This window comes from Syngnathoides biaculeatus, chromosome 2 (genome assembly GCF_019802595.1).
Source record: "Syngnathoides biaculeatus isolate LvHL_M chromosome 2, ASM1980259v1, whole genome shotgun sequence".
NCBI classification, from domain to species: domain Eukaryota; kingdom Metazoa; phylum Chordata; class Actinopteri; order Syngnathiformes; family Syngnathidae; genus Syngnathoides; species Syngnathoides biaculeatus.
Genome location: NC_084641.1, coordinates 6,655,777 through 6,727,865, shown reverse-complemented (window position 1 = coordinate 6,727,865; position 72,089 = coordinate 6,655,777). Strand labels below are relative to the sequence as shown.

The 72,089-nt window shown below is 44.1% G+C and overlaps 1 protein-coding gene across 3 annotated transcripts; it reads left to right on the top strand.

Annotated features, from left to right (window-relative positions):
* Positions 1-15,019: 15,019 nt before the first annotated feature.
* zeb2b (zinc finger E-box binding homeobox 2b) lies at positions 15,020-69,867 on the top strand. 3 transcript variants are annotated; one of them, XM_061829438.1, is made up of 10 exons: positions 15,020-15,340; positions 16,313-16,453; positions 53,049-53,300; positions 57,098-57,163; positions 58,110-58,298; positions 60,254-60,468; positions 62,958-63,066; positions 63,145-65,141; positions 66,801-66,981; positions 67,880-69,867. In XM_061829438.1, the coding sequence occupies exons 2-10, from the start codon at positions 16,381-16,383 to the stop codon at positions 68,452-68,454; spliced, it is 3,657 nt and encodes a 1,218-aa protein (XP_061685422.1). In that variant the 5' UTR covers positions 15,020-15,340; positions 16,313-16,380; the 3' UTR covers positions 68,455-69,867. The 3 variants fall into 3 exon arrangements, with proteins under 3 accessions (XP_061685422.1, XP_061685438.1, XP_061685430.1); XM_061829454.1 differs by having other exon boundaries at positions 15,021-15,340; positions 66,801-66,903; XM_061829446.1 differs by lacking the exon at positions 15,020-15,340 and having other exon boundaries at positions 15,451-16,453.
* The last annotated feature ends 2,222 nt before the right edge of the window (positions 69,868-72,089 follow it).

Below are 72,089 nucleotides of genomic sequence, written 5' to 3'. Positions count from 1 at the left end.
AAAGACATAATGAAATATTCTATTAGAAACATCAGGTCAGAGAAGACATCTACGAGAAAAAAGGATAACGTTCATCCTTTTGCAACGCAAAACTTTTCTGGAGAGTAAAGGTCCCAAAACTCATGATGCGCACATCCCCAGGAGGAAGTTCAGCGGTGAGCATAATGTTTCACCAACAGGTGCAGCAACCGATCAAGTTGCAACAATTTTCCTTCTGCAGTTTTTTAAACCTCGCACCCTCGTGCTCTGCTTCTTGCCTCTCTGCTTCTCAAATCAATGCTAGCGTGAGCAGCTTTAGTGGCATTTCTGACGTGTGCGTGAGGGGCTGAGTTGGGGTGGGGGAACGAGGGATTCACTAATAGCCAAGCAAGGTACACTAATCTCCCATGGCAACATTTGGTTTACCTTAAGCTGGAGGGACAGCTGTATTAAAAGCAGGAATTATCATAATCAGTCGCAACTGCCTCCTCCCCGCTTCACCTCTCTGCATATAAAACTTCCACATTAGGCTTAAGAGTACAACGGCTTAGCGCCTGCTCGCCCTACATCTGTCTTCCCGCCGCCGCCACCAATCAGGAAGGTGCACTGAGGGGGGAGGGGTTGTCCGACATGATGGAGGACAGCTGCGAATTTGAGAGAAGAATGGAGAACATGGTAAGAGAGGCATGAGGGAATGAAAATATGATGATGTGGCACCTCTCACGTGCTTACGCTAAGTTGTAGTCCACTTTTTTTTTCTATACATGTACAAAGAGTTTCTTGTTTTCTAAATCCGTGCCTCATTTTTCAGGGATGTTGCACTACAGTTTTTTCGAGATGATTGCTATCCGTTACATAATTATCTGGTTGTTTTAAAATATTGGAGTTCCTTAAAGTTGTTTCCAGTTGTTTTCATAATATGAGGATGTACTTTGTGGTTGAAATTCCAATTGCTTTCAGATTATTGTAGTTACTATTATTATTTTACAAATGTTAAAGAATGGTTTTAGTTTTTCTTTTGAATTGTATTTCTGTTTGTTTTAAGAAAATTGACTATCCAAATGGAAAGAGAGTTCATTTGCTTTACAGGATGGCTGGTTGGAGCTGTCCTTAGTGCATGTTCACCTGCATCATTGACGGCACTAGAACATGCATTATGCACAAGAACATGCACAAAGACAAGCATTCGAACATGACATGAGAGCGTGTTCTAGCTGCAGTGCACCCAGCTTCCATCCAGCTTTTTTCCTCCTCCCTCCGAGGCCCTCGGCACCATAAATCCGACTGATTACTCCGCAGCCCTTTTGCTTGACTGCACCTTCACAATCAGCTGTGGCCGCCAACAATGAGGCCCTGATGAATCAAACATCCATGGCATTAGTTTCACCTTGCTGCCCCTTTCCCATGCGCCGCCGCCTCTTTGTCAGGCCCCGTTTGATGGGAAGGACTACTGACACTGGCTGCACCTATTGACAGGCGGCTCTGGAAGGACAGAGCATGAAAGTTGAGGCTCCTCCCACTTTTTTTTTTGGTTTGTTTAGCCTTTCTTTACAAAGGTGAGTGAAAAAAAATCAGATTGGAGTGCTGCAGTTGGAGCCCCTGTTGCCTGAAGCCTTACTTCCAGTTTAGGTGCGCTTGATATTTTATGAGGATCCCTTCAGTACATATTTTGAATGTGAACATAAACAGAAAGTACAAATTGAGCTGTCATTAACTCAACTGATAAAGATGTTCTGACATGACTACTAATAGAGCTTGATGGGCTAGTCCAAGTGTAATGTTTTTAAGTGCAAGAATCAGTACTTTGCTGGCGTTATTAAGAAATGTAATGAACAAATGTATCTGCTGGAGAAAAAAACCTCAATGACATCATTTGCTATTTGTCAAAAAAGGTGAAGTGCAGTCTCAGATCAAGAGACATTGACACATTGACACCCCCCCCCTTGTATGAATTATTTCAGTAGATATTAGTGTACTTTTTCCTTATACTTATTTTCGTGTAGCTGTATATTTATACTTTGTTGCTTATTTGTGATTTTTTTTTTTTTTTTTTGTCAATGCCTGGACCTTTAGTATGGGATGAAGCTGTTTGCTTGATTAATTTACATTGAAGAAGTTAAAGGATAAATCAAGCTTGAGGTTGTTTTACTGTTTCAAAAGTTGAAATAAAAAGCCAAACAATTGATCAAACATCATGGGGTTTGATCAATTGTTTGCCTGCTGCCTCTGTAGAATTGTAAGTCGTAACAAAACTTGTATCTAATTGGGTGCATGTGAAAATACGTGACATGTACAGAAGAGTCAAACGTAGACAACAATTTACCTTTTGTGTCTTCATCTGCTCAGCCACACAGCGCCATTTTACCTCCAATGAAAGATAAAATCCTGGATGTGCTGTTAAAGTGTTGGGGGCCGGTAACAACCTCTGTGGTGCTCCACAAGCATGAAGGGAAAAATGTTGCTGTGCCGCTGAAGACTGCTGGTAATGAGACCCAGACACCTTCTTCTTGTTTTTTTTTTTTTTTTTTTTTTTAAGTAGAAATGCAACTGGAGACCAAATTCATTCCAAAATAGTAGACCTGTTCATATGTGAGAAGACCACAAAAAAAAAAAAGTACAATGTATTTGCGAGGATAACCTTCTGAACCTGTTTTACATTTTTGGGAGGGTTGGCTGTTTAATTACAAAGTTCAAAGTGGAATTTGAAAAGTTCTAAATCTCTAAGTTTCAGGCACCTAAACAACACACGGATTGGGGTGACCAAGTTTCATTCTTGGGTGGCCACTGTTGCAGCCCAGACTGTATTCTTTTGCATCTTTTAAATTGCATTTTAAAAATGGCATTTTATGTGAAATATTAGCATACTTTCTATGACTATTTCTTAATCTCATCTATGTAACGCACAGAAGCACATCTTTGAGTTCATCAACTACAAAAGATGTTATAAATGTGAAATCATTCCTTTATTCCTTTATGGGCTACCATATACATTCCTAAAACTGGTTATTTGCTTTCTTAATTTACACTACAGATTGAGTTGAAGGATTGAGGAAGAACCCGAACGAAGAATTATTTGTGACCAACACCAGTGGCGGCGAACAAAACTGTCGTAACTGATCAAATTAACTCAGTGCACCACTTTGGATGCGAAGCGTCTGTCACGCTCCGAGCCTCAAATTACACCGTGCAAAGTTTCAGTGAAGTAAAATCTCAGTTTATTGGGTAAGTGTACAATAAAATATGTTTATGCCAACATAGAGACAGCTAACAAGGTAAAAGGTCAGTTGCACATTTGAACTGATGGCTTTCAGCATTTATTTTTTGCTACGTACCCTCTGGATGTGAAAGCTCTTTTCGCCTCGCGTCCTTCGCTTGAGTTTGCGCACGTGACTTATTGATAGTGCACAGGTTTGATATCGATACTGGTTCGAAAGAACTCTAAGTCAAATGTTCATTTTTGTCTAGGGTGCAGGCTAGTAAGAAAATGGATGTTCAGCATTTGAACACCCTTTGATTAAACCATGCAAACCCTTTTGAACCAGCCTCCTAAAAGAATTGGAATCGAAAATAATTTAGAACCGAAATCGGAACCAGAATCGCTCAAATTCAAATGATGCACATGAGCCCATGCCCCTTAAAGGCATCCATGCAACAATACAGTTGCTGTGACTGGTCTTGTCTCAATGTGCAGGTATTAAAATCCATAAAACCACTTTGATTTTAACATTCTCTTGTACTTGTATTATGTTATTATACAATACAGTTCAAATTTCAATTTATTTCAATAGTTATCTGATACAATATTAACAACATTAGTTACGAGCTGTATCATGGAACAAATTCAGTTTGTCAGTCGAGGTGCATGTCTTTGATTTTGTATGCAAGGGAGCCAGTTATTCGGCCATTTGATGTGTGAAGGTGGCATGACAACAATGATGCATATTGGAGACTTTGTAGCAAAATGTAATGATAACTTGAATCATTTTGTCAAAAAAAACACCATCAAACATATGTTTGATTAGGTGAATAACTGGTATTATTTCAATTTTAATATAGTGAACGCATGCATGTACACACATATACACACACATTTGGAGTGCTTCCATGAAAAAAAGCCTCTTTGTTAGGGATGATGGCTCGCTTTTCGTCCCAACATGTGTTCAAGTGGGGCGGTTTAAATCTGCCCACCTGTCCACATACTAATCCTGCCTGTTTTATGCTACACAATTAATTAAAAGGCTATGATTAGTAACCTACATTCACACTACTGATTACCTAACAAATATGCCGGAAAAAATGCATGAAAATTGGATATATGTGTGTAAAAATGCCAACTAAATTATTCTGGCCGTGAGAAGGAATCCGTGCGCAGTGTTCTCAATGTTTTCAGTGGAATTATTGAGATTAAGAATTATCGAGATTATATCTGTTGTATGTTTGTGGCAGAATGGAAATAATGAGCAGCAAATCTGGATTAGGTCATTTGCATCAAAGAGGGAATTTATTCAAATGAGTTTACTGAGACCGGAATAGTGGAAAATGGTTAGCACATCTGCCTCACAGTACTGAGGACTTTGGTTCAAATCCAGCCTCATCAGAGTTTGCATTTTCTCCCCGTGCTTGTGTGGGTTTTCTCTGGGTACTTCGCCCCCATCATAAAAAACGTGCATTGTAGGTTAATTGAAATCTCTCAATTGCCCATAGATGAGTGCAACTGTTTTTCTGCGCCCTCCAGTTGGCTTTTGACCAGTTCAGGGTGTATCCCACCTCTTCCCCACAGTCAGCTGGGATACGATCCAACATGCCCATAACCAGAGTGAGGATAAGCGGTATGTTTAATAGATGGATGGATGGATGGATGGATGGATGGGTAGATTACTGTGAGCTGCAAAGCAACCCCACTGTTCGGTGAGATAACACAACCTTTAGACACTCACACACACGCACACACCTACAGGCACACGCACACACAGGGATGCAACAGGGCTTTCTGGGAATCATCAGACGTGGAGGGACGCATATTTGGGCTGTGCATCAGATTTGTTTTTTTGTTCAGACTTACACTTCATCTGGATACAAAAAAAAAACAGAAATCCATGCCCCAAAAAGGTGTGTCTTTGTACGTGTGTGTGTGGGTGTGTGCATGTGCGTGCGCCATTACAAAAGCAGGTTACGGCGGTACACAAATGACACAGTGCAACAGATGATGGGCATTATCCCATCAACCTGCTGTTTCTCTCCACTCTGTGCTCCCTTTGAAAGGACAGCCGGTGTGTGTGTGCATGTGTGTATGTGTGTGTATGTGTAGGGGGTACGGGGGGGGGGTTGTTTCACACACTGTGGCACACACGCCCGTACACACTGCACCTGCCACAGACAGCCTCTCAGAACAAGGGAAAGTTGGGCCGTCTGACCGTCACTATTTTGATGGTATTTCCACTTTGTGACCGTGCACACGTTACTAGAAGTGACTGTCAGGGAAATGATTCGGTTTGTGCTCATGACACTACTGAGATGCTCTCATGCACGCCACTAAAAGTATGTCACACACTACGACTGAATTTCTCTCACACACAACTGGAACACTCTCATACACATTATTGTAACACTGTCAGTCAACTTTCATATTTTTATTTATCCATCCATTTTATTAGCTGCTTATCCTCACAAGGGTCGCGGGAGTGGTGGAGCCTATCCCAGCTGTCATCGGGCACAAGGCAGGGTACACCCTGAACTGGTTGCCAGCCAATCACAAGGCACATAGAGACAGACAACAGTCGCACTCACAATCACACCTAAGGGCAATTTAGTGTATCCAATTAATGTTGCATGTTTTTGGGATGTGGGAGGAGACTAGAGTGCCCAGTGAAAATCACCCAGGCAAACTCCACACAGCGGGGACCGGGATCGAACCCTGGACCTCATAAATGTGAGGCCAACACTTTTCAGCTTTGCCACCGTGCTGCCACTTTCATATTTTCTTACAATAATTGCATTTCTTTGCTCATATATCCTGTTAAAATTGTTAAAATGTTAAAAAATAAATAAAATTCCTTTGACATCATACTAAAATTATATTAAAATACTAAAAATAACAAACTGAAATACACGTCAGTATAGTGTATGAGCGTGATTCAGTATTATGCATGAGAGTGTTTTTCTTGTGTGCCTGAAAACATTTCAGTGGTGTGTACAACAGCATTTCAGTATTTTTGGGGAAAGCATTTCAGTTGTGTGTGAGAGTGTTGCAGTTGCACGTGTGAGTGAAAAAAAATCAGTGTGTCAAAGTGTTCCTATTGTGTGTGTGAGTGGAAAAAAAAATGTCAGTGTGTGAAAACATCTCAGTAGTAAGCGTGAGAGCCTTTCAGTTGTGTGCGTGTGTGTTTTAAGGGGGTAAAAAATCAATTGCATCTGTGTGTAACTGTTTCACTTGTGAGTTTGTGACAGCATTTCAGGAACGTGATCGTGAGTGTATGTGAGCATAAAAAAAATCCCCAGCATGTGTGACAGCGTTTCAGTCCTTCGCATGAGTTTCGGGCGAAAGCTGCTTTTCCACCAAGTTCAGCTCTCGCCATCACAGTTTTGATGCGATTGAGCCTATTTTTGCTCGTCAGTGTAGGAAGAATGATAGCTGCATCAATCCCTCCCCCTCCAAAAAAAAAGAAAAAATTGAATCAGTATGTCCTCATCTATGGGCATGAGCTGTGGGCCGTGACCGAAAGAACAAGATCCCGGATACATGCGGCCGAGATGAATTTCCTCCGCAGGGTGTCCGGGCTCTCCCTTAGAGATAGGGTGAGAAGCTCTGTCATCCGGGAGGGGCTCAGTGTCGAGCTGCTACTCCTCCGCATTGAGAGGAGCCAGATGAGGTGGCTGGGGCATCGTATTAGGATGCCTCCTAGACGCATGTCCCACCGGAAAGAGACCCCGAGGACGACCCAGGACATGCTGGAGAGACTATGTCTCTCGGCTGGCTTGGGAACACCTCGGGATCCCTCCGGAAGACCTGGAAGAAGTGGCTGGGGAAAGGGAAGTCTGGGTATCCCTGCTGAAGCTACTTCCCCCGCAACCTGACCGGGAAAAGGGGTAGATAATGGATGCATGGATGGCTGGATGGATGGATGGATGCTGTCACCCATTCATGAATTCAACAGTGAAGAGAAACTTTACGTGCTAAACAGCAGACAGCAATTAAGAATTCTTACCCCAACACTAATTGTTGTCATGATCCTGCCGCTCCAGCACGAGCTGTGCGGGTGTCCGCGCAGGTGCGCTGATTGGAAGGTGCACACCTGCGCCTCATGCAGCCTGATTATGCTGTGGATTTATATGACCGCGATGACAACTGGCCGCCCCCAGTTCGTATGATCTTCATGTCCCGTTCGTGTGCGCCGGGATCCCTGATCGAACCTGTGTGTACCGACCTTCGTCCGTTCTCCGACCAACCTTGTAAGCCTAACTCCTTCGTTACTTCTGCCTGCTTTGATTGTTCTCCTGTGTACCGACTCCTGCCTGTCCGCTCACCTGCTCTCTTCGCCTGACGTCCCAACTACCGCTGCTGCACCGGACTGCCTGCTCGATCCCCTACCTCTGCATATATTAAACGTGTCTCTTCTTGAACTACCTTGCGTCTTCCGAGTTCCTGCATTTGGGTCCTACTCTCACTTCGATGGGACGTGACAATTGTTAGCCCGTGTCTTGTGTTTTGGCCAGGCCTGCCCTTGGTATCCCAATGTAAGTGTTAGTCTTAACACATTTTAAGGACACGTGCACAAATTGAGCCTGCCCAAACTTAAGGGGTTTAATAAGGTGTTTGACAAAAGGGCAGAAAATCGGCAAACACCAGACAGACATACGTGCCTAATAGGTGTGAAACGCACCTCGCCAGAAGGTTAACTTCTCTGCCTGTAAATTGCTGCCCCCCTTAACTCCCTCCTCCCCCCCACCTTTGCAGCTAACAATAGGCTCAGCAGTGCCCTGGTGATTGCCTCTTTTCACATGGAAATGGCAGCCGCCTCTCGTCCGCCAGGTTCCCCTGAGCGGTGTACAAATGACAGTTTACAAGGCGATCTGGGATGGATTGGAGACAGCGCAAAAGGTTGGAGGGAGCTAGTGGGATATTTTTTCTCTTTTTAGGCCAAAGTGACATGTAAATTAGCTTTAACAGCACTACTCAGACGCTGATGGCACCCTAATTGTCACAGTCAATTGTGGGCAACAATCTCATCGGTCGGCTCAGCCTGTGACAACAAGGCCGCCATCAAAAGAGGCGTCATAGAGTCACCTCAGACACGTGTATGCCGCGTTGCGTGTTTTCTGTCCTGAAAGTTAGCTTTGCTCGGCAGGAAGTGGTCAACGCACTTCTATCAAAATCCCTCCAAATCCTTTGAGTGTCAGGATAACAAACAAGCCTCCAGCCAACCGTGACTTTCCCCACTAGTCCGTAAACCTTAGCGGCAGATGAGGCGAGTCAAGCGCCGCTGAAAAAAAAATATAAAAACATTTTAAATAGAAACACTCAAAACTCTGGAGGCCTGTCAGAAGCCACAAGTTAAAATTGGTCTTTTTGCAGTTTATGAAAAGATATTTGTTTGCAGCTTGTTTGTTCAGAGTTTACAAACAGCTCACCATACACACACGAATGCATGAACACACACATGCACGCACACTTGTTTCCTGACGTAAGTTTCCATAACTACACGAATAAAAGACAATCCAAATATTAATCTTTATACTTCAACCTGCCAGTAATTATTTATGAAAAATAATTAGATGTAATAGTATGTGTATGTATGTGTACATACATGTGTGTGTCTGGATTTGGTAGCACAATCACTTTTTTTCACACCCATATTTTCATTACTTTTCTTCTCTTTCTATCCTGATGGTTACAGCAAATAAATTTTTCAGATCTGGAAAATATTGTAGGCAAATTTTTGTTTTTTGTTTTGGTTATGTTAATGACTGCAGTTTTTACAGTGAAGAAAAAAGGTATTTGAACACCTTGCTATATTGCAAGTTCTACCACTTAGAAATCATGGAGGGGTCCGAAATTTTCATCATCGGTGCATGTCCACTTAGAGAGAGATCATCTAAAAAGAAAATATAGAAATCATAATGTATTATATTTGAACATTTTATTTGTGTGATGCAGATGCAAATAAGTATTTGAAAACCTGTCTATCAGCTACAATTCTGACCCTCAAAGACCTGTTAGTCTGTCTTTAAAATTCCACCTGCACCCCGTGTGTTATTGTGAATCAGATGCACCTGTGTGAGGTCGTTAGCTGCATAAAAACACCTGTCCACCCCATACAATCTGTAAAACTCAAACTTGTAACATGGCGAAGACCAAAGAGCTGTCCAAAGACACCAGAGACAAAATTGTACAACTCCACACAGTTGGAAAGGGCTACAGAAAAATTGCAAAGCAGCTTGTTGAAAAAGGTCCACTGTTGGAGTAATCATTAGAAAATGGAAGAAGCTAAACATGATGGTCAATTTCAATCAGAGTGGAGCACCATGCAAGATATCACCTCGTGGAGTCTCAATGATCCTTAGAAAGGTGAGGAATCAGCCCAGGATTACACGACATGACTTGGTCAATGACCTGAAAAGATCTGGGACCACCGTTTCCAAGGTGACTGTTGGTAAGACACTAAGACGTCATGGTTTGAAGTCATGCATGGCACGGATGGTTCCCCTGCTTAAACCAGCTCATGTCAAGGCCTGTCTTAAGTTTGGCAATGACCATTTGGATGATACAGAGGAGTCATGGGAGAAGGTTTTGTGGTCACAAGAGACCAAAATTGAACTTTTTGGTCATAATTCCACTAACTGTGTTTGGAGGAAGATGAATGATGAGTTCCATCCCAAGAACACTATCCCTACTGTGAATCATGGAGGTGGTAGCATCATGCTTTGGGTGTAATGTTCTGCACATGGGACAGGACAACTGCATTGTTTTAAGGAGAGGATGACTGCGGCCATGTATTGTGAGATTTCGGGGAACAACCTCTTTCCCTCAGTCAGAGCATTGAAGATGGGTCGTGGCTGGGTCTTACAACATGACAATGACACAAAGCACACAGCCAGGAAAACCAAGGAGTGGCTCCGTAAGAAGCATATCAAGGTTCTGGCATGGCCTAGCCAGTCCCTAGATCTAAACCTAATAGAAAATCTATGGAGGGAGCTAAAACCCTGTGTTTCTCAGCAACAGCCCAGAAACGTGTCTGATCTAGAGAAGATATGTGTGGAGAAGTGGGCCAAAATCCCTCTTGTAGTGTGTGCAAACCTGGTGAACAACTACAGGAAACGTTTGACCTCTGTGATTGCAATCAAAGGCTACTGTACCATATATTAACATTGTTTTTTTTCTGAGTTGTTCAAATACTTGTTTGCAGCTGTGTCACACAAATAAATCGTTAAAAAATCATACATCATAAATTTTTAGATTATCTCTCTCACAGTGGAGATGCACCTACAATGAAAATTTCTGAACTTCCAATATAGCAGGGTGTTATAATATAATAATACTTATTTTCTTCAATATATATATATATATATATATATATATATGGGCGGCACGGTGTCACAGCTGCAGATCATTGGCCGCACAGTTCTGAGGACCCGGGTTCAAATCCCTGCCTCACCTTAGGTGATCTAGATGTTGTACTACTGCTCAGTTTGGTGCTGATGACTACCACCACAGACTTCAAATATCATTTGCAATACTTTTTTTTTGTCAGTTACATTGCAAAGTACATGATGTTCACTCAGAGGTTGGTGCCATTTTCTTTCCATTGGTTATTGTCATTATACCCATATTTATGTTATTGTGTGTTTTGTTTTTCATTGATGCCCTATTTTAATTTTTAATGCCTGTTCTCTTTATACCTTTCACACATTCCTTGTTTTTACTGTCCACATTCTTGGCGATAGATGTGATCCAAATTGTTCAGCCCTATTTGACGTTTCTGCCCCAATGGGTGTTTTTCTAGTGTTGCAAATGTCTTAAACCAAGTTGCTCCTGCAGGGATTTTAAGATATTCTCCAGATTATATAGAATGCAACATGTCTCACTCGGAAGCATCTGTCTAATCTTTTTTTTTTTTCATCATCACTGAAAATGTTTTTGAGGCCGTGAAGTGGAAATGTGGGACAAGGTTCCTGCAAATATACATTTGTTCTTTTCATGGTGTCTTTGTGTCCTGAGAGGATGTGCACTCATATTAAGAACATGGCAATATGCAAATGAATGTTGAGATGAGAGATACAACAATTATTCAAATGTTTGATTAATTATTCAGCGGAGACACTGTCAATTATTCATTGGGGCAAGCGATAAAGTTGTGCTTTTTTTTTCCCTCCGCAAGTAAAAAGTTTCCTTACGGGATCCATCAAACCATGAATCATAAGCCTTTTATTTGTCAAGCACACAAAATCAAATGGACTCTTTGTAACTTTCCTTGCGCATGGCTGCTGCTTGTAGTGAGCAGGAAGGTGGACTCCCTAATAAAGTGAAGCTATTATTGAAGGTCTGTAGAGTGTACAGTTTTCTGCAAGTCTTTATTTACTCAATCCACCATCAGCGGCTTCATTTCACATGCAGCTGTTTGTATCAGTGTGTGTGTGCGTGTGTGTGTGTGTGTGTGTGTGTGTGGTGTGTGTGTGTGTGTGTGTGTTTGGTGGTGGCAGCACAGTGTGTCTAAGTGAATAGCTGAGAAGATGCAAAATCAATAGCTCTCAGTGCAAACATTTGTTTGTGCAGCGCTGGCTTCATCTCCTTCTTGTCCAAGCGAGGGAGATCAGAAACCAATGTAAACTCTTTATTTTACATGTTGGAGGATCCCTTACACATCACACGGCCACGGCCGTCGCCTCCTGCTCTTTAATTGTCCGTCAATCTCTACGGCGCGGCGTTGGCGGCTAACAGAGCCGAAGCCCGTTGAGAGATTTTCGGTTTGATGTTGCAAAGCTGGAAGAGATGCAAACAAGCATAGTGAGGAGATGAGATGTGGGATGCTGGAGCCTTGCTGTGGTGCATTCAAACACCCGTCACTCCGACAACTATTCTCACTCAACCACCACTGTCCCAGAAAAAAAACACCTGGCCTTCAGAAGCTGTGACGGTTAATCATCATGTTACTGGCCAAACCCTCATTCATGTATTCCTTTTGAGGAAAAATATTAGCACTATCCATGATAGAAATGTTTAAATTCTTTCTTAAGCAGCCAAAGCAGACATTTTACATTAAAAAAAAAATCTCATACCACACCACCAGACCAAAATTTAACAAAAAGCAGTAAGAAGGTTAATTTTACCTCCTGCCATCAAGTGGAAGCAATTTAATCTGCATGTCACTATGCATAGATACATAAAGATAATTATTCAGAGATGTTTTGATTATTAAAAAAAAAATACATTTCAGACGAAGTCTGTGAAATTGAATAATTCCCTACACACGACATACCAGTTTGGAGTTGCTACTGTAATCTAGACATGGCTCAAGTGTCTCACTGGATCCCCATGTAAACTTCTGACCGCGACTCATCACAATGGGATGAACTGAGATCCAGAAAGCAAGACACGAATGTGGACTTTTACTCACCAGAAATTACGTGATTCTTGTGTGACTTCCACTCGTTTAAATGGGTCTGTAATGGTTGGTGAGTGTTGGCTGAGCTTTGTCTTGGGGCTGTGGCTGCTGCTGCTTCTTCGTTTGGTGTGCAGCAACTGAATGTACAGCAACACAAACCCTTGTATGAATTTATCAGCCAGCATCACACACTCATATTTGTGCATTATTTTGCTCAGATGAGGGAATCTTTGACCAAATCCACCGCAGATTGCATCTGCATCCCCAAATCCACATTTTATTCTGAGCACTTGTTGTGCATTCTTGACCTATGACCTCGAAATTTATGTGCTGCTTCCTCACTGTCATCTTGTGCTGCAAGTTCAATTTGATCAACATGGCTTCTCTGAAATTGGAGCGAAGTTTGTGGCTGCCTCTGTCATACAGAAAATTAAGGATAGTCTTGGTCTTCTGCCTGCAGAAACACTAAAAATCTCTGGGAATAAAGCACATATTGATTCAATTTGACAAAATAACACCCATCAGATTTCTTTGCAGCGACGTATTAAACAAGCAGACAGGCAATTCATCTTGTAATCACAGTTTTATTATCAAATTTACATGCAAAATAAATATTAACCCAGCAACGCCCTCCTCAATTAACAACATATATGCATTAAACACACCGCCCCCCTAGAAAGGTCACACACACTTAATCCGTTTACACGCTGAATATGCGGCACCACGCACGCAAGAGCCCGCGTGTGTGGAGAAAAGCGAGACGTACCGTTTCAGGCCCGCGTGGATGAATGAATGCGTCTCCATGCAGCCGTTGCGTTCGGGTGTGCGCGCGCGTGCGCGGGAAAGCGCGACAACTGCACGGCTTCGTTCACATGCAAATACGCTGAAAGCAAATTAAGCGGGCAACAATCCACCCAGGACCTGATGCACTTTCTACCCGGGGGAGAGACGCGAGGCAAAGCGGCCTCAGACTTTGTTCACGTTCAAGAAAAAGAAAAAGTTGGCTGGAGTCAAATTCGACTCACCTGTGTCCCTCGGATAAACAATCCACCGCGCTAAAGAAATAATAATAATGATAATAATAATAATAATAATAATGATAATAATAATAATAATAATAATAGATCCAAGCTTGTACATTTTTTATGTAAGTGTAACAGTCACTCTCCATCTAGTTTTTTGTGGATTTTAAACAAGAGGAGGGCGACTGATTGATGATTTAATTAGCCATCCAGTAGCGACCTGCAAAAGGAAGAGACACAAAATAACCCTTTATTTACATAGCCAATCAACTTGCGGCGTGGGCGGGGCTTGCTCTTTCTCACTCTCTCTTGCTCTCGTTCTGTTTGAGCGTGTGTCCGCGAAAGCGAGAGAGAGAGAGAGAGAGAGAGAGAGAGAGAGAGAGAGAGATGTGCTCGTATGAGACGGTTGACTTCTTTAATAAATGTGGGGTTCATCCTCTTAAGTGGCCTCCAGAACCGAGAATCACTCTAATAAAGCTAAAAAATGCCGATGATATTCGAATAATAATCCTGCAGGGACTCGTGCAGCTCCGCGGACACTTTGTCTTTTTATGCTTTTTATTCCACCCTCTTTTTTTTTTCTTTTTTTTGTGGCGCCAGAGGTCATCTAAAATAGCTGTGTGTGTCACTGTTGGAATATAGTTCGTGATTTTATTGCAAAATCATAATTTATCTTTTTATTTGATTGTTATTAATTACTTTCTATAGTGGTAAAAATGTGCAGTTCAGTAAAACACAGTATGCAGTGCCAGGATATTGTACTCTCCCAAATGAAAATGATACAATGACAAAATAGAATGAGAACAAATCTTATACACACCATTAAAACGAATCCTACAGATATCAATATTTGATCGATTGACAAAATCGTATTATTTGTTACCGTGGATTGTTTTGGTCGGACATAAATAAATGCAAATTCAAGAGTTAAACTGCTTGAATTTACCTAAATAATTTGCGAGGTATTAAATCAATCAATCAATAAATACGCGCACTAATCGTTACTATTCAATTTCACAGTTTTTTTTTTTTTTTAATTGAGTAAGTGCAGCTTCTGGCCATTATCCAACGGTTTGCGGTCAATGACGCGGACGAAGAACGCGCACATTTCTGCTCCAAACACCAAATGTAAATACATTACAGTATTTGAAATAAAAATCCTTACTGATTGCGGCTGCGGTGGACGCTTCAAGTTTCTCCAAGCGCGTGCGCGTCCACACACACGCCTACGCACGCACACACACAAATACACGCACACAAACTCAGCCTGGACATAGTTGGTTTCACTGTGCAAAAGAGAAGGATGGAGAAAGCAAGAGGAGCAGGAGGGGGCAACAAGAGAGTGTCGGGGGGTGGGATAGAGGAAATAAAAAAAATAAGTTGAAGCCAGAAGATGCTCACGTTTGGCTCCCCTCAATTATCCCCTCCCGTGAAGATAGGTGGCGTGCGTTTCAGGGGGCTTCTCCTCCGTGTGCACTGCAAAGAAAAGGAGGTGGAAAGAAAAAAAATGTCATTAGAAGAGGCGGAACACGTCAGTCCCGACCCAGGTTTGTTTCCTGGAGTGGGTGTAAGACATCAGTTGTAAACCTGCCCGAGCAGGACGCGCGCTCCCTCCCTCCTCCCAACCACTAGCAGGCTTTATTTCTAAGGCTTTATTATCACCGCTGGACCGGAATCCGCTCACCGCCGCCCCGGTGTCATCGGACCAACGCCACTGTTTGTCCCCCTCTCAGCAGGCAGGTACGTTCCTCGCACTTTCCCCCCCTTTTTATTCTCACTCAAAACTGACATTTTCCACTTCAACGGACTCGTGCTTCACTTGGAACTTACCTGCGCAGGTGGACGAGTTCGCAAAAAAAAAAAAATAATAATAATAATAAAAAATCCATGCATGCGCTGGGCTTTCCTCGTAGCCGGTACCAGGCGCTCTTTGGCCGGCGTTTTGCTGAGCGCAGCCCCGCTCTGCTCGGATAGGACCGGACGACGCGGGTCTGCCCGGGCGGTCAACTTAATGGCCACTCGTGCCCTGCTACAATACAACTGACACAACAACCTCTTGTCATTTTCTACTTATTCGCACGTATATGATCTGCTACTCCCGCGACAATCTTTGCGCTTGGCTTTGTGCGCAATTTGCGGCTTCAGCGCGTCCGTCACCACGTTTTTCTTTCGAACATTTTCAGTGTCAGCTTTATAATTGAGCCGCAATTTCCGAAAACTGTTTGCGGTGTAACAATACAGGAGCCGCAATTTGTTCAAAGTTCCTTTACTTTTCCAAACTGAGGTTTTGAGTTTGTGTTGTGGACGCCCGTCAGCGCAGTTTTAAAAAAATAGATTAAAATGTTATTAGTTCCCTATCAGTGAAGAGTTTGAAGCCCAAACACCGTGTTTTACTTTATATTGAAAAGTATTGGGACAAAACAAAATTGAAGAACTTTTCATATTTCAATGAAATTATTTGACATAACGAGACAAACACATGAAGATGTTCTTCAACTGATAATGTATCTTCTCTTTTTTTATGATGAACTCAAAATTATTATAAGTATATTTTTTTTATTTCATTCTTTATTTCTTTTCTTTTCTTTTTCTTTTGTGTCGTTGTATCGGTCAAAGTAAGTTTGTGTGGATGTCTTCGCTAAAACTGTCGCCGCTCTTGTCTGTGTGCCTGTGGGTGGCTGCGTGTGTGTGCGCGCGCGTGCGTGTGTCCAGACAACGAGCTGAAGCCAAGCGTTCGGGTCCATGCGAGCTGCCGTCTAAGCCCACGCGCACACTTCTAAATGAGGCAGGAGATGATGGCGGATGGGCCCCGGTGCAAGCGACGAAAACAGGCCAACCCGAGACGGAAAAACGGTAAGAGCTCGTCCGACGAATCTTTGCGTCTCCTCCGCTGTTCGAGTCCCGGACCGCTGTGCACGCCGGTCCGTTACTCGGGGACAAACTGAGCGCAAACACGAACGTGTCTGCAGTCGTCTGCGCCTTTTGGAGTGTGTGCGAGCTATGAGCAAACTTTAGGATGTAGGGAAGTTGTGTCGCTTCAGACGGGCCTCCTGGCTGAGACCAGCCCGTCGTGGGGTGGAGAGCAGTGGCCGAGGGAGGAGGGGGGTGTAACGGTCACCCGGCTGTGGCTGCTCCCAGGACACGCGCGGCTTGTGACTCAGTATTTTATTTTTATTTATTTTTTTTGCTTCAATGCGCGTCTTGGATGTTTTCGTTTCCATCTACACTACTCTGGTCAATATTAAAAAAAGAAATCTATCTATCTATCTATCTATCTATCTATCTATCTATCTATCTATCTATCTATCTATCTATCTATCTATCTATCTATCTATCTATCTATCTATCTATCTATCTATCTATATATATATATATATATATATATATATATATATATTATATATATATATATATATATATATATATATATATATACATATTTAGATGAAAACACTTGACACAGAAAGCCACGCGTCTCATCGCGTGCTCTCGTGGAAGTGACCGTTAGGAATAAAGGACTTGTCGTCTGAACTCGGACACTAATTGGCACGCTGGAGGTGCACATTTATTGCTTTTCTTTATCCATTTGAGTGCACACTTTCCCACAAGAGGCAAATGTGCTGTGACATTTCCTGGCCCCGTTATTCCTGATTATTCCACACGTACACGCTGTGCGTGTGTACGTGCTTGCTTGAGTCTTTGCGCGCGCCTATGTGTGAGACATGAAGGCTGCCATGCAGCTGCTCGGACAAGCGTTGCTTTTTTGTTCAATGTACTACAGAGTTGTCATATTTGTATTACATTTTTTCCAGCATGCAGTGCCCCACGGATTATACGGATCAGATTTTAGTCATTGATTTGCTGGATCGATAGTCAGCGAACATTAGGTTTTTGTTCTGAAAAGCAGCAGCTGGGTTTCAAAGATTTATTGATGTAAAAAAATAATAATATTGAAATTGAGAGCTTGTTTAGCAGCACCTTTTTTGTTACAAAAAAAAACAAAAATCTTGGCTTTTGTTGCATGTGTACCAAAATATCCAAAAATATTGTTTCACACGTCAGGAAGAAGCTCAGAAATTTGAATCTCAAGTGAAAATTGTTTCATAATAATATATGACATGTAAGTTCCCTGGTTGATGCCCCCCATACATCCCCCACCTCTCCCACCATCACCCAAACACACCCCTGGGAATGTAGAGTGGTATTGAAGCTTGGCTGCTCTCTCCTTGGTGTCCTCTCCCTGGCTGCAGTAGAGGACTAACCGGGGCCGAGCCCAGGCGCGGTGGATCCGCGAGGCCCGGCTCGGGATCCCACTGGCAGTCTTCACTTACTAATCAGACGCAAACATGAATGTGAAATGTCGCTGCAGTTTGAAGGCGACTCTGTATCAGGAAGCGGCTTCATGATTTTTTGTTGTGGGGGGTGGGGGGCTGTTTGAGGTTAATGTGTTGTTTTTTTCAGCCATCCAGCCAATTAGTATTAATGAGGCCTTTGCTCACTATGTTGTCCAAGCGATGACATTCTCATCCAGATGACTGTTGGCCTTCAGGGCTGGAGGTGGCACACGGTAGCACTCTCTGGCCACTGTGTCATGTGATATTTAACCATAGCTCATCACTCCGTCCTGCCTGCACACCAACGTAATATTCTAAAGTAAAATGGCCACGCGCAAGGTGAAACTTTGACCCTGGCCAGGTGTCGCTCATTGGATCCATCTGAAAAAAGTGTGCTCACACACCTCTCGTGATATCCGCTGGTTTTCCCGAAAGACGACCGGCAAGAGCAAATCTTGTGATAAGCCAGGATTTTTTTTCCCTCCACTTTTAAATCCTGCACTTCTCTCATCTGAATCATTACTGATTTCCCTGTGTGACCTATGACCTTTGAGTGTCAGGATGTCCCTTTGGAACTATCCTCAGATTACATAACAGCTGCACCCCTCTAGCGCACTTTGCATGTAGTCTGAATTTCAGTGTGTGTGTGTGTGTAAGCAGCATTGAGTGTAACACAATGCCACATTTGTGCCAGTCCAAACAATTTGTCCATTACTATTATTCTACGGTCTTTTTAAAGTTGTGTGGGAGAGAGCTGTGAGCGTTTGGGGAGGCACGGGGGGAGATGTGGGAGTGAGACAAGGTGCCCACTGCCCCCCCTCAAGGTACAGGGGGAGGGAAGGAGGAGGTTTCGCAGGGCGCTCGTGGACAATTGATTGTCAGCGGTAATGTGTTTCATTTACATGTTTATACCGTCAATAATGGCGGGGGGTTGTCCGCCGCGCCATTCAACGCCGCCATTCCCATACGGGTCGCCAATTGTGTGCAGCCTTCTACTCCTGATGGCTTCTTCTGTGCAAAGAACTATTTCACGGCGCGTCCATGTTGAAAGGATTATTCTGTTTGAGCAAGTGAAATAATTACGGCAAGATGTTCCGGGGGCCGCTGTGGCGTGGCGGCTTGGCCCACAGAAATGCGTCAAGGAGTGTTCTCACACCTCAGTTTAGTGCACAATTTCATATAAGCAAGCGTGCGACAACTGCAAATGGGCGAACGAGAGGTCAGATTTGTCCCATCACTACCGGCGTAACACCTTCGGATTTGCTCTTCCCTGAGCCCATAAATATATATCTAAAAATATATACATATTTATGAATACATCTTCTGGGTGAGAGTCTGCATGAGTGACTGACTGTCTTCTTCCTCCATGTCCGCTTTCTTCCCCACTTATCGTTATCATTTAAAAATGTCCTTTTTAAAAAATAGAATCCATATTTTGTCATTTTATCATTTTCTGATGTGACATTTTGTCCTCATTGTCATCTTCTCTGATATGCGTCCTAGTTGAGCAGCATGTGTACACAGACGTGCACACAGTTGCTTTCACCTTTGATAAGACACATAAAAGCAAATCGTGTGGCTTGTGGCTGCGGAGACACACACACACACACACACACACACACACCCCGCACACACTCAGACTAATGATTATCAACTCCATCCTGGACACCGGTTAGAACATTTTCTTCACCCCACCTCATCTTCCCCCGAAATAGCCAGGAAAAACGTTTTCTGACATATTTTATTTTTTTCATATATTTCTTCGTATTTATGTATTTATTTATTTTTGCATTCTCGACCACAGCGATCGTGTGAAGATGTTTCTTTTCACACACACCCTCCCCTCGCCTGCCGGCCAGAGAACACACACTCGCAGAGGTACCGCCGGGCCAGACCCCTGACACGGCGGGTCTTTGGAATGCCTTAGGTACCATTTCACTTTGGCTCACATCAATGCTGACCTGAATGCCTTTCATATCTGATCCGCCGCGTCTCTCCTGGTAAACATCCCCCGGGGGGAGAACAAAGAAAGGAGCTCCTCTTCTGCTGCTTCTTCTTCTCCCTCTTAATCACAATTCAGCCCCTCTCGCCGCCAGCAGCAGGGCTGCACATTTGCATTCAGCATCAGAAAGGGGGCCGGGATGAAAAGGAGGGGTGGGGGGCGATGGAGGAAGATGAGGGAGGAAGGGGTGGCTGCTGGAGAGAAATAACTGGGCTGTTTGTGCTTGTTTGTTGCCGGTCCCCTGGTTACAAGCCTTTTATAGCCTCCCTTCTTTTGCGGGGGCCTGGGCCCCTCCCGACACACAGATAGTGTTACGAGATGGCGTGCTCGCACTATTCGTGGACACTCAAACTTCTTAAGGAGAAGCGGCGCGCTTGTGCATCCGTGAGCAGGTGTCGTCTGTTTCTTGCCTGGAAAAGTAGTGACCTGCAAACACTGGCAGGTGTCTCACAAGCTCCTTGTGAAACTGATATCTTTATCATGCACCTCCCAGGCAGGATGCATGCAAATCTTAAGCAAAGATGGGGACATGTGGGGTTGGGGGCGGCATCATGTGATATGGATTTCTTTTTACCCTTTCTTTTCCTCACAGAACTTTTTTTTCTCTCGTTTTGGTTAAGAAGAAGGATTATCGGTACACCTTCCCTCCCCCTCCTCCTCCTCCTGGCCAAGCTGCGACGGATTTAGGCAGATTTACTTCAGCAAACACCTTTGGACACTGGTGGGTGGGGTGGGGTTGGGGGGGGGGTTGAAGGAGAAAGAGTCTGTTTGCAAAAGGGGCCTTTTGTTCTGAGAGGTTCTGGATAATGCCTTACCAGGCAGCCATGATATTAACCCCTGCTTTGGAAGGACGGGGTGGCTGGTGTCGGGGGCGGGAGGGGAGTGGGCATTGCGCTTGAAAGGGGTGTGTGATGGTCTTCAAACACACACACACACAAACACACACTCACACACACTTTCGCAGTCAGTGCCAAACATGAGGAAAGTGGTGGCTGGGTGACAACCACTCACAGGCGGGACTTTTTCACTTGTGATCGTATTTGTGGGTACAACATCCTGTCGACTTTTCTTCCTTGCCCACCTGACCTCATTTCGTGGCTTCTTGTTCCCTCCGCTCGCCACCTTTCTTTCCTTGTATCAAACACAAACACAATTGTAAACCTCAGTGGTCTGGCAAATACCTGCACGCACGTGCACGCGTGCCATGTTTAATGCCTCACTGCGGCAGGACGATGCATTCTGAAATATCACGCCTCATTTGAGTCCAGTGACAAGTCTTTATAGGGCCCATCCGGCTTGTCTCATCCTACTGTTTGTTTTCGCTCTACTGCCACGGCACATCCTACATCTGATTTCCCACGTGATCGGCGCACTCATTTTTTTAAAGTTGCAAATGTTATCGAAAGTGTGCAACTGAGGTCATTTAGAAAAAAGAAAAAAAGTCAATTATGATGCTTTGATTTAATGTGTCCGCACAATCCCCTTCCGGAGCTTTCTTAAATTTTTCTTGAATGAGACGATAAAATGTCTTTGTGAATGCACTGTCACCATGTTTCTGAGATAAACGTAATCACCTCAATTGCCCATTAGAAATATTTCTTTTTCCCTGGCGCTGTCTCGCTGGCTGCAGCGACTGTAGAGATGACTACTTTGTGCAAACACATTTGAGATGTCATTCACTGCTGTCAACTCTCTCTCTCTCTCTCTCTCTCTCTCTCTCTATCTCTCTGTCACACACACACACAAACACAAACACACACACACACACACACATGAACACGTACTCCAGTATCGGTATCTCTTGAGGCAAGGTCAGCAGCAGCACATGGACCAATCAATAAGCGATCCATTGAATAAAAGCATCGATGTACGTGGAAGTCAGTATCTTTCCTGAAAAGCTACCTTTAACGTGTTAATAGAACATGCTATTTGAAGCGGGATCTCTTTGCTCCATTATTCACCGGCACCCTGCTCGCGAGCCACCTCAGCGCACCCCTCTCGTTACCTTTCTCTAACGAGGACTCGCTTGCGCTGCTCTGTGCCCTCACATGGAATTCAGATGTGTTATCTCGATTTAATTGCGGCCGATTGCCAAGTGAGATTAACAAAATTAGGTCGTTTTGCGGCTGCACAGATTTCACTGGCTTTCATCTCGTCGCTGATCAAGCGGCCCGCTAACCGGAGGTTGCAGCCTAAAGAGGAAATGGTCAGAAATTACACGCGGCCTCTCTGTTATTCAAACATACATTTAACCTCTGGCAAGAGTGAGTCAAGGAGAGATGAAACATGGGTTGGGGTGGGAGGGGGGCTGATGGAGGGAGGCAGCACCCTTTGCTTTAAATGTCAGCAGCGGCACAGCGCATGGACGTGTGGAGCAAAGTCGAGCGTGGTAAAAAGTCTGAGAGGTGAATTTACGTGTTAATAGGTTCTGACTGGATAGGGAGCCCCCTCCCCTGAACGCCGCGTGTCCTGCTGCTGTCAAAGGCAGATGTCAAACAAACACCTCCTCAGGTAGCGGGGGGATAATCACGCCGACAGGCCTGTCCGCCGCCATCCTGACAGGCAGCTCAAACCGACACTGCAGAGGAGACGTCTGCACTTTCAGGTTCCATCTCGGAGGAAGCGTTTCAATACAACAGGCTGCCAGCTGATGTTGGTGTAGCAGCGACATATCTGCTATTAGTGAGCTCCACAGCTCATAGAAAGGACGTAGGTTATGCGATTTGGCTGCAGAGGTATGGTCGCGATCAGGACACCGTCTGGAGCACTCTTTCATGACCTTTATTGATAATATTATATATATATATATATATTAATATTTCATATTACAGTAAAATCTTACAGAAAACAATCGATCAAATCCTTCACAAAAAGAGGGTGCACATGTTCATCGTCATCGGAAGGAAAATCATTTATGTTCTGTCGGTCACTATCTCACTGAAATCGATCGATGAAAATTCTTGGGTGTAAAATAAATTGAAAGTTACTCCAATCCTAAAGCACACCTGATGATCTCTCACTGCTGACTAATGTGCCTGATTGGAAATCGCTGATCTGGATGTTAGTTTTTCCAAACATTCCAGGCTAAAAGTTTGACTTCCGTGCATCTCAGCAGCTAATTACCGCCACCCCCAGTCCATATGCATCCCCACCCAGGGAAGCCACATCCTTATCGTTCTGCATTCCTCAGATAAATTGCACTGTGTTATTCTTATTACTTTACTGCCTCTTAATGGTCAGGCTCCTCCACACATGGAGCGTTTGGTGTTATTTTATTGTACTTTTAGTGGACAGTATTCTGTTCCCTGCCTTTTGTTGAATTTCGCTCACAGAAAATAAAAATAAATAAATCAATAAAAGGGATAGAACCTTGCAGTCCATTGCCCCCAAATTGTACAATACACTTCCTTTTTGCGGTAAGAGCTTTCTCTTCAATTGAAATTTTTGAAAAGCTGTTCAAAACTTTTTTTCAAGAAGAGATGCCAATAAGAAGAATAAAAAGTGTATTTTATTTTGATTAGATTTGTTTTTCTTCTTTTCTTTTATTAAGTGTAAGCAGTACAATGTTGTGTTTCTATGTTTTTTGTATTTATACCTGTTACTGTTGCACAATATAAGTCACTTGAGTCGTCTCTGAGAAAAAAAAAATGCCCACACACATTATAAGAATATTATAAGAAAGCAGACCTCCATCCACAATTCTGAGGGATGTAGACAGACAACGGAAATGGAGGTGCAGGTCGCTTTAGGGCGTGTCCGGATGTTTCTGTTTGTGCATTCCCTCAACTTGGCTCAGGTTTCGTGAAGCACCAACCGCAGTTTGGGTAAGGTTTTTTTTATTTTTATTTTTGCTAATCAGCTGCAGCGACTGGCAATGACTTTTCAGTAATTAAAGTCATGAAATATTCATTTGTGCTACCTTTGCAGCAGCTATTTTTAATTGTGACAGTATGCAGCCAATTAATATCCATTTATATTGCTTCTTGTTGCTTACTTTTCGACAGAAGAGGTCTTCTTACAACATGAGTTGAAACTTTGTAAATTTCCAGTTTGTAATTTTAAACCATCAGCCTTTTTCCCCCGTTAGTGAGCTTAGTGCTTGTTTTGTCTTTTAAAGTCCGCCCTTGCATTGAGAATTACACACTCGTCATCCAACCAATGGATTGTCTGTTTGTCAATCATTACGCGCAGCATCGCGAATTGGTTGGGATGTCACTCAGTGTGTGTACATATTAATCATTAACACAAATTACCCTTGACATATAAGGGCACATGTCACATGGAGAGCATTGTACTTTTAAAATTTATTTTTAGGGTCAAATACTGACTATATATTTTTGGTCAATTACAAAATGGCAGCGCCAGGTTCTCTCTCTCTCTCTCTCTCTCTCTCTCTCTCTTTCTCTCTCGGTCTCTGTCTCCAACACAGGCACAGGCAGATATACCCATGCACACACACTCCTCCTGAACCGCGCCACAGCCCTCAGAGGGCAGCAGATAAGGACTTTGTGATGAAACTTTTAGTGAATCTGGCGCTGCTCCAGTTCCACGTCACAGAGACCCCCCCCCCCAACACCACCACCAGGACTCTCTGCAACCTACACACACGCACACACACACACACACCACACACACACACACACACACACACACACACACACGCGTACACACACACACACACACACACACTCCTTCTTGCTGCCATATATTGTTATTAATGTTTGCGTGGGAGAGGCGAGGGTGATTATGTTTTTCATTTCTACCCCCCCACCACCTGTTTGCAAATAATTTAACAGCTTCCTTTCCTCTCCGCATTCTTTAGCTGCTTCATCTTCTCACCACTCTGTGTACCACCTTCTACTGTCTTCACCATCCTCGTCTTCCCCAATTGCCCCTCTCACCCCCTCCCCCATCGCCGCCACCCCACGCTCAGCTTTGCAAGATGACGGCTTGATGGCCGTTTCGACAGGCCGGCATTGAGGTAAAGCAGTGTGACGGCAGAGTTTTGTTAAGCTCAGAACAAAGGCTCGGAGATGGCGGGCCAGGCCATTGTCCCGTGCACATATTGGCCTCTTTTGCAGGATTTAATGCTCTGTTTACCTCCAGCCAGTCACAGCTAATATTCAGAGAGGCGCTCCGTCCTGTTAGATGCACTTCAGGGTGACTGAAGGGAAGGCAAAGTTTTATTTCGTGTGTGTATGTGTGTGCGTGTGTGTGTATGTGTGTGTGTGTATATCTGTGTGTGTGCGTGTGTGTGTGTGTGGAGGTGTGTCTGTGTGTGTATGTGCAATTGTCTGGACTGTCCCCTGCATGCTCTCTGGACAAACTGAAAGCATTGCTCAGTGGGATTAGCGAATGAGTGTTGTTTTGGGGGGTTCATTGAACAGAGAACGGGGGGATTCTGGGAGTTTTTTCCTCACCATGTTTTCGGGCAAGTCCACTTACAGTTTACACTCTCTCAGAATGTGTAGCAGTGAATCTTTAAAAAAGAAAAAAAAGAAGGACAGCTGCCACTTGGAGCACTTTGGGGAAAAATGATCCCATTAAAACGTTAAAAAAAAAAAAAAAATAGAAAAAAACGGTGCTGGCGTCTTCAGCAAACACGCCATAGTGGTTTGTCTTTGTTTTTACATTAATTTCAAAGCTAAATTTCAGAGCAGTAAAGACAGGCGAAGGCGCCGTCGTGGAACCCAGCGTTACTTTGACGAGCACATAAAGATTGCGTGCCGGTGCCAGCAGAACCCATCTGTGCTGGAGAGCAGAGGACTTTGATTGGTTAACAAAGCTTGTTTTAAGGTCAACCCCCCACCCCGCAATAAAACTCACAGTGATTGACAAGCCAGGACTCTAATTGTTTTTAGGGAAGAAAGATAATAAATCCTCTCCCTGTTTCTCTGGTAATTAAAGGGTTAACTGGATCAACGCATGCAAAGAACCTGGTGTTTTCCCCCTCTTTTGGCAAAACAGTTACAAAATTTCAGCAGATAAGAAGTGAGCAGTGTTTATGCAATCAACCTAACGAAGAAACAAAACAATTTAATGCGGCAAAATCATCATTCATCTGCATTATAATTGCCTCTCTCTCACACATCTACCAACAAGCTTAATTAAAATTGTGATTAAATGCGGCTGCAGCGCCTGCAAAGACACACAGGCACATACGCAGATAGTGTACACACACACACAAACACACACACACACTTCACCACCTAAACAGGTGCTACACAGTTTAAAAGTAAAGCGGAGAAGCTAATTAGCATTAGAAATTGTCAAATTGCCTGCAAGAATTTGTTAATTTCAGTCACTGATGAGGTAATTTATGGGGATGTTCGGGTTGTAACATGAGGATGATTGCAACAGCACGCACGCTCATCAGCAGGTGAAGTTATTTGCTACACAAACACACCATACCCCCCCAAAAAAAAAAAAAAAAACTCGGAAGTTATTCAGAAATTTGAGTTCAGCGCACGTGGCTCACACATGACCCAAATGTTGGTTCTTCACATTGCAATCCAAGTCAAGGAAAGCACAACATTAAACTGGTGGCTCGGAATTATTTTTTTTTTTCCGCCCGGACAGTGATCGCTGCGCTCGGGATGTTGGCCGTGGTCCTCGCTCCCACTCAGACTTTCCAGAACCTTCACAGATACTGCTGATCTGGACCTCTCATGTTCTCTACCCCTAGTAATTACCTGTCATTGTCCATCATTATAGTTGGCGGCGCTGGAATGTCGGATCGGGAACGAGTCAGCGAGCCAAACCTTTCCACCATCTTGGGGGGAAAAAAAACTGGCAGCAGAAAGTCCCGCTGGAGCCGCACTTCTTATGTGTTTGTGCCGGCAACATGGCGCTTGTGTTTATAGTGCGGTATGGAAGGGGCTGGTCCAGTGGGAGTCGTCGTCACGGCGGGATAGAAGAGGTACAGAAACTCCTCCACGATTGGAACCTGAGTTGTGCCTGCCAGCCTCTTCATCTACACTTTTTCTACTCATCCATCGTGACTGTTGAATTTTTATTCGCAAGCATCTCCAGGACGTTTTCTGTGAGCTGTGTTTTCTTGCAAATGGTATATAAAAAGACACCCCCCTGCCCCCAAGAGTTTGTCCTTTGCCCCTATCTCCCTGGCATCTCTCCTTGCATGCATACTGCGTGTGTGACATTTTATTCTGTGTGTGTAGTGTGGATCACAGAATATGTACAGCGGAGTTCAACTTCAAACTCTCCTTGAGAGATTGGGATGAGTATAACAAATAGAATGAAACGCAAACATGCCTGCCTCAGTTCGACACAGTGGAGGGGATGTCTTGCATGTGTATAAATTGAACAGGACCAGTTCTCGTTGAGCCACACCAAAGTTGCTCCGTGATTATTTCATGTTGTAACCCCCCCACGTAGCCCCGCTCCCTCCCTCATACTTGAAGCAGGTCAGCCAGTAAGTGACAAGGTATTTCGCTGTTTTGTGAACCTTTGCCAGACTCATTGTTCACTGCAAGTGTAGTGTAACTGAGCTGCTTGTAGCTTGCCCAAGTGTGGAAAATAAGATCGAGGGTTGATTTTTTTTTTTCTCACCGCCACTGAGACCCCCCAACCCACTCCCTCACACACCTCTCACTTTTTTCCCCTCACTGTCGTTCTTTCGGTTACACACAGATAATAAAACAGATATCAAGAGGTTGAGCTCACGCTCCCACTTACATTTCTGTTCCACCTAACAGGCCGCCGTCTTCGTCCGACATTTACACTCATGCTGCGTTGACCCGTGACCACGTTTGGCCACGTGGCCTCCCACAACCTTGTGTTGAGTCATGCCCGGGCTGGCGAAACATATTGTGGGTCAAAAGCTCCTCTGCGAGTTTTGGTGGTGAATGCAGTTGCAGGCCTTTCAAGTGTTTTATAAGGTGTATGCAACATCATTGGTTTATTTATGTTTTTGGGCTTTTATATGTTTTGTTTGGTTGCTCACAGGATTCCACAAAATCAATTCAACTCACTCGAACAAAACATTACAGTTATTCAATCTTAATTTTCATTGCTAAAAGCAACATATGTCAATTTAGCAGGTCTACAATGATGAAACAAAAGATCACACAAACTCAAAGCAAAATATATGTACATAAAAACGACAATAATTCTTGATCAAATGAAACATCTGTACACAAGGTACAAGCTATGATTGTGTTGAATTGGATTATTTCAGTTATTACACAAGTTTTTTTTGTAACATTGCTGACATATACATATTTTAGAACTTGTTGAAGTTTGTCTCTTATCATCCCAATTCCTTTTTTTTTTATTCCATCGGATCCTACCATTTTTAAATCCTTTTTTTTTTATCTGCTGAGTACCTGTTGTGATTTTATTATTATTATAAGTGTTTCTGCCAACTGGATGTAAGCGATAATATTATTATAATGGCTGGAGCCGCCTGACTCATGTAACAGATGCGTAGCTGCGCTTTGCCTCGCACACAGCGGCGTTTATCTTGCAGCAGATGGAGGAAGCCTCTCGTGTGTCGTATTAAAAACTGTACCTTGTTTATGGCCTGAGGCGGAGTGCGGAGACAACCGTGGATTTATCAGACAAAATGGTACCCTAAGTGTCTCCCTATGATTCCGACATATTTTTCTGGCGGAGTTCACATAGCTGATGATGGTGCTTAGGTGAATGAGATGTGTGCACAGTGACAACAAAGCTGTGCAGGGAAAAGCCTCGTGGAAAGCCACCGAGAGAGACCGAGTAGTAAAACTGGAGGCGGGGGCATCGCTAAAATTAGTACAGCATTAGAGTGGGGCATGGGGGTGGATGGGGTTTGTGGAATACGCTCACACACGCACACAAACACAAGCAAATAAACAAAACAAGAAGAAAAAAAAACCTTGAGTCAATTTATGCGCAGATAATATGAGCGCGACCTGTGAAGTATGGCAGGGTTCCTCAGGTAACAGGATTACGTGGGCACATAATTGATCCATTCGGAGGAAAAATGACGGGCCTCTAAAGAGGCCACGGCTTTGGAAATCCAGTTTATGAAACAGGCATTCGTAAATTCAAAGGAATCAATACGTCAGTTTTATTACATCTCAGAGCCAGATGGGCATTAAAGGCAGCGCTCATCCTTCCCAAACGCTCCATCACACCTCACCATCTTTTGCCTTTCTTCCTTTTCTTGCAGTGTTGGCACATTTATGTACAATAGAGCACAAAACATGCGCTGTCACAGCGCTTGAGGTTGGTTATTCATTGCTGTTTATTCTTTTCTATCAACAATCATAACACCTACATTGAACTATCGTGGTTAGCTTTTGAAATCCTGTTCAATGTTCCACTTCAGGACTAACTTTTTTTGAGTGACCATGTACATGAGACAGTTTACCTAAGATCCCTAGACTTAAGAACAAAATCTCTTGATATACACTAATCAGGGCTCAATGTTTGATTCCCAGGGCTGATTGGATGTTAGCACAGATGATTTCCTCTCTCTTTTTGTTATGTGCGTCTGCAAATGTGTTACATAGGTCACCCCCCCACCCAGTTTTCACCCCCCCCTAATTCCTTGACTCTCTTGTCTCTTATTATCTTACTGATAGGTGGATGCATCAAGGTCCTCAGTTTGTCACCGAGACCTTTGTGTGTCAAATATTGATACTCTGATTCCACACAAGGTGTGAAAGTGGCTAGAGATTGGGTGTGTGTTTGGCGGGGGGGGGGGGGGGTGTCAAATGAAGCATTCTGCATTTCCCTGTCTAAAATATGCATGTTTTCATATAAAGACAATGGCATCCCAGGCAAGCCTTAATTAGCATCCAGAGTTGCAATGCAAATGAATAATGCAGCAAAGACTGATGCAAACGGATCGAAATATAAGACGGTAGGAATCCAGCTAAGAGAGGAGGTTACGAGGAGGCTCCTGATGCCACCCTTCTCTTGGCGATGGCAGAGGTGGCACAATTAGGAGGCCCCGCTTCCCTGACGTTTGCCAGGATTTTCCTTTTCCCATTCCAGTAGTTCATTTTCAGAGTCTGTGAATAATAAGAAGTTGGTGATGCTTGCGTTTTTAATTCCACCGCCCCCCTCCTCGCCGCACTTTCCCCTTCCTCAGTTCACTGGGTGACATCTGCTATCAATGCTAAGCAGGTGTTCCCGTGCAAAGCAGACATGCCCCCCTGTTTGTGTTTCGCCATCATCGCCACCGTGCACCCAAATGAGCAACGTGATTAAGAATCCTGTAAATTTTTGAAAGGAAACGGATGGCTGCCCGGCTAGAACGTAATTACACTGCCACCAACATCCGCAGCTCACCGCCGCTGCAGCAGCCGGAGCCAAAGCAACATCAGAGAATTAATAATATATAATGGCATCTTTGCTTGTAATTCATAAATGAGATAAAATGGAGGTGCATCCTCTGATAAGGCCCCCCTCCCCTCTCTGGCAAAATGGATTCAATCGTCTTCCACGATGTGTTAACTCACAGAGCTTTACTTCTTCGCATCTTTTCAGTTTTGAGCTCATTTATTTGCTAAATGAGGACCGTGCACACGCTCCCTCTTTCTTCACTTTGCTGTGACATCACGCCTGTCGCTGCCTTGGACGATTACCTCTGGCGTCTCAAGTGGCATCCCACTTCCTTCCTTCTAACTTCAAAGGCACTCGCCACATTAAGTTTGGTTAATTTTTTTTCATGTGCACTAAAGGAAGCGCCACTATCTTTTTTTCTCCGTGTCAGACCAAGGACGGGGTGCTGCCAGTGAACTCTGGGGAGGTCAAGTTAAAGTGGAGAAAAGCAATGCTGCATTACTTTTGTCCGCTTGCCATCGCTTTGAGGGAGCGATCAAGTTAAGGTAGAGAAAAGCCATGCCGCATTACTTTTGTCCGCTTACCATCTCTTTGAGGAAGTGCTGTGGTGGTCATTAGTGCGGTCATGGCAAGCTCACGCAGTTCCATCAAGTCTTGATGTGCACGAATGTGTCCACTGGTGGAGGATTTTTAATCATTTCAATTTCTACCCAGCTACACCCAATCGCATGCAAATGTTTGCTGCCCGCGGTGCGCCATGCTCCTAAGCCAATTTTACCCACCCTGTTCAGTTTATCAAGGTGTTTGTAAAGAGTTAGGATGAAACAGGCGGCTCCTCGGGCTGCTGGGAAATGAATCGGGTAACTGCGGTCTGCTGGGTGGCGATGGCGGCGGAGGAGGGAGGCGGTGGGAAGCAGACGAATCAAGGGGGCGATTGTGTCTGGTGCCAGTCAGTCGTAATTAAGAGCCCGGGGCGGGGGGAGGGCGCATAATGGGCAGGGGTTTATACGCACACTGATGGACCTGGAGACATCACCTCACATGTGCATTAATGTGCACAGTGACACATCCTTAAGCCAACTCTTTTATACGGAGCAGCTCACCTGAAAATAATGGCGGCGACGGTGGGTGGGGGAATGCAAATGAGGCCTGAGGTTAGCGTGGGAAAAGTGGGGCAGGGGGGTGCTAGGTGATCCTCCGGGCAGAAGTGGGGAGGGCTCTTTGTTTGCACCCTCGGTTTAAAAATACCCACTATGCACCTCCCCCTCACCCCCTGCTCTGTGTCACCTCTGCGGCCCCCAGCTCGGCCGAGCAGAGCGAGCCAGTGATGTATGGTTTGTTTAACAAAGAAGGAGGAGTCAGGGCCATTTATCAGCCAAACACAGGATTGTGAAGACATTATCATGCCATGCCGTCATGTTTCATAATAAATGTTTGAGTGACGTGAAGCTACTGTAATCACTAATTTCACTCTCCTCTTCCTTTTTTGGGGGAGGGGAGTCTTACTCCTTGTGCACCTCCGGGTTCCAAAGCAGGTAAGCTTTAAATAACTCTTCTTTCGAACAACAGCCTTCACCATGTTCAGCTTTTCCCTTTCCTCATTATTATTCAAAGAGCTGTAAAAACATGTGTTTGTTGTCTAAAACAAGATGCTCCACAGTACCAAACCTGTTTGATGGCACCTTGGCCACCGCCGTACCACTCTTGCTTTATTATTATTTATTGGCCATTCCTCTCACCTCCTCTGTCTCCTTTTTTCACCCAATTTAAATAATTTCTAGAAATAAGGATGCAGCAAACATATGTATTTAAATGCATACGCACACACACGCACACACACGCACACACACACACACACGTTTGTATCGTGTGCTCAGCTTTCGCTCATCAAAGTTTAATCGCTGCCCATGTTTCCGTTTTTTTTTTCGAATAAAGCACACTTAAAAGATGTAGATGCAAATGACGTTGCATTATTCATGGTCTCTGGTAGCACTTGTAGGTTTAAACATTTGTGAGGCCACCTTGATGTCAGTAATTACCTTCACCGTGTCTGGTGTTGTCATGAATAAGCTATTTCCTACGAGCAAAGGCCGTGCCTGATGAGCTTTTAAAGTGGTTATCCACCCAACTTGTGTATCGGCGCTCCTGTGTCACTGACTCCAACGTGTGGCGTTGGGGCTCAGCAGGAGCAACTGAACGCAAAGACCCTCTTACGTTCATGCACACCAGGCCTGGTTTACCATCCATTGGCTTATTGGCGTCTGAGTTCACATGGACCCATCGCTGCACTTTGGCAGCCATACTGCCTTCAGTTAGAAAAGGTGTGAAAAATACGAAACCACAGTGATGGAAAGTCAACCGTAGTTTATCTTGATTTGTTGAGTTATTAAGATATAAAAACTTGGGGCAGAAAAAACAGCGACAGCAGTGACACAGAGGAACATGAACCAGAGATGATTAGTCATGACAATTGGCACAGATATTCATCTTCTACGGCCTGATTTTAAAGACTTTTTAGATGTCGTTAGCTACAAGAATGTTGTCCTCATTAGCTAATCGAGCATTTTTTGTCAATTCACTTTTTTCTTATGTTATAAAGGCTTTCTTTTCACTATGAATGTGAGGATGAATATTTTACACACAATAATTGACAGGGAAATAAAAGCTTTTGTGATTGCTTACATTTCAGAATTTGCACTTTTACTTACGTAAAAGTGGTAATAATTTGTGATGTTTCCACAACAACACATGTGGCGCACACATGCCCGGCCTTAGGCATGAGTAATAATTAGCCATCTCTATCTCAATATGTGACACGTGGGCTGCAAGTTGTTTGGGTGTCAGGTGTTAACTGGCCCATGAGTACCAATCATGTGACAACCTGCTGTAATATCGCTGAGCTTCCGCCACAAGCACGTTAACCTGCATGCCGTCGTGTTGCCTCCCAAGTGCAAACGCCATTTCCCCCGCAGGAGGGCGAGCGCAGTGAGATTACTGCGGCGGCGTGGAGGGAAAACAAAGTAGCGTGAGCGTTCGTTTCCATCGTCTTTACGAGCCAGGAGAAGAATTAATATTTAAACATTCTAATAATGCAGCTCCCCTTCCATACACTTTTAAGCAAAGCAACAATATTTTTCACCTGAGGTAACGCCATGATTTGTTTTCCTACCAAGCACAATTTCCAGACAGACCCCCCCCCTTCCCCCAAACACTGCGCCACCCGGAAACGTGCTTGTGATTTCCACCTTATTTCTCACACAAAACTAAGCAAAATATTCATGGAGATGAATATTGAAATGAATTTTGCCCACATACTCTATGAACAACAATGGTCAAAGCTGCGGGAAGCATGCGAAACCCCTCGAGGTGCATGCGACATCTCATAAAATTTGGAATCACAATTGAGTGCAGCAACATTATGCAAAAGAAGTTTGCTTATGTGCTTTTTTTTTGTATATAGTTATTTTGTTTTGGGAATAAGATGCAACTAATTAGGCTACAGTAATTGCTTAGGTAATTAATTACAAATCAAAGGGTCACAACAGCTATGTCAATTGTTAATAGTAAGAATTTTGAAAAGAAGCCCATAGCCAGCATTTATTAATTTTATTTCTTTTTAATTGATTGATGTATTCCATTCCCGAAACCAATCTTTCCCAACCACTCACACAGGCCTGCTATTTGCATACAAGGTGTAGGTAACTGTTTACTCCCAACGGGACTTTACAACAAATGCTCAGTAAAAGCAGGAGAGTGATCCACTTTGAGGAATTCTCCTAGGTGATGCTGTTGAGGCCTACAGGCTGCATTCGCCACACATGCCTTCAGGTTTCTTGTTGATAATGAGGACCAGCGCCAGCTAAATTGAATGACATAAATCAGAGTTATGCACTAAATCCCGTTGCCTGTGTGTGCATGTGTGTACATGTGCATGTGTATGTGTGCATGTGTGTGTGCGCACGCACAGGAGGTTCATATTTAATGGGACAAAATTGCGTACAAATCTCACCTTATAACGTGCACTCGTGCTCAAAAAAGATCAGGTCGTAAGATGATTTCCAGATTATATGCAAGGTGCTATGCCAATTGATGAATATTTTTTCTGCCCCCTGAGGGTGAAGATCAAAGTAAACATTAAGGTGAAGGAGAATCTTTTTGTCAGTTCCCCCTGGGTGTTCTCTGGGAATTGTTGTGGTGCCTCAGGCCATCAACAGGTTTACTGAAGAGGATCCTTAAACGGTCGGAAGATGACAGCCAAATTATGCCAGCAATGGCCCACTTTTCAGTACAGCATTTGTGTGGTTTGCTGACGCGAATGTTTGAAATGTGTGATTGAATGTGTTGATTGTATTGTACCTGCTCGGTAACTGCCCCTCCCTCCCCCTCCTTGCTTTCCTTCCCCAGGCCAAATCCTGAAAGTACAACCAGAAATCACCTTAAATCGTATTGATTCCTTTATAAAATAGCCCATTCCGAATAACACACACAGCCTTCAGACTGGCCAGCCGCTCTTGGTCCCACTGCCACAAGGACCCAACATGTGGGCTGTCAAGAATTCCGTCTAGACTGTTGAGCGAGGGGATTTAACATGAGGACGGTTGGAGCAGATGACTTTCACCAATTAGATTAAATCCTCGGCTAATTTAAGGCGGCTCTGCGACGCCCCTACTCTTGAGTCATTATCGCGGCAAGGCAATTATACCCAGAGTGGTCTAACATTGACGTCCTGCGACAGATTGGTCCGTATCAGTTCCGTAAAGGTGCACCACAAAACTATCGGCATCCACTTGAGCATCTCAAGTCAAAACGAACCAGTGTCTCCAGTTGACCAACAAACTAAAAATAAACGTGTGCTATCGTAAACTCATTTAAATCTGTGTTTCAGCACACTCTTTCAAAGTAAAAGACGTGTGGACACAGAAACCTCTGTCTGTTGTTGACTCAAGACAAGCGGCTCACTGACCGTCATGGCCATCTCGGTGGCAGTGCCGCATTTGCTCTTTTTCAGACAAGAGCATAGTGGGGTGGGAGAATTTGTGTGTGTGTGTGTGTGGGGGGGGGGTATATTCTGCATGACAATACCTACATCTGTCTGCCGTTTTGTTCTTTGTATTATTATGGGCTGCCTTTGTGGTGCTGTCGTGGTAACAGGAGGTTAGAGGTAAAGGCGATGTGTGTGTGTGTGTGTGTGGGGGGGGGGGGGGTCTTGTGACACAGCTTTTGTTGTGCTTCCATTTTTGATCCTCTTAGCAGTTTGCCATGCCTGAGCCCCCTCACTACTACTCTCCGCCACCATTCATACTACCTTCAAAACCCCAAGGCATAGACAAGCTATTTGGTTTCCCACAATATGCATAAACTTTTGTCTTTGCTTTTTTGCAACAGGAAACAAACTCTTGTCCTTGCACTCACTTGTCTCATAAGTGGTGCATCTCTCCAATGAGATGGCAACTTTACGGCATCAATTTGCACAGTGTGTTCAAGAAGAGAAAAGTTTATAGCTCCTCCCCCCTGGCGTGCCTCTGGAGAGGCCATTACAGGCCCTTTATTGTTTCAGAGCTGAGGTCATCCTCCTGCTTGGCGCGGGCCAAACAAAGGCCACGGGTTTCATTGCAGGCTCAACTGTGTGAAAGGAAACACGCTCCAATAGTGTTTGATTCTGACAGATAGCGAGCAGGCAGCGCGGCAAGGAAACAGACACTGCACCTGACAGCAGCGCATAAGTCACTTTTGCTTTTTTCCAAGATGCTCTGTGTCAAACCTTTTTGTGCCCGTGAGCGCTGCAGCCAAGGTGTTGAGTACGTTTGAATCAGGATGTCATTCCTCATTGACAGGCATCAGAGAGGCAGCGAAACGGGGAAAGGTGGGAGGGGGGAGGTATGGGAGTGGGATAGAAACGGGAATGGGCGACTGAAGTCAAACAGGATTCTAAGTGTTTATTTGTTGTATGTCTGACATGACGTTTGGATGTTTACCCATAGTAAACTACACTCTCCAGTAAATAAAAGGCTCATCTTTGGTAAGAGTAGTTCAGGCCTTTGTCTCCGTGGCAATGACCTTGGTAATTACGACAGTAATTACAATAAGTGGCCGTTATATTTCAAGGTGCAGCGACCTTCATTATCCAAATCAATTTGAGTCACCATCAATTTGATAACTGACTGCATGCACCGCTGTATGGAAGACACGCGGCTAACGTGGCTGTCGTCTGACATATAATGGGACGCTGTTACTGAGATTGAACTAGCCTTCTCTCTGCACCAGCGCCAATCAATATTAACCGCTCGTTAAAAAAAATACTACTTGGCCTACTTAGACAAAGTGCAACGTATAGAAGGAAGTAGATGAAAATGTAAGGAAAAGGTCGAGGGTTAGCAAAGATTCAATACCTACTGAACATTTGTACGATGAAACACATCGGTTTGGAAGAATGTGTTTAAAGGTTTGCAGACACTCGCAGCTCTATGGAGTTTCACAGTGGTCCACATTCATAGCTTGCCACCTGGATGCACTCCTGCCAAGGGGCGACCTCCGAGCGCTTTTTCAGTGTCACACGTGCACGGCTGTTGAATTGTGCACCTGTGTTGTGTTGTAAGTGTGGCCAGACAGTTTGTCAGTTAGTGTGTATTTGGGGATCCAACACAGACGAGCTCATGGCCCTGAATGACTATTTCCAAAGTAGCTAATAGGATTTATTGATGTCCACATGACTCATATTTCACAGAGTGAAGACAAACAGTATTGCCTGTTTAAATTGAACTGATGCTGTCTTTCCTTCAGTATTGCTCGAACAGCTGGATGTGCCGGCATCAGATGCGAGGCGCGATATCAGCTGCAGAATTACGGGCTAGTAGACTTGTGCAGCCAAAATATGTTTGTGATCACATTTAGCCAAATCCTCCTCCGCCTCACTGCTTACGCATCCGGCAGGACAAAACAGCAATTATTCTGTGACCTCATTGCCATGGGTTGTAAAAATGTGTAATTTGTGCATGTTTACAAGTTTGGCACACCTGCAGCTCATCCCTCGCCTTGAAGACGCCAGGCGCTGCCAGGCACCACTGTCGCTGGCTGTCACTGAGACGAGCACAGAAAGAAAGGCGGCGAGCGGGGTGAAGTAGCGAGAGAGCGCTCCGCTCTGTGCACCATTCTTCCAGAAGCCTCCAACTGGCTTATTGCTGTGCATGTTAAGAATCAGCCTTTTACACAGGCGTACAATAGATACAACATTACTTCCACAGTAGCCTCATTATTTCCTCGCCGCCTACCTTCTGCCCTACGCCGGTTTACACTCTCCTTGCGTTATTGTTGGGCCATAATGGCGTTGGGGTAGTTCTGCAATTCCCTCATTATTTAGCTTATTAAGGCTGCATCGACTCTATAATCGTGCTGCATTTGGTGTCAAAGGGGGCGACTGTACCGATTTGCCACATTTGAAGGCGAGACGAGACTGCAAGCTCAATCCTCCACGCACACAGGCAGGATGAAATTGCTCTGCAAATAAAGACAGTGTGTAAAGGCCCTTTGCAGCCAACATACAATGCTTGCTCCGCCCGAAGCAAAGTGCACCTGACAGATAACCCCGGTGATTTGAATATTGTTACACGGAAAATATGGCTCCACCAAACACGAAACGTGGTAGCAGGCAGGCTTTTGTAACACTGTGAGGTCAGGGCAGAATAGACCTTTTATTTGGCACCACGGAGATTCGCTCATGGTACTATTAGAATGGAGAAACAGCACCAAAAATGAAAAAAAAGAAAGAAAGAAGCCTGCCCGTGACTTGGAGAGCTTTGCAGCCTCAGCAAGAGAATAGTAAAACAATTTCTTCATTGCTACTACTTTTACTGTGACTTCTTCTTGGTCTCTTTCTCTCTCTCTGAGTCTCTTTTTCAACAACATCCGGCAGATGGCCAGAATATGGGCGGCCCAGGGCTGATTGAGGCTGCATCTTGCCATGTGACGTGCAGTCATACATTGGGGGATCATTGGGCAATTAAATGATGCACCTTGCGAGGACGCCAGGCAGGAAGTGGCGGGCTCGCAGGCGCTTAGTAACGAAGGCTTAATGACTATTCATAAGTGATTTTCACTATGCCGATCCACTTGACTGGGAAGCTTTGCCCCGGAGAGTCGGCGCTGTCACTTTCTTTCACCTCACAAAAGCGCCGCCATCGACGCCGTAGCATGTGAGCGCAAAATTACCCACAATTCTGCTGGGGGTCTCAGGTCGCATGCAGGAGGAGTGGGGGTGTGGATAGAGGAGGGGGGTTCTTACATTACACATGTGGCAAGTATGCCAGATTGATGTGGTTATCTTCTCCCACGCCATCAACATTCAGATTCCTTAGCTAGAGCAAGAATTTACAACATCCCCTTAACCCTGGTCAATATGACATTACTTTAAATGTGAGCGCTCCCCAAGAGTCAAAAAACTCACTTTTACCTTTCACCCCAAATGAGTCAATTAGGTAACTCTCTGCAGACACAAATTCTGTCTTGCTGCAGATATAAGATGAGAATTAATTGCCTTGTTGTCGAGATCTCACTGTTGTCAACCTCCTGCATGTTTTGACACAACTGTTGAATTGTGAAGCCTTGTGTATGCTCACCCGTCTCCACTTTATACTCAGCGTTATCTGTCCCTTATCGACAAGCATCATTCAACTTATCTAAGGTAAATACAATAATGGGCTCATTAGGCTCATGGCTACTTGGCATGCGTGTTTGCTCAGCGATATGAGCGTGTCGGGTCAGCCGTGCGTGTATGTGTGTGTGTTTGTGTGTGAAATTATCCTTGCAGCGCAGCTCTGCGGCACGCTAATTGAATAAAGTACCTGGACTAGTCTGACTTTTACCTCTGCGCCTTCAAGCCGAGGGTCACGAGTGCTTTGTGGCAGCTGGCCAGAAACACTATCACATAATTAATCTGCATCGATCGTCTGGTTATGGCGGAATCATTGAGCCAGGCCGTCTCGAGTTCCCGCTCGCTGGTTCAACGCTGGCTTCTCAGGTTCACTGGACAATGGGTTCACATGTTAAACGAGAGGTGAGAAGTCAGTCTTGGGTCGCACAAGAATCAGCGAGTTCCCTCTGTGGTACATCGTAAATGCTCGACTTCTCGCCATAGATTTTTTTGTTCTTAATAAGAGTGTGACATAGAGGCTGCCTTTCCTCTCTTTATGTCTATTGTTGGCAGCTGTCATCACCCTCCAAAATAAAGAGCTTGAATTAGAAACGTTTTACTGGCGGGATGTGGGGTCAAGACAAGAATTCCCACTATGTAGTGGAAAATTAGACCTCCAATTAAACTTTGACATCAGATATGTGGAATTATTCTTTTAAGAGTATGTGTTGGTGGTGGAGGGAACAGAGGGTCTTCTCATGGTTTGCCCCTATAGTAAGATGCTTTAGTTGAGGTATCAGATCATTATTACTATTGCTATGATTATTATGAAGCTAACAATATAGATGATATTTCCGCCCCCAGTCACCACTGCTCCTCACCACAGTGACATCACATCAGTCACCCCATGTCCCTCCTTCACTGTACCATGTACACCACCATCCCACCACCCAATCATTATGCAGTGGCATCTATCAGATGGGAGCTTAATTAGGGCTGTACAGCACATTAAGCAAAAGGAGTAGCTGCGCTCAAATATTTATAAGGTTGAGTATATTTATGATCCATGTCATAATCCCTTATTGGAAGACCTCAACATGGCCGTCCCTCCCCCCAACTTCCTCTTTGCCCCCCTTCCCCGACTCGCTCTTTCATGGAATGTCAGGAAGTGGTGCAATCCTGAGTTTCCAACAGACGTCCCTGAGCGTCAGATAAGATGTTCAACACCTCAGCACATTGTCTCACAAAGTTTTGGTTTCAAGTGTCAAAGTCCACAGCTGTTTTGTCTCACCATAGTTTTGCTGCACTTGTTCGCACTTGCGGATGGTACTTTCATGGACAGGCTTTTATTTTCCTAATTCTCCCTCCTCTCAGAGTAACGGCAGCTATTTATAATGGCAAGGGTGCAGCTTTGAGTGGTGTTGGATGGTACTTCATGAAGACCTACCCCTCCCTGTTTCCCCCCTTCCACCACCATCATACCTACACTTAAACAAAAGGAGACAACTAGTTATCGTCCCCATTGAGGGCTCTTAGCTTTCCCTGCCACTCAACCAAGGATTTGTATACTTCTTCTCGGGAGGAACCTGGAGGGTCATGTTTGTTTAAAACACAACTCATCCTTAAGAAGCCCTCCCTTCTGCTCACCACTCTTTCTATGAAGTAGGGAGTGGGGGGCAGGTAAGAGTGTTGAGTTAGATGTCAGCCAGTCATTTTGGTGGGCGATGTATCATTGTTTTGGATGTTTATGGAGTAGCGAGCAGCCAAATACCATGTACGAGGGTAGTGGCTGCTGTTGTATCATGATGGTGTTGCAGAAAAGTGTGTTTGTTACTTTCACTTCTTGGAATTTGATTTATTTGGACTTGATCAGAACAATCTTCCATCTCACCACATTTTAACAAGTTTGAGCTGTTTGCCCACATGTTGCAGCTCAGCTTGGTGTCAAGTGCAGAGTAGCAAAGCTTATTTAAATGCAGCTCTGGTATTAATGTCCAAGTGTTGCCCTTGTGACCCCGGACCCTCCTCCCCATGCCTGGGGGGAGATGCCATGTTGGTAGCACCATCATTTTCAAAAACAAGAAATCTTTGGTCAGGTTGTTGGTGTGGGGTTTCATCTTTATTGATTTTCTTACATTCACTTACAAACATTATCCTACCTATGTTGACCACTGATGACAGGCAAGAGGAATAAGAAGCACAGCTCCTTCTCCTCCGAGCAGCTCCTCACTCCAAGCACATCATTAAGTATTTTATTGCATCAGGTAGAAGTGGTTGGAAGCATCAGCTGGGACTTGTACCTGGAAGTGTCTTTGTGTGTGGCGCCGGTTCCATTTACTCTAGTGGGAATCCAGAGTGTCAGCAGGAAGGTGTGACACAATAAATAAAAATACACTGGCTGCAAAATTGTATTCCTGCTCCTCCCCTTGAACAAGGTTCCTGTATCCACACGGGAGCCACCAAGGTGTCGGCTTGCGCGCCGTTCCAGGCCTTCAACCTGTCAGACACACTCTGGTGCCGCCAAATCCTCTTTTCGCTCTTCCTCTTTGGCCACAAACATATTTATCTTCTTCTCGCCGCCATCAAGGGCGAGCACCAACATCCAGGGCAGCGAGCTCTCCAGGGCCTGTCACTCGCCATTTGCCTTTCAGCCATTCAGTAGACATGTTGATGCACTGCGACATGCAACGTGAAAGTCAACCTGGGTGCTCATATGCTTGTGCACACGTGCATGCAGAGGACAAAAGAGCAGCTTTGGTTGTGTTTCACGTGTTGTCACTATCCTTAACCTCCTGTGAGCCACCTTTACTCCCATTTCATGATTGTTCTTGCTTCACTCACTCCTGGAGGTCGGAGTTGCTTCATTGTGTCTGCCTGAAAGTCCACCTCCATTTTCCCAATTCTTCATTCTGCAATTCCGAAAGAGACTCACGACTGGTCTCATGCGTCACGGTGGAAGTGTGAGAAGCTCGTTAGCAGCTCGAACCAGCATGCAGGCATCGTGTCCATCACAACAGTGTGTCCTCTAATTGTTTGGAAGAGACCATCTTCCTGCTCTGTTTGCCGTAATGAGAGATAAGTCGCTTCACGCCGTCAAGCACCTTTCTCATGTGTCGTCCACGCCAACACACGCACAAATCTTTGTACAAGCACATGTCCTCCCCCACTCACACACACTCTGGAATGGGCCTCGGGCTGACTGCATGCATACTACTCTTATCTCCTGTGCACAGACTCAGCACGACGCCACTGCTGAGCCACCTGATCTCTTTGCAGGTTCGACTTCGTCTTCGCTGTCTAAATTGTCGTTAATTGAGCATTGCTAATCAAATTGAATGCAGCCTTTTTAAGAGAAATCTGGTTTAGTGTCCGGCGGTGACGTTGTGTTGTGGAAATCTATGTGCTATGCATAAAGACATTAAGTATGGCCGATGAGGCGTGGGTAGCCCTCTCAGCGACATCCAGCTCACTAACTGTGTCACCCTTGCAAGAGCTTGTGCACATTCAAATGTCTTCACAGGCACACAAAGTCTATCAGCGTGTCCGTTCAGCATGTCCACACACAAGATGGTTACTTAAGCTCAATAAGGTTTCAAAACTTCAAGTTGACCTATGTCAGACTCTTGAGGAGGCGGCGTTGGGATGAAGGGGAGGTGAAGCTGTCCTCAGCTTCGTCTACTGAAGTTTTCTGGCAAGGGACGCCTTTGTGCCATGTCGCAACTGTTCCACAGTGCTGAACTCTGCTTCCTGTCCGGCCAGAAAAAGGAGGCAGAGTCACAGTGTTGCAACTCGAGGAATCCCACAAGGAAGCAGCTGTGAGGCCCAAATGCCTGCTTTTACAGCATTCTGTTTCTCGGCAGCATGGTTCCAATGTCCAAAGTTTCACTTCATAGAAAAATGTTTGTTATTTTAGGAAACAGGAACTGGAAACACAAATTTGAAATCACTGTACGTTCAGAATCCTGATGGTGGCACAGAGTTAGATTTGGCCAGGATAATACATGTTGTCTAATTGGGGCTGTCGTGCCTGCCATTTGATTATGATGCCCTGTTCAAGGGAGTGATGAAAAAAAAAATGTTAATGCCGATATGAGCTGAAAATACGACTTTGCTGCCAAAGCTAATGACGGGATGATCGTCGCACTTTGTCACGTGATTCCTAGGCAAATTTCAAGTCTACATCCTTCTAATGGCTCTGTGACACCTCACATTTCTGTTGGAAGCCAATTTGTAGCAATTGAGAGGCATGAAGCACAATTGGTAGCTGGCTGGGGGCACATTAAGAGAGCAAGTTAAGGTGTTAAAGCCTGATTGGCTCCTCGTGGTGGTTTTGGTCACACCTGGCATTCGAAGGCTGAGAGGAAGAAAGGGGCATGTTGGGTCAGGTCATGTAACTAAAGATCCCTCCATTTCAGGCAAACCACGAGGATAATTTAGCTCACCATTACCATTACCTCTGGATGTCTGAGGGAGGCAGCCGTTTCGTCCGGGTCAAGTCAGTAACATGAGAAAGTTGCTGTAAAATTATTTGCATTACCTAAAACAACAAACAGCGGCAGGGGAAATGAAGAGATGAGGAAGGAAAGGGAAAGTGGTCCTCTGGGTCTCCATTTACTTCTTGTGCAAATGAGGTGATGGGCAGCAAAGGAAGCACTGGGAACTCTGGGAAGGCTGTTGGTCCAGTCGCGCATCAGCTAACTCTGCTAGCAAAGTGACTCACCCCATTAGGGTCCAATGTTTGTTTTATAATGATGTTTTTCTCTGATGACGAGCAAAAGGCAATTCAGGCTGCTGCCATCCTGCCACATCAGAACACAGTAGGATTTGATTGCAAAGGCCGAGTGGCGCTCTCTGATCCGTCTCTGTTGCCTTCCGTAATGACACATTTTAAGGTGTTAATCGCCATTAGAAACCCGATTGGCAGGGATGAAAGAGACTGTATCTGGTGTTCAAAAGATGAGAGAGTCTTCACCACGCTGGGAGGGAGGGAGGTAATTTTCCTTCATGCATGTTTCCTTATCAGGTATGTGCTTAAAAAGATCCCTCCGCCTGCAGCGTTCTGTCTAGGGGGACCAAGAGAGAAAGATAAAAAGCGTTCAGCCCAGGTTTCCTGTCTTGCCCGGACTTCTATGTTCCTCCTGCTTCACTTCCTCACAGTTTTCTGCCTCTAAAGCCTTTACTTGGTATATTAGATACGCATTAGTATGGGAAAAAGATGGGTTGTAGATTCACACTAAAGGTGGGGGTCACAGGTTGACCTTTAATACTGCTTGAGGGTTTCCGTCCCATCAGATTTAGAGTGGATCACACTGAAAATGTCTTCTTTTCCTCTTTTACTTCATTTTTCCAAATTGGCTTAAAATGGTATGTTTGTTGATTTTTTTTTCTCATAACACAATATCTGTGGGGACTCTTTTTTAATCTTGCACCTGAATGGTTTGGTACATCGTTTAAAAAAAAAATAAAAGTATAAAATAATACCTAATACCTAATAAAACCTAGCAAACCTGCTCTGATAGCAACATTGGTTGAGGGTTGAGGCAGGAGAGTCCCACTGCTTTTATGCGTTGTCCAAATGAGGCTCAGCAAGATCAGTGAAGTATTTAACCTGTAAATAGTTAATCACCAGTCATCCGTCAGTGGGGCGAGAAGATGCAGACTCAGACATTCATATTTTTCCACAGCGTTGGTCCTGCTAATGGCCTGCTCTTCTCGAATACCTGTTCCCAGTTAGACTAGCAGGTTTGATTAGTCTAATAGTGAAAGATTCAGCCAATGTTTTTGTGCAATCATAGTTGTTAAGGAATGAGGGCAGGCAGAGAAAAAAATGTTTTCACATGCTCTACTAATAATACTATCCTAAAGACAAAAGACAGAGGAAATAGCAATATAGCATAGGGAGGTGATGGGGTGGGGGGGGCACTAGAAACTGAGCCAGGCTCTTAATGGTATGCTATTTCATTAGAGAATGGTTTCCCTTCTGCAATTATGTATGCTCACCATCATCTCCTTCAGGGTTTGGAAAAGCATTCTTCCGTGTGCCCGGGAATCCCAGACTCTCGCTCTGCACATGGCAATGGAACTCCAGCACAACCCTTTTTATTGACCTAAGCACCTCCTTTAACCAGGCATATGCATTGTTCATTAGGGTCAAGGTACGAAGGACTGAAGAGCCGCAAGAACAAATAGGTCTGAACATTTGTTCAGTGGCGTAATCTGCACGTCAATTAGCCTTCCAAGCTAATTCGTGGCTCGCCGTCACCTGAGAACTTGAGTGCCGCTTTCAATCCAGTGATCAAAAACAGCAGGTTTGACAACAACACAGGGAGGCTGAACCCCGGGTAGATTTAAGTGTGTGTGTGTGAGTGAGAGAAAGAGCGCGAGAAAAGAGTTGGACAGTGAGAGAGGGCGTTTGTTTTGCAGCACATCACACCAGTGCAGCTGCTCAATTATGTAAGCGTTCATTTGAGCAAGCGGGAGTTTCTTAGACTGTGACATCAGGAGGGCACGTACGATAACAATGCGTACATGTGGACAAAGGCCACCTCGTGAAGGGTTAAACATTCGTAGGAACTGTTCTTACAGTTTGAGGTTGTTGTAGGAAAATGGGACGTTAAGGTCTGATGTGATCAAACGGGAGCAGATGTTAGGGGTCACAACCTTAAACATGCTGGCTGTCTTATTAAGGTGGACTCAAAGAGCCCCAGGTGTCCCGCCTCCTCGGTCACACCACAGTGTCATTAAAAGTGTACTTTTTGACCTCCTGCAGCTACAAAAGAAAGACAGGTGCATGATTGGAAAAAGGGAATGAAAAACCTCAGCCTTTTTCCTCCCACTCACACATGGTAGGCTCTGGGGCCTCTGCCTCAGCGCTGCTTGCTTCTTCATGCCGTTTACCGAAATGGCGAGAGAGGTTAAGTCGTGTCACATTGCCGTTGGCCTGCACCTGACGCACCTTGCCGCTGGCATATGCACACACACACATCCACAAGGAGTAGAGTTATTAAAGCGGCAAATTTCAGGAAAAAAAAGAAAAAAAAATCAATCTAGTTTGCATTGTTTAAAAAAATCCCCTCCAGTGCAGATGTTGTGTACATGGAGATGCAAAGTTCGTGGGAAAACACAAACATGCCTATCGTTATTTGGAATTTTCTGTAGCTAATGCTCAACACTAACGCCTTTTGTCCAGATAGCTAATTTGGAGGTCTGTTGAGAGGGTCCAGACCGCCAGTGTCTGAAAATGTGTGTGTGTGTGCGTGTGTGTGTGTGTATATATGTGTGTGTGAGTAACAGATGTGGTTTTACAGTCTCATTACCATGTGAATGAGGCCCTGGGCTGCCGGTTTGGCTCAGTCAATCGAGAGAGGAAACAGAAGATCCCCCAAACCCTCATGTGGCCCCTCACCTGGAACCTTGGTCCCCACATCACCCCCCCCCCCAACTGGCTGATTCTGTTTGATAACTGTAGTCTTTCTGAGGTCATTGGTTAATCGTCCCTCCTACACTTTACACACAAACGTTACACTGATTGACCTAACGAGTGTACCACTGTAGGCCTAATATGTTTTTTTTCACATCACTGTTATCCACAATGGTACAGCATTTTCTGTTCTAGCACCTTAAAACAATAGGTGGAGAGGAGAGAAACACTGTTTTAGCACTCAGGTTCTGTTTTTGCAGAGATAAGCGGTGGCCTTGCAGGGTCAACCAACAATGCAGAATGGCCTTGCTCAGATCAAGCCAGATCAACAGTTTTGGTGTCTGGTGAAAAAAAGGCAAACGATTATTCCACATTACTGGTCTTTCCTCTCAGTGGGAATCGAATCCCGTAAACTTGGCATCATGTGTGCCTTGCACAACCTCAAAGGACCTTTTGATTCATTGGCTCTGCACAGACAATGGAACCTTCCAGATTGGGTTTGCTGGATTTTGGCCTCATCCAAAAATGAACTTATAGGCACCATTAATTCTTCCAAAATGAATGTGTCGTATGTGTGAGAAACTTCATTTATTTGTGTCTTGTTTAGTGTGCTGCTGCTGAAGGAACACAGCGACAAACACTGGCCTCAGCCTGTAATTACTGCCCCAGTTCTGCTCAAGAAAAAAAACTATAATAATCTGTCCTGACAGTGCAATATGTTACCACAGCTTTATAATTAATTTTACATGGAGCCTAATATATTTACAATATCAGATTTCTGTAATGCTGTATATAGGTAAATTAAACCCTTTTAATCAGTGTTGGCAAAAAAATTATTTCAGAATTATTGCTTTGGTTTGAATTTGCATATACTTGGCTGATATTTATTTTTATAGCTTATTATTTTTTGTGTGTACAAAGCAAGCAGTCAGATTGTTGGGGTTCCTTGATATTTTATTTTTAAAAACCAATCCATACACGGAAAGCTGTTGATCACATTCTAATGTCATCCACAGAATGAGATAAAATTATATGTAAAAACAGCTCTCATGATGATACAATGCATTGTACAATGCAAACTAGCGGCACAATCATCCACATGTTGCAATCTTAATACCTGTTTGACAATGTCAATCAATACAGAGCACCTTTATTTTGGGAAAGGCGTCATATTGGATTGAATAGGTGTACCGGGCGTGACTGGTAAGTGTACTTTTGGCTTTCAGTCATTCATATTGGAGCACTCATAAAGATGATAAATGCATTTCACGGTATGCAACATATTTACTTTATTTCCTTTTAATTCTATTATAGGACATTTGGATGATTTGGTAGGACTGCAGGTGCAACTATTCATTGCTAGTGATTCATAGAAGGACCTTCACAACAGCAAGCATTTGACATAGTGATTTTTAAAAAAATATATTGATGTCTCTGGCTGGAAGCTTGAGCTTCTTCCCTTTTCTTATTGACTCGTGGCTTCCCTCCCGAGTAACACAGATGCATGGAGGCACACACCGATGTCCATTCCTGCCAGTGCACACTTGCACACTGGCGCGTCGTAGCAATCGGAGCACAGATAAGCATGATTCATAAACACACAGTTGAAGCAGATGTGCTATCAGGGTGGCTCAAAGTGCTGCAAGGCTACACTGGATCTCTTGGGGCGCACACGCACACACAGGTTTCATACTAAACATGATAACAGGGTCAGGGTCCTCGTCAGCAGAATCTGCTGGCCTGCCGGCTTGCGTTTTTGTGAATTTAGAAAGCTGCCCTTCGTTCTCCCGTGTCGGGGCTAAGGTGTGCGTCTTTGAGCATTTCGGACAGTTAATTGCTGTCACTTTCAAACATAATGCAAATTCCTTGCCACAAACACGATGATGTCATTGTATTACCAAAGTGTGTTTCTGTTTCTGTGACGCCAGCGTATGTGTCAGGGTAACAAAACGTGTGAAAAGTGCTTTTACTGTGGTGTGGCCATTGGCGATTGCTTCTTTTCATGTGAATCTGCCGTTTCCAGCTTGGTGTTTTCTTGGAGTGTATACATTTGGTTAGTTACAGTAATTATAGGCCAATAAGGCGGCCAGGCGAAGGTAGATGGGGGCTGTTTTTCCTTGGCCTCCCTGACGAACATCTGCTGAGAGATTTGCATATTAATTAACCCACATTAACTCAAATTATTCTGGGAAATTATCAAATAAATTAAATTTTCTAATTGAACCCCCTCGTGTTGTTGCTTGATGCATGTAATGGTACAGTCAGGAGGTGAAGAGGGACTTACCTGAGTAGGAAAAAAAGGTTTGCCAATCACACCCCAACTCCTTCCCCCACCCTCATCATCCTCCATTTCCTCCTCCTCTCTCCAGACCTCGGGTCCTGAGGGCAGCCAGGGAAGCTTTTGTGTCTCCTTTTTTATATTCTTTTCCTTGTGTGACCAGCAGGACGAGAAGGTGGGGCTGGAAATGGTTGGGGGACATTTGTTTGGGGCGGGAACATGAACTGGGGGAGGAGGAAAGAAAGAGGTTCATGTGTAGTGTCCGGGGGCTTCTGCAGTAAGGGGGGTTGATCGTAGTTACGGAAGGCGGGTCACAGATGGTTGGCTGATGCAAAGGTGGCACCACTGAGCTGTTTAGCAAACCTTGGTCCATATTTGGACCAACCCACCTGCCCTCCTCCACACTCACACACACACACACACACCACACACACACACACACAAATGAACATGTACATATAGACACACTCTGCCTGTTGATTGGCACTAAATGGAAGTTTAATGGAATTAGTCGCAATGCTGTGAACCGCTTATTTATTCCAGACCATTCTGAACATCCCGAAAGTTGTTTCATGTTAATGTGGTTTTGCTACTGGAACGGTTCGGACACATCAGTAAAAATGGTTGGTTTGATCTCAAAGTTGTGTCAAGTTTCTAAATAGAATTGACTCTGCTTTTCAGTGATGCAGTTTCCCCTCTCCTTGGGAACACACTCTCACTCACTGTCACGCACACACACACAGACACACACACACTCCCAGGTTGCGTTTACAGTCCACTGAGTTTTCACCATTCATTGCACCCCACCGCCCCACCTCCTCGTTCCTCCCTTTACTCTCGCTGTCTCCTTTCAGGGTCTTTGTTTGTCCACGACCTCCCTCCTTTCACTGACTTGGTCCCCTTGTGGCCCCCATGCTCCGTCGTGCCCTCATTCCCAGACCAAATAAGACTGAACATCCAAACACTCACTTGACAATTTCTTATTCTCAAACTGTAATGTGAGAAAGTTTGGCGGATTCTTTCTTTATCTCTTGGTTCCCTCTTGCCAGGTTGCAGTGTTTCTCCTTCAAATTAAATCGTAGTTGCTTTGTACCACAGCTGAGTGAGAAGTAGCCAAGGAGCTGTGGCAGACAAAAGGTCGCAATGTAAATCCACTTCTGCCAGTTGTAGCCACGAGGCAGCGACCTCGCCTCCACCTTGGTGCCCTCCCCCACACACCAGGACTGACTAATGCCACGCTACACCCGCCCCCCACATCTCGCTCTTAGCTATCCAGGTGATCCGCTTGGCTCACATTCATGAGACAGCCAGCGAGCGCGAGCAGTTATGGTCCAATAGGGAGACTGTCCGGGCTCATTATCAGCGTAGGAGGCCAAGTGTGTCACCCGAAGCTAAGCCTCGACACTCGGCTAAAGAGTCAGCCGGGGTTAGCATTACAGCGTGGGTGTTAGTCATTCCACCTCCCGGCCATCACCTCTTACCGCTGCCCCACGAGAAGGAAGAGTGCTCTCTCTTTCTCTCTCGCTGGCTGGTTGGCTCCAGAGCAGGAAATGCAGTCTCCTTGCGGCACTTAACAGCACCTTGGGATGCTTAAATGAATGTGATTATCATTGTTAGCGCTCCAGAATGCAGGTGCAGCACCTCTGAACTCAGTGCCTCGGAGGAAACTGCTCACCTGACCATGAAGCTTGCTGATCTTTGGCTTTCAAAAAAAGTTTTTTTTCTGCCTTACTATCTATCGTTAGCATTCCACAAGTGATTCTGAGCTTTTAGTTTAGGTTCAAGAGATGCATTAAAGAGTTTGTGATTGTAGATTTCTGCCAGTGACAAATTTGTGGGCCATTTGATCAGTGGTGCTGTGTGTTGAAAGTCAAACTTGCAGTCCTTTTGTTCCAAAGACATTGCTGCAACACTGCTTTATATATCTTTATCAAAGATATGAGAAAAGTGAAAGAAGTTGTCACTTGCCAATCATCTCACCGCCCTATTCAACAGACCAACGCCGCTCCACTTACAAGAGAGCCACTAATGGCAGACCTGGTAAAACCAAATATCAGCTACAGCAAACTTGAAGCGAACAGTTTCATGTAAACGTGAATTAATTGTACACCGATGCAGGTAACACTTAAAACAGCCAACAGGGTGTTTTGAAACCAAGGTATGATGAGCGATCAGAAAAGTAAACATGATTGTCTTCCTTGCTTGGCTGTGCCACAAAAGGATGATGAAGAGGGTGACAAAATGACGGCCTGCGAAATGTTCGTAGGTTAGAATTACTTTGTTGAACAGCACAATGGCGGTGGATGAGCGACTCGTCAGCAGTGGCACCTTAACAAAGAAGTCTTTCTGCACGTTAGCGGCGCATGTCGTGCCTTGACAAGCTCCCTTGACGCCAACAGACAGCTGACGCTCGGGGAAGATGGCATTGGCTGTAGTTTCACAAGACAGTGTGCCGCCCCCATGCAGCAGGAGACACAAAGTGGTGACAAAAATAAATGAAAGCACCACTTTTCTTCTCCACTGTGAAAGTTTGTTGTGTAGAAGGTGGGTGGTGCCCCACCTTCCTCACGTGGGAGTAGAAGTCAGTTGTGCAACAAAGACATGTTCCCTCACTACTTTTAGCAGCTCACAATAGCACCCTTAAAATGTTTATAACCTATCCGCCCTGAGATAATGTTATTCACAGGCCATTATTGAATCTTCATCTATAGATGAGGTCCACGGTAACAAGCTGATCGAGCCTTGCAACCCTTTTGTCCAAACCAACAACGTTCTTTGAGTTGTTGCGTGGTGAAATCCATTTTCAACAGTCAAATTCCTAAAATATAATAGTGCTTTGGAGCTGGGTGTGGAAAAGGCTCAGTATCAAGTATGCCAAGGTAGATTTGGACCACCCAGGAGAACCCTGACCAGCCCAATACTTCACCCCCAGAGCACCAATCCCCAGCAACTCACTCATTCTCCCTCCCTAGCAGGTCACCATTGCCCTTTTTGTCATCACAAGCAGCATTACTGAGTCTGAACTTGCCTAAACCCTTGTGATCACACCTCTTGAAAGGGTTTTGTTTCCTCCACCGATTGGTATTCGAAGCAGGTCACCGCAATCCCAGACGCCTGCACCCCCGACCCCGCCTCAAAGCCCCGTTTTCATTTTAATTTGCACCTGTTGTGCAGTTGTTCGATGTAGGCAAGTGTGGACCAGCCAGTCATACGTGCCTGGAGGGGGCTGTGGGAGGTTTAGTCTTTCATATGTAGAACGTGCACACAAGTGTCATGCATGGACTTCACCGTGGGAAGAAGCAGCCTCTTATAGATTTATTAAACCTTTTAAAATGTGAGAGAGCCAACAAAACATGGTGCTTCTTCGTGACTGACTCCAACCCCTGAACATTACCACCATATGTGGTGCTTTGTCCATTGTTACCATAACCTGCCGGTGGTGGTGACTAATTTACATGAGTCAGTTCACAGCCCTGATGACAAAACTAACCACCTTGATTGTATTTTTGGTACTCTTGCATTAAAGAAATAACAAATGATAATGTTCACTGAAAGACCGTGAAATTGAATTAAAAAATGTTTTGAAAATTAACAAAAATCAGATATTGATTTTGGGGTAAAAATACAACAACAATGAAATTAGGATGGAGAAAAATGAAGGCACCCTTAACTGATTACATGTTTTACAGCTCCACAACTGTCTTAACGGTTTTATATGAAAATTCACTGAAATCATCAGAACAGTCAAAGCTTCAAAAGCCTGTGCAACAAAGTGCTAAGTTACAATTACTGTCATTTTTGTCCAGGATAGTTTCATTGGTTTGTTTTTCAAATTATTTGAGTTGGACCCAAAAAGATTAGACCAGTCAAAGTTTCCTCACTTCATTTCCAATAGATTACTTTTTTTTCAGTGACAATTGTGTGTTTTTCTTCTTTAATGCAGTGGTACCAACAATTTACCTGTGTGTGTGTGTGTGTGTGTGTGTATTTCTTAAGATGCAGGCATGTGTGTACCCAGCAAGCCCTGATGCCTGTCGTGTCTCAATGTTTGTACATGTTAAGTAACAATTGTATTTATGTTTATGGTTGGCTGCATGCAGTGAGTTAGCAGGGCGACCGTAGTTGACGCTACTTCGTTGTGGCGCACGTTCTATGTCAAGCATCTGAAATGTGACAGCGACGCTGAGGCGCAGAGCCGCCGTGAAAGGTGCAGCACACCGGCATGAGAGGCATGTGAGCGCGACTAGAAATTAGCGGCTATTTTGGCCTACATCACACTGGCAGCTGTCTGCCCATCGCTGTGGTTCAGTTGGAGATTCCAGTGCTGTAATTGGGGTGTAACCCATGCCTTGGGCCAAGCAGCTATGCGGGATCTTTACAGCTTCCAAAAGATGTTGAAATGCTTGTAGAATGTTCTGTTTGTGCTGCAGTGACAGTGAAAGTCTCAATAACAAGTGGCCCCTACCCTCTAATCCTAGCGCCCCCTATTTCACAGCTCTCAACTATGAGAATGTGGTGGAGACCAGCTCAGAGACAGAGGAGGACGACAAGCTGCAGGTGTCCGAGGAGGACCCGCTGATCAACGGCACCGGTAGCCCGGCCAGCCTGGTCAACGCGGATTCCTCACCGTGTGCCGAGAGCCACGGGCTGCCCACCAAAGAGGAGGAGGACGATGAGATGAGGGACAGCGGCGTGGAGCACATCTGGCCCGACAGCGACATGTTGAGTGCGTCAGTGGATGGTACCGGTGAGTGTCATCTGATGTCATCTCATTGGTTGAAATGTCAAAAGGGGGGAGCTCCAGAGGGTTCAAGTTTTACTATTATGCTTTTAAAGCCATTTTGCTATTTTTTTTATTTTGTGGAGTAAAAATGTGTCACCTGACATCGGTTTATGGTTTCTTACAAATATCTGAGCCACAAACCGAATTTGGTTCCCTTTGAGCCACCACATGTGTGGTGTTCAGGTGAGTTTTTAATCGGCGCACTCCCCTAATCTGACTGTCAGATTCTTTATGTGCACATGCTGCCGCATGTGGTATCATCTCGTACCGTATACCCCTCCCATCTGTTGCTTGAGCAGACTTAAGCAAATGCCGCCAAGCGGCAAGCAAACAAGGCTGGAGCCAGGTCTGATGGTGAGGCCTTCATGGCACTCCCCTGGCTGGCAGCCATTAAAAATCATTTTGCTCATAAAATGGGGCTAAGACAGTGGGAGCTATGACATTCATGACCTCACATAGAAGACGACAGCCCAATGTAATATTAATGCCATTCGGTACGCGACTCAATATTTTGGAGTGTTTTAATTGTCTTGGCTTGAGGGGAGATCTGGCCTGCAGCATGACTTTACATGGTACACAAAAGCAAATGAAGTGAAAATGTTTCTTAATAATTTGATGTTACTTTCATTTTGGCAGAAAATCTGTGTCAAAACTGAACATTTTCTTGACTTTTAAGAGATAATACAATTTTTCTACAAATCCCTCAAATCTCTTTTTGATGTAAGTGAGGTGACTATACTTACATCATATATAGTTTCACACTCATAATGGCCTCCTACGATGTGGCCCGTGACAAAAATGAGTTGGACAGCCCTGATCTAAGCGTATCGCATCGCAGCTCCTCCCAGGTGACCCCCCCCCCCACCACCCCCCGGCCTCAAAACTTGACTGATGTTCTTTTGTTGAATGGCGCTGATTGCTGGGGCTCCAGTCACGGATGCTTGAAAGATAAATACTTTTAATTAGGGGGCAGGGTAGGACCATTAAAGAAAGCCAGACTGCTGAAAAAAGTCATTAGCAATCTTAAATGAAATTTTTATTTTTATGATAGCCATTTACATGTATAATAAGAGTCAATGATTCTTGGAAGCGAGTGACAGGAACAGAGTGCGGCGAGAAGTCATGTAAGACAGCTCCTTTTTAAATGAGCTTGGCTTTGCTATTCATTTCTGCTAATGAACTAGCCATGCATTGCGCACAAGAACCCAGGAACCTTCAGATGGCTTAAATTTTAATACTGGAGGTGGGGAGGTGGGACATTTATTAGGCAAGGGGAAAAAAAGCCTAAATAACAGTTCATATCCTTCAGGGATAGAGGGAAGAAGACAGTTGGGTAAATAAATCAAGATAAAGGATAAACAAGCTGTCGTTGCATACGGTAATTGTTTATTTGATAAAGACCCGCGGTGCCATAATGTCTGTAAATCAGCCATGTTGCAATTCCCACATAATCTGCTTCTGCTGTGATAAAGTGTCTGACATATTTGGGAGAGCAAGTCAAGTTCATTAGAGTCTCTTTCCCAATCTTGTGGCTGCTGTGTTTCCCAGCCTACTCTTACTTTGGCGGAGCCTGAGTGTCTGCGCAGATACCTCAACACATAACTGAGTCCTGAGATAAGCAAGCAGTGCCCCCCCCCACCACACACACACCACACACACACACACACATCACTGTCCTGCTGATTTGGAACCCTATCAGCAAGCTTTGTACTTGGCCTGCTGGAAGTCTCCAGAAGGCTGAGTGTGGCCTTCTTGGTGAAATTGGGCTTAAAGAAATCTTACTTACACATTGGAAGAAAATTACTTTTGGCACTTTCAATGTATTTTAATGGTGACTCCGTGCAAGACAGGAAGTTCCCGTGATTCCAGAAGACAATCAGAGCCTTACATTTGGCCTTGTCCTTGACATTCATTCCTCCATCCCAAAATGTAGCTGAATGCAGTCTTCTGGAAAGTATGACATCATAGTCACTGACAGACATTTGCACATAAATCACCTGTGCTCTCAAGTTAGCGTCGTAATGCAGCCCCATATTTTCATTGTCACCGGACATGTAATTACAGAGGTTCCTAGTATTGCTAAATAATTGCATTTTTTTAAATGTCATCCCGCCAAGTCCAAATTTCAGACTGTTATTTGGATATGTGGCGCTTCAGTGTGAAAGGATACACTCAAAATATTTAATAGAAATTGCATCGACCCGCTCTGAATCCCCCCCGCCCAAGGAGCACTATTGCATTCAATGTGGCTCACAGCTCAGAGGCAGAACAGAGAACGTCCATTAAATTCGGAATGTTTTCATAACAAAACGAATCTGTGCATTGTGATGATGTGTGCTGCAGACTTGGTCTTGCAGGAGGTGGGCCTTCTGTGATTTAATTCCGACGCAACACACCTCTGGCTACCCAGTGACCCACAGCAGTACATTTTTGTGGCCCACATGCATCTTTTGTGACAGCTTTTATGCCATGTAAAAGTGTTGGCTGCCATGTCGGGATATAAACACTCACTTTCTGAAAGAACTACACTCTGTCCTTGCTCACCGCAGTGACACATTGCCCTGTGTGCCAGAGGTGGACCTGCCGCCTGCTGGAAGCACCGGTCTCGCCTTCAGACCGCAGATAATGCATGTTTTCCAAGGTAAACAGAGCAGAGAGGAGGACCACTAAATCCCACTGGCCATCCCCTTGCGTCAGGGCAAAAGAATGCAGCCAAATTTGATTAGCCAAAGCAAACATGGCCTGTGAGGACACGCACATGTGCTGAAATCTGAGCTGTGTGGGTATATTTCAATATGTTGCCGATGATTTATGTGACTAAAAAGACATTTATTCTCAAGCTGTGGTTTTGATGCCGTTTGGCAGACATGCAATCAAAAAAAAAAATCCTTCCAAAAGCCAGTGTGGGGGTGTTCACACACTACATTGCCATCAAGTCCATTGTCAGCTAAAAATAAAAAAAGTAATTTTGCCTCTGGCTTTTGTGCGGCTTTTGTGCTGGAAACATTATGATCAGTGCAACTTTCTCCAGCTCTTCCTGTGGCATGTCGAGTGACATTGCATGGTCCCGCCTCGTCTCACCCAGTAAAATGAAGGCACAAAACATGGCCTCCATGTTCTTGGAAGGATGTTGATTTAATTGTGACCAGAAACCCATGTGGAGACATTGTTTATGACCTTGTCCCTGAGTTTACAACCACCTCACCTGTGCCAGCAGCTCACTGGCTGTCTAACCTGACTGACTGGAAGCGTTTAGAATCTTTCCAACACTGCTCAGCGGCAGAATTTGATTGGACAATGTCTTAAACCTCAACAAGTGATGCAAACGTGGTAATGCAACTCTTAATTTGTGGCACAGGGGGTGTGTTATTTTTAGTACAAACAAGCATACACCACTGTGTGAGGCTGCTTCGGATGAAAATGTCCACATGTAATAAAGGAGTCGTAATGTGCGTGTGGAGGAGTGCGGTGGCATCACAGCCAGAGCGTAATGAGCTCAAGCTGCATGTTGGCGGAAGCTCAACAATCGCTCAGGTGGATGTTTTGTGTAATCACAGCTTGTTGTCATGTTAAAGGTAAATAAGTCACTGTCTGGCAAAGACGATAGTATTCATTGAGTGTAAAAAGCAAAGGGGTAATGCGCTGTGATGCACTGGAGGGCCTTTATTTCTCACACACCTTCTGCGTGTCCATTTTTCTTGCCTTGCACTCAATCAGCCACCTTTGTCCACCCCCACCCCTCACATCTCTTTGCTGTGCAGATGAAATAAAAGATTTTGATACCTTGGGCCCAGATGCCACTTTGCAAATAGCTGGAAATGGTACAGGTGAGTCAGATTTTTGCTTGTTTGGCTGCTGCCACTGAAACCCTCCTTCTTTGGTCACAATATCCCATAAGATATGCACTAAAATAGGATTAGAAAATGTTTTTATATAGATATTTTTTTCTTTGATATGGACTCTAGCATTTGTCACTGTGAAGAAGGTAATTTGCTCTTGGGCTGGGTTAAAGTATATCACATTTATCATTTTCACAAGTAACGAGCCCATTTAATCAGCATAAGCGCAACTCCGGCAATTAGCTCAGAAAGACATGTCTAATGAACACAGTAAATGATGCAATCGCGACCACTTAAAGGGATTCATTGGCACCGGTGACATTTTCTTTTTTCCTCTGGAGATAACCAAATATTTGCTACCTTGACCTTTAACAAATTGGCGGGTGAAGTTGTCAGAAATGACACTTTAAGACACACCTTCACTTGCCATCCAAAAGCCTTGTTAGCCACAATCGACCCTCAATGAGATAACACTCAGATGAGAACTAATGAAGGCTGTCAATTTGGTCCCTGATTTTGTTTTAGTTTGTTTGTCAACCATCCCACAAACTACCACTTTATTTTTGGTTTGGACCAGCCAAACTACAGTCACTTTTAAATGTGTAGGTCTATGCTCTGCTGCAGATAAATTCACAAGTGTACCCAGTCACATGTGTTTTGGCAGTCATGAGGGACTTAGCTCACTCAAGTTTTTCTATTGCTTATTCTATGATTTGATCCTGGATTTGGTTACAATTCTTATTTTAGAGGCGCAGCATGACACACAAAGCCCATAATTTAGATGTATTCTCTCTGAAGCTTTGCTCTATTCTTTTTGTGTCACCTTGCACTTAGAGCAATATATTCCCAACATTTTTGTGCAGGACATTTCACTGCAGAAAAAAAAAAAAAGAAATCAAGCATATTATCATTTGTGCTCCCTTCCCCTCTTTAGTCAAGAGCGTCAATTGCACTTCAGAATTTGAGGACTTTTTTGCCAAGCGCAAGCTGGGCGACAGCGACAGTCACGTGGTGAGCATTGCTGAGTATCTACAACGAGGCGATACTGCCATCATCTACCCAGAAGCCCCAGAGGAGCTGTCCCGCCTTGGTACGCCGGAGGCAGCGGGGCCAGAGGAAAATGGTATGGAACTTTAAAAGCAGTTTCACACTTAATCCTTGTTTTATTTTACCAGCCTTTATTGCTTGTTTGAGTCTTTTTTTGGCCGGGTCCAGATTTGTTTGGTTTTTACTTCTTTTATGTCAAACATTTAAGTAACATCATTTCATGTCATTAGTGTAAAATATATGTTTATTTTTTTTACTTTTTAGACTATTTCAGTTTGTTTGTACAATGCACAACCTCAATTGTGGTTAATTATTTTCTCATGTCCTCCTCGAGGATGTTTCTTACAATGCTAAAATTAGTCTTTCTACGGTTAGCAGCACGACCTGTTACTTTAAAAAATAAAATGTTCTTCTTCATGGTCCTTCATTTCTCCACTTCTTCAAATCAAAAGTGTGTCATTCATTTTCTCAATTTCAGTGGAGTTAGCCATTTTACATCTCTTTTGGAAACTGTGTAACACGAAATTGCACCCCTTTCTAAAAATGGACAAATTATGTACATGACGATCTAGTAGAAAAGATGAAAAGAAAATAAGTCTGTTTCAGAATCAACCAAAATGTATGGTTTAATCCAATAAATAACAAGAAACCCCTAAAAATGTAGTTTTCATTGGTTTCAGTTCATGGACAATTGTGATGTAGAGTCAGTTGTACACTTTGATTTAAACAATACCCTTTGGATCCATCGAAAGAGCTAAAGTTGAAAACTATAAAATTAGGAAAAAATCTGCATGCTTGGGAAGTTTCACATTTGCATTAACGCAGCTAAAATGCTTCCAAAAAAGGAAGCGAGGCAGCCACAAATGGCCAGGAAGGAGCGCAGAGGGATTTATTATGTATTATGTAGATGAGCTTTGTCAGGTTGCTGCTTGCTCAGTTTGCTTCTTGGCCCATGTTCTTTAAAAAAAAAAAAAAAAAATTCTGAATGAGAGACAAGAAGCTGCAGCAGCTCTCTTGCCCGATGTGAGCAGACAGCTGTTGGTCCCACAGATTTGCCGGATGCCACAGTGTTTACCTACAGTCTAAAGCAACAGCTGGGCAGAAACCAGATAGTTCACCTCTGAAGGTCCCAGCAGGCGGATGAGGATTGAGGATTGAGGGAGTGGGGTCAAGCTGCAGACATGGCAAGCATACGAGTGGGAAAGATTTGAAAAAAGTGACGACATTGAGGAGGCTGCCATCCTGCTGTCTTTTGGGGTGTGCTTGCGTGTGTGTGTCCAGTGAAAAAAACAGAAAATAGAAAATAAATTTTGTAGAAGACAAAGTCACCTTGTACAGTACTGTAGGATATTACTTCTTAAAGTGTCTGACATCTGCCGTACTTAAGTAACAAACATAATTAAGTGATACTAAAATATTACTTGATTTGTTAGAATCTTGATTACATTTTTATTTACAGTATTTAGCTTACTTCATTGGTGTAACTAAAGCTAACTAAACTACAGAGTGACGTTAGCTAGCACATCACCATTGTAACGATTTTGGTCAGCTTCTGCTGGTGGAGATGTTTTGTGAGAGGCAACATCAGCAGCAGGTACTTCCATCAATTTGTAATGCGTCAGTACAGGCGCCACTGTTCTTCTGCTTTGTTGTCCGCTGCTGAGGCCTTATGCTAACAAATAATTTATGAGGATTTTATTTTGTAGCAATGATTAATGAAGATAGATTGGGAAAATATTTTGAGTAAAAAGAAAATATTTCCCTTAGTTTGTTGCAAAAGTGAAAGTGGACCGAAACATAAAATAAGTGTTTGTATGCTGTTGCAAAGCTGTGTCAATGTGCGAGTGTGCAAGTGTGTTTGTGTGTGCCAGCCCTACACTGTGGCGCTCATGTGCAGCAGATTGCGTAGATACCTCCCATACTACTCTGGGCAAGTCGCCCATTAGCTGCCATTGATTGGCTGACCTTTTGGCCCGCTTTCCCTTCCCTTTCAACCCCCTTTCCCCTCCTATCCTACCGTCACCCATGCAGACCTGCCACCTGGAACGCCAGATGCCTTCGCCCAGCTGTTGACCTGCCCCTACTGCGACCGGGGCTACAAGCGCTTGACATCACTGAAGGAGCACATCAAGTACCGCCATGAGAAGAATGAGGAGAACTTCGCCTGCCCGCTGTGCAGCTACACGTTCGCCTACCGCACTCAGCTCGAGCGACATATGGCCACGCACAAGCCTGCAAGAGATCAGGTTAGCTATTGCTTCTCCGAATATCCCCCCACCCCCCCATGTCAACACACACATGCACACACACACACACACACACACACACACACACACACACATGCACACACAACTTCCATCTTATCTCTAATATGCTCTGATCCTCTGAGAAGAGAGATCTTTTTTTTTCTGATTGGCAATCATTATTAATTTTTCATGGCATTTTGAAGATGCGACTCCTTTAATGGTAATAACTTTAATTGAGGCCCTAAATGGTTTTTTGATGGCCTTCCTTGATATGATTTTGCAGCCTCGTGTTCACGATCCAGTGATTGTGTTAATTTCCAATTTGGAAATTTTTATCAGCTCCTTAAGTTTGCTCCTTTTCTTTAATGTTGCTCTGGTGACTGACACACACGCACACACACACACACACACGCACACCCACACGCACACACACACACGCAAACACACACACATACACACACACACGCACACACAGACTGCATGAATAGCAGCAATATTTTGGAACCATACTGTATGTATGCGTAGGTCTCGTGACAGTGGACATGAGGCCTTCTGTCAGGAAGAAAAACTTCCATTGGTCATGGACTGTAAATACGGCATTGGTGTAATTTAGCTCAATATGAGAAATAGTTTTTATATTTTAAATTAAACAATGACTTGGTCACAATGAGATTGAGCATTTAAAGAGTGACAAGCAGATAAACTATTGCTTAAACCCACAAAAAAGATCTTATCCAAACACAAATTATAGAATGATCTTTTGAGAAGTGGTAGAGAAATTAAACATTAAACAATAAAAATCTGAAGATGATGGATGGGATTATCGTTAGATTCTGCGGTAACTAATCTGGTCCCCCTGCATACACACAGAAACTATTTTTATTATATCATGTAGTACTCGACAGAGATTTTGGATTGAAATAGGATATTCATATTATCATAAAAAATTGTTGTTTTGACACAAATTTAACAGGAACATTCTGGGGGGGGGGAGCGGATTAAAATACAGGTTGCTGGAGAAAATCTGTGGACCTGAAAACTGACAATCCATCATTTATCACTTACTTATTTACACCAATATAAACTTGGGGAAGGTGAAGTAAGGATGAATTAGTAGTTTAAAAAAAAATCCATGTCATGCGGTGTGTTCACTTGCCACCTGAGACAGGATGACAGCCTCAGGCTGAATTTGATGTCATCAGCCTGCACTCTCACCTGCTCTACCAGCTGGATGTAAACGTGAGCAGATGGGCCGGCCGAATGCGTTGTCGTCCCAATCCACATATTACCATTCTGCTACCGCTTCCTCACTCAATGGCCAGCGAGTCTTGTTCAAGCACCGCATCTCCTTCTGCTCCAGCACTTATGTGAACTTGTAATTTCAGCTGCAGTGTGCCTCGCAGTCAGCGTCTCTGGTAGTTTGTTCTTTGTCGTTTTGGTCCCGTCAATGCTGTTAGCAAGCCTGAAAATATCTCTGTGCATTAGCATAAGGAATAATGTACCCATCAGTAAACATGTGCTCTCATATGTTTACAAGTCTTAATGCTCCTCCTCCTTTTAAGCAATTAGCCAGAATATGACTAATTAGCGCTTATACATATGCAAGCATCCTGCCGGTGCCCCGCCCACATGTGTGCCGGCATTGACGGTGCCAATGCATGAAGGCGAGATGAAGCATTTTGCTGGTGCCATTCACAATTAAGGGCCCAGAGTGTCTTATTAACAGTGAGACTAAACTTTAGCGGGCAAGGGTCCTTAGGGGAAGAAGGGGAGGAGGAGGTAGGGGCGGAGGCATCGAAGCAGCTGTTGCTGTTTGTTTATGCAACTCAGCAACACACAAGTGGCGCGGTTCTCTCCGGCGCTTAGCGGGGGCCCCTGACACTCACCGCTTGATCTGTGAAGGTTGGAGTTGTTCTTCATACTGTCCTGTGCACTACCATCTGTCTCCCCAGGAATGCATACACCCCAACATTTGTCATGGCCATGCCAGGAAAAGGGGGCAGTTGATTTTCTCTCGTCTGAGCTCGGAAAAAAAAAAAACTGTCTCAACTCAGAGAGAAGATTTTCTCGGGTGCTAAGGTTTAAACAGTCAGACTAGTTGCTCTGTGCTGATGATCATTAGAATTGCAAAATAGATGCTCATGTACTCTCTGTCCTACATCGCATTTTAACGTTTCAAAAGCATTGTGAATACAGGTATGCAGGGTGATACAAGACTTATTACTATCAAATTAATGAAAAGTAGATCAAATCTGTGCCTCTAATGAAGGGAAATGCACTTAATATAGATCATTTCCCGGGCTGCCAAATTTGAAAGAAAGTCGAACAGGCAGGAAATTAAAAGGTGTGCAATCCTCTCTATATTGCCACCGCTTGTGGCTATTCAACAGCGGGCGTAAAACGTTTTTTGTAATGTTGTCCAGTTATGGTCATCTTCTAAACTCTACGAGCATCTCTGTGATTTTCAAGACCAAATGTCTCTCCCACAGCATCAACTGTTGAACCAAGCAGCCGGCAACCGCAAGTTCAAGTGCACTGAGTGTGGTAAGGCCTTCAAGTACAAGCATCACCTGAAGGAACATCTCCGCATTCACAGTGGTAAGTGGCAATTAAACAGAGTGCACGTAAATGAGTTACTCTTCAAGCAGATGTCTTATTTTCTGTTTTCAATTACAGGTGAAAAGCCCTACGAATGCCCCAACTGTAAGAAGCGCTTCTCGCACTCTGGATCCTATAGTTCACACATCAGCAGCAAGAAGTGCATTGGTTTGATCGCCGTCAACGGCAGGATGCGAAGCAACATGAAGACAGCTTCCTCCCCCACCTCCACCTCCTCCTCTCCAACCAACACTGCCATCACCCAGCTGCGACAAAAGCTGGAGAACGGCAAGCCAGTGGGACTCGTAGACCACAACAACCATTTGAGCATCAAAACAGAACCGCTCGATTTCAATGACTACAAACTGATGATGGCCTCGCATGGATTTGGTGCACCCGGACCTTTCATGAATGGGGGCGTTGGAGGGAACAGTCCACTGGGGGTTCACCACAACTCAACAGCCCAGAGCTCTCTGCAGCATCTAGGCATGCCCGGCTTAGAGTCACAGCTCCTTGGCTATCCAAGCCCTCTGATTAACAATTTGAGTGAGGTGCAAAAGGTCCTGCAGATTGTTGACAACACAGTATGTAGGCAGAAAATGGACTGCAAGCCAGAGGAGCTGTCTAAGCTCACTTCTTACATGAAGGAATTAGGCTCACAAGTGGAGGAGCAAAAACAGGGCCTGACATCGACAGGGGGGGCTCATGTCAGTCTTCCTCTCGTCAATCACAATGGTGCCACCAAAAGCATCATAGACTATACACTTGAGAAAGTCAATGAAGCCAAAGCCTGTCTCCAGAGCTTGACCACAGACTCAAAGAGACAGATTAACAATATCAAACATGAAAAATCCAACCATATGCTAGAAGGTGGCATGGAGGAAAAGACATCAGAGAACATGTTTACACCATATGCATGTCAGTATTGCAAAGAAACCTTCCCAGGTCCTATTCCACTCCATCAACATGAACGCTACCTGTGCAAAATGAATGAGGAGATCAAAGCTGTGCTCCAACCAAGTGAGAACATGATGCCCAACAAACATATATTCATGGAGAAGAATGCTCATCTAGCATCTTCCATCTTGAGTGAGAAGGGACTGACAGGGTCCCTTCACCCCTACAGGGATCACATGTCCGTGCTGAAAGCATATTTTGCCATGAACATGGAACCCAACTCTGAAGAGCTGCTCAAGATCTCTATTGCCGTTGGCCTTCCTCAGGAATTCGTCAAGCAATGGTTTGATCAGCGGAAGATGTTCTCATACAGTAGCACAAGAACACCGCCGCTGGAGCACAAAAATAACGCAGACATGGTTGTTGGAACAAATAACCACCACACACCCCCCAAGGATGCTCTGTTGGCGCGGTCGCCAATGTCTCTAATGAAACCAGGTGACTGCATCACATCCCCAGCCATTGCTGAGCTCCACAACAACTGTGACAACTCCCTCAGACATTTGAAAAACCACCATTTTGGCGACACAAAAGCCGCAGGTGACAAGTTGGACCATTCCCGCAGCAACACTCCGTCACCACTAAACTTGTCGTCGACGTCCTCCAAACATTCGCACAGCAGTTCGTACACCCCCAACAGCTTGGTGTCAGAGGACCTGCAGGCTGAACCGCTCGACCTTTCACTTCCACGACTCATCAAGGAACCGAAGCACGCGCTGACTGTGAAGAGCCGACCCAAAGTAAACAGTGTTACAGTCGAACTTAGCAATGTGCCCTCGCCGCGTGAGCACTTCGAGGAGCCTCTGAACTTAGCCTATCTCAAGAAGGAATTTTCCGCCTCTGTCAACAATGGCAACCTGGAGAAAAGCACTAGCCCTATATTTGGCATTAACCCTTTTGGCGCCAAACCCATGTACACGTCACTTCCTCCTCAAAGCGCTTTTCCACCGGCCACATTCATGCCGCCAATGCAGGCCAGCATCCCAGGACTAAGGCCCTACCCAGGCATTGAACAGATGGGTTTCCTACCGCATATGGCCTACACATACGCAGCTGGCGCCGCTACCTTTGCCGAGATGCAACAGAGGAGAAAGTACCAGCGGAAACACGGTTTCCAGGTAAATAAACCACTAGTGGTACTGTGACAGCCCCATGCGGCACCACGTGAACTAATACCTCTGCTAATTAGACGTGTCTCTGCCAACAGAGTAAATAACCGTTTTTGTTTGAAAAACAGGATTTTAAAACAAAAACGTCATCACTGGACAAATCATCACTGAATGTTGAATCATCATCTTTCTGGTACCAAATTGCAGAAGTCTCACAATGTTTGGATTTGGAGAAAATGACAAAAACTCCCTTACTCTTAATGCCCCTCTCCTCAGTGGCGTTTTAAACTGAGATTAGCTTCCAAGTGCAGTTTAATAATGCACCGGCCCCATGTTCATTACCACTGCATGCTGAGGGCTGTTTAACATAGAGTGAACCATTTTGATGAAAAAAAGTATTAATAATGTTTCTCATTCTAAGTTATTAAATTAGATTTTAAAAATACAGCTACAGGCGTTTAGTTGAAATTGATTGCAGAGTGATAGTGCGGTCCCGTCTTAAAACATCCTTGCATTGTCAAGTTCATTAAAGGAACACGTCACACCTTCTGATTGTGATCGCTGTGGCAGAATGTTCCTCTCACAGTGGAACATTGTTCTCCATCAATTCATCCACTGCGCTCGTCTTCATCATAAAAGAGACTTTAAAAGGGACGGTAGTCATACTGACTAGACTGAGAAAGATACAGAAGATCCAGATGCAGTATATGCCACCCCGTAAATGTCCTTTCAATGCATTCTGTTAAGCCAACAAAAATGGCCTTGTTCATTGCAGTTTTATGTCAAGAGTTTCATGAGTTTGGATCTTTATTGACCAGATTATTAGCATAATTGGCAGTTATAAGTTAATAAGATGTAAGTATCAATTACCGTATATTGAAATCAAGATTGACATCAATGTCAAATAGTCCTAATTTGGATAAAATTCACCTCCAAATGCCTGAAATTGGTCATTAAGGTCGGTGTAGATACAGCATATTTATACATCCATTCATTTTCTATTACAATTTCTCCTCGTGAGGGTCATGGGTGCGATGGGGCCTATCCCAGCTGATGTTGAGCAAGAGGCAGGGTACATTCTGGACTGGTGGCCAGTCAATCGCAGGGGATCGAGACACAGACAACGCTTCACTCTTGCATTCACACCCATAGACAATTGAAATCACAGGTTAACTGTTTCTGGAATGTGTAGACGCCATGATAGAACAAGCAAACTCCACATAGCCGGGCCCGAGCCAGGACCTATTAACTTTTACAGGGACATGCTTATTTTTGTGTACTGATCCATGCATTATTCACTGTCAAATCAAGACTTGCGTAAAAAACAAACAAAAAAACATTCACGATTAGTTAGATTGGCAACAAAGTGAAATCCATGTTTCACTCCTCCTCACTCACAAAATAATCGTGGTAAGTCTATTGAGTGTATATATTTCAAAAGAGTAAATGTATGAAATTTTGAATGACCACATTAACTTAAATTAATTAATTCATTCATTAAAATTAATTATTTTTGTGTTCTTGTTGGTTTCTTGCTACCCAGTTTGGAGTTTAATTTTTGCACTGGCCACAGGCTTGCTGGCTTTAAATGCGAGCCCAAATTCATTGTTGTTTTCTCTTCTTCTTTCTCTTTTGTCGTTCTTGTTGTTGTTGTTTGTTGTTACTAAGGGTGAGCTGCTTGACGCCACAGCCGATTACATGTCAGGGCTGGACGACATGACAGACCCCGACTCCTGTCTGTCGCGGAAGAAGATTAAGAAGACTGAAAGTGGTATGTACGCGTGTGACTTGTGCGACAAAACATTCCAGAAGAGCAGTTCCCTTCTCAGACACAAATATGAACACACAGGTATATACTGTTCTAGACCCTTATTTCCAACCCCATTATATTTCCTTTTGTCAATGTTTGTATTGAAAATCCTCAGTGAATCTTTTAACTTGTCCCCTCCTTTTCCTCCTTCCTCTGTTGCACATCTTGTAACTTGCTTCTTCATCAACAGGGTGGATATAGTATTAGCTGTCGTTATCCCGATGAGTAAAGGCAGCTGTCTTATTGGCGATAGATCCCATCAGCACCTTCGGAGTGTCACTGACGAGTCTTTCTTATTACTTTTATGAGACAAAGTTCCTCTTTCACGGGGTTGCATCATTCATTTCAGACACTATCTCTCGTCGAGCGTTCGCCGCTTTTGTACGTCTTATCTATTTGGACATGAAAGTAGGGGGTTGGGGCAGTGATGCTTTCATGCTCACGTCTCTCTGTTGTTCTGGTCCTTCACAGAAGGGAAGTGGTCTGACTCGAGATTAAAAAGCCCGTTTCTCCTCGTATGAGGGCTATGTTGCAAAAGTTTAAAAGAAAAGAAATGCCGGCATCCTGCGGTAGGCGTCGTATCAACATGAACTTGAATCATATTTAGAGATAAGCTTGGCCCCCTCCCTGCTGAGCTCAGATTTCTTTACTCCTCAGCCACCGTATTTATAATGCATTGACGAGTCCGACGCACCGATGAGTTTCTTTGTTTGGATCGCAGGAGGGAACTTCCATAATGTCGGCCCGCGAATGCGAGCGCACTTTCGCCTCACAATTTGAATAACATTGAATTTGATGTCCCGTTATGTCATTTTGCTCCACGCCATCCAATCCATCAAATTCTTTGCTTTCCTCTGCTTTGTGTGATTTGTTTTGTGGCGCCCCAGCCGTCGTCACGCCCCTCATGTTCTCCGCTCTTTGTGTTTTGTGTCTGCAGGGAAGCGACCGCACCAATGCCAGATCTGCAAAAAGGCCTTCAAACACAAGCACCATCTCATTGAGCACTCACGCTTGCATTCGGGCGAGAAGCCCTACCAGTGTGACAAGTGCGGCAAAAGGTTCTCGCACTCGGGCTCGTACTCGCAGCACATGAACCATCGCTACTCGTACTGTAAGCGTGAGGCAGAGGAGCGCGAGGCGGCCGAGAGGGAGGCCCGTGAGAAGGGCCACCTGGAGCCTACGGAGCTGCTGATGAGCCGGGCCTACTTGCAGGGAATCACTCCTCAGGGTTACCCGGAGCTGGCGGAACGTGAGGCCATCTTGCGGCACGATGGTGTGAATGGAGGAATCATAGAGGGACGCAAGGAAGTGGATGAAGAATACGGGAAGACGGGACGCAGGGAGGATGAGTTTGAATTTGAGGAGGAGGAAGAGAGCAAGAGCATGGACACGGACCCTGACACGTTGAGAGACGAAGAGGAGAACGGAGATCACTCGATGGACGATAGCTCGCTGGATGGCAAAATGGAAACCAAATCGGATCGCGAGGACACGATGGAGGACGGCATGTAGTCGGCTTTCCACGGGGAACGTTTGACGTTTCTCCTGGTTCAGTATTATTACCTGCTCGGTTTAAGACTTGATGTTTTAAACCGTATGTGCACGTGCCTGAAGCTTCCGGGAAGCTTTGACCGCTAAATCAATGAGGCAGCGGCATTGAAGGGAGGGGGGAGGGGTTTGTGACTGAAGCTGCATTATGCAAACCCAACAAAGAATAAATACATTTGGAAAAATGTACAGTCCTAAGGCCTAAACATGAGTGTGGTGCTAACCTCCCCCTGCCCGTGTTCCATAGTATTTATAGCACAAAACAGAGACTTGTACAAATTGCACTCAGCTTCTATAATCATGAAGGAAAAAAAAAAAAATAAGTGTTGCCTATGTATATATTTATACGGGGTTGGAACAAGAGCAGCGGGGTCTGCGTACCCCTTTAGCCCTCTTGTGTTTGTCGTCACCCACCTTTGGTTCCGCCACCCGCAGCCACACTGTGTCAGGCCTCCAATCATTAAGACTGTGAAGGATATGGGTCAAAGAGGAGGATGAGCTTGTGGCGCCTCCGTCTTAAGGGAAAACGTGGGTTCTGGACGCTTTGGGGGTTGGGGGGACTGGGGGGGGGGATTAAATGAAGGATGAAGCCTTTGAGGTGTTTTATGAAAAAGAAGCCTTATATGCAAACCTTTTAACCTGTGTGTTTTCTGCAAGTGCCACCCTCGTATTGTGTCAAAGGAAGGTTACTTTTTTTTTCACCAGCTTCAGTATTATGGGACGTTTTACCATTGTTCTCTGCAGCACCCGTGTCAGTATTAAGACTCTAGGCAGCAGTTACTTAGTTTACATCATGTTGTGCAATGTTTTTTTGTCAGTATTACACCAAACCTTTTTTTTTTTCTTTTTGGAAAACAACAAATTGCATTCATTTTATTTGTAACTTGGAAAAAAAAAACTTATTTATGTGGCCCATTTTATATTTCCTAATTTTATTTATTTCATACTGTTGTGTACAGTACTATAGGTCTTCAATATATAGATATATTTTAGTAAAAAGGAACATGGTGTTGATCATAGGGCAAAATTTACGTAAAGAGAGCATTTATTGTGTTTTGAAACATTGTGAAATGCGAAGTTTAATCTTATTTTATTTTATTTCCTCTATTTTCCACATAATGGAAAATTCCAAATTTGGGAACTTTTATACAATTGTGAAAACACTGTATTTTCGACTGAAAAGAATTCCACTTTCTTCATCTTTGTTTCTTTTTTTAAGCTAAAAAAATGAAGAGGGACTGTTAAATACTATGTATGATATCATGGCTGAAGAAGAATCTTTCCTGAAATGTCTTTGTAAAAGTATTATTGAATTCTTGATTTGTAATTTCTCTTGAAAATGACCCTGCTCGAATAAAAGTAGCCAAATTACAAAATACCAAACATTTGCTGTGTCATCTTTGTTTGGAGGCCGCAAAATATTATGTTAATTCACAATCAATCAATCAATCAATCAATCAATCAATCAATCAATCAATCAATCAATTCTAATTTATTTGAAAACCGCCACTGCTATTTATCATATAGATGTGCTTTTTATCAGTTTAATTATCTATTACTGTAATGTAATATTTCCTCCTGATGCAGTTTATATAGAAAACTATGTAGTTATTTTAATAATGTAGGTTATTTATTGATTCATAAATATATTATGTTTATTTTCTCTTATTACCTCATTTAGACATTTTTGGACAATTAAAATGAGTAACGCATTCCTCATCTTATAAGGTAGTTTTGTTGTTTAACTACAAATATAATTGTAGTGGGACCTTCAATGTTTTAAATGTACAGTTTTACGACTAGCGACCTACCCCTCCACCCCTCCACCCCCAAAAAAACAATAACGGAGATTCTTTTAAACAAATGAATTTGACTATACTAGCAGGAGAAAATAATCATTGCACAATGTGTTTTCCTCTTCCTTCTTTGTACTTGCCGGTGACAGGTGGGCTCCACCAAGCAATCCTTCACTCCGGTTTATGCAGATGAACAGCAACATCAAAAGGCCCAGATGAAAGCACCAAAGGTTGAGCGATGCCAAACATCAGAACCGACTTTGCATTTTCCCATCGATCGGAACGCCACCGGATCATTCACAGACTATCTCACGGATGAAAATGGGGGCCGGGAGGAGGGGGCGGGCTTAGCTAAATGTTGATTAGCTGCTGAATTTTATATGTGACGTCGCAGAAAAAGAGCGATTGGGCAGTACAGCGTGGCTGGGGGCGATTGTTAGGGGCGCATCATCGATTGACCGTCCGCTACCTGTGCATCTTTCAGACTTGCACACAGGCTCTCTGGCTTAGCAGAAAAAAGTCAAAGGTGCGATGAAATGTTTTTGCAATTCCGGGAGCCTCACGAAAGACTGACAAAAATGGGCCAATTTAGAGCCTTCGCTGAGAAGTGCAACACTGGCTGGATGTGATTCAGTCTGCTTTTACATGTACCAATCAATATTGTCTGGAACTATTAGTAGAGGCCCGCTTCTAATTGCAATTGAGCTCAATGTACGTGTACAAGATTGATATTTAGTGCACTTAATTTCCTGACTGGTTCGAAACAAAAATTATTTCTGTGCTGGGACCTTACATGTAAGTCATTACAATCTAAATTCCCTCTTACTCTCAGTAAATATTTACTTTGCTGTATTACTGTCGCAGTGTTGTTAAGTGTAACTGCGCAATGTGACCTTTGCTTCTCAAACTTCCCCACATGCAACACTATTCCTGAAAAGGAAGACAATGGGGCGGCAGCGATTAGAGCAAGACATTTGTGAGGGTGGTGTCAATGCAAATGAGTCAATGGAGGCGCTGAGAGTGTATGTGCAGGGAGCGCCGTGGCCTCAGGCGAAATGTACACTTAGCTTTGGTCTCCACGAAGCCCTGCAGTGAATCATTGCAGCTCAGCTGTCCAAAACAAACCGCCAATCTGGGCCGGGCATATGGCCGCGCAGCGCCCAATGACAGTGATACGCTCATGTTGTCAAAATGCTCTCTAAGCACGTCACCAGGGTTGGAAATTGGATTGAACTAAAACAAAAACAATGATCATCATTTTCAGCATGTAAGCAAAGAAAATCAGTCATGGAGTCTGTAAGCGTCACGGAATCTCCAGAGCAGGCCTGACAAAAGTATGGTCTGGTGGCCACATTTATTGTGTTTATTATATATATATTTTTGTCCTGCTTGGTGAGCAGAGAGATTATCAAAAGTCCTGCAATATTTGTTGATTTATTTAGCATTTTAAAAGTTATTTATTCCAAATAATAAAATGGGCTTTAAACAGCCTTTTATTCGTTAATTTTATTACATAATTCCGTATTTTTGGGGAACAAAAAAAGTAACAATTGGCAAAATTACATCTATTGTACATAATTTATAAATGAGAATTTTAGTAATGGTGAGCCGATTTAATATATTTTATGTAGTTTTTTTTTTTTTTTTTTGGTCCTTTTTGAACCTCATCTACATATGACGTGCCCTGTCTGCCTATAAAAAAAGAAAAAGTCAAAATTTGGCCCTAGAACACAATAGTTTCCCCAGCCCTGTTCTAAAAGAGGGACACAGCGGTGCTAATCCTAGCCAAGATGCTAACTGTCT

What these genes read in the sequence shown, in the direction of transcription:
- zeb2b (XM_061829438.1), top strand. Translation starts at nt 16,381, where the DNA reads ATGAGGCAGGAGATGATGGCGGATGGGCCCCGGTGCAAGCGACGAAAA. An exon ending in TGCGTCAGTGGATGGTACCG is followed by an intron (nt 53,301 to 57,097) that starts GTGAGTGTCATC and finishes TTTGCTGTGCAG; the next exon opens with ATGAAATAAAAGATTTTGAT. An exon ending in ACAAGCCTGCAAGAGATCAG is followed by an intron (nt 60,469 to 62,957) that starts GTTAGCTATTGC and finishes TCTCTCCCACAG; the next exon opens with CATCAACTGTTGAACCAAGC.